At 42.1% G+C, this 72,089-nt stretch overlaps 1 long non-coding RNA gene across 1 annotated transcript; it reads left to right on the forward strand.

Annotated features, from left to right (window-relative positions):
- The first annotated feature begins 36,373 nt into the window (after positions 1 to 36,373).
- LOC111245291 (uncharacterized) lies at positions 36,374 to 37,785 on the forward strand. The gene is made up of 3 exons (XR_002671268.2): positions 36,374 to 36,463; positions 37,073 to 37,251; positions 37,647 to 37,785. It is a non-coding gene; the product is annotated as an uncharacterized LOC111245291 (long non-coding RNA).
- Positions 37,786 to 72,089: the final 34,304 nt, after the last annotated feature.

Raw genomic sequence — 72,089 nt, forward strand, 5'->3', positions numbered from 1 at the left:
AATCTCCAAAGAAGTGTCAAAAAAACATAATATTAAAAATAAAATAAAAATAGCGAGTGGTACGAAGAACCACCTAAAATGGTTTGTAAGGTTTCGAAACTAGCTGCGGAGCCAACGTCAATTACACAGAAAGACGCTATAGCAAAGAAGAAGATGCTGTTGTGTTGGTTATTTCAATTTTACATTTTTATATGCAAATGCAATCAAATATACAGAAAATACAGTTGATTTTTTAATCTCAGTAATATCGTAGTTGTTCGTTAACGGTAGCTGTCTATCCTTGAACCTTGAACTGCGTCGACCTTTTCACTTGCGTCCGTTGCAGGAACCCTTGGCATCGAAGCGTCTGCACAGCGTGCACAGTTGAATAATCTGACGACGACTGAACGGTATCAGCGTAAATGGGCACGTTAAAAAAAATCTGTGTGCCCACAGGACTCGACGACGGCCGGCGACATGATCGTACCGTGACCAAGCCTTGCTGGTAACGAGCAACAGATTATTTTAGCAGCTGTCACCTGCAGGTGCGATATTTCCCCTATTATGTCGCTTCTTCCCCGTTGGGTGGCTGATGATGCTTGCCGATCAGACAGTGCTCAGAACTCGTTATCGAGCTGGGCTCTACCTAAGAAAAAAGTCGCTCTTGTCCGCTGAGACGACTCCAGGGGTCTTCGTGCAAATGACGCTCGTAGCATGTAATCTTCCTTCAAAATTGCCAACGCGCTCAAGAACCGAGAAAGGAGCAATGCCTTAGGAAAAAGAGTGTCTAAGAAATAGCTGAAATCGACGGGGAGAACGAACGTGATCTCCACAGCTAGTGTTATAGCTATTCAATACGATATAGGTTATTGAATCATGTGTTCTGTTTTGACCGAGAACACAGTTTTATGGGCAAAACCCGGTTATTACAACTTCAGTGCATTTTGGGCTGGCACAAATTGACTGCGTTATTCATACTGTCAGTCATTATCTGGCTGCGTAACGTAACGCTTTCTGGTCAACCCAGTGCCGTCAATTTTACGGGTGACAATTAAGTTGACTAAATTTTTAGTATTAAGCATGGTCGAGTCAGCCTTGATTTCAAATTGTTCTTCACAGTATAGATTTTATTGTTCAAAAAAAGGTGATACAAACCAATAATTTCTTTGTACCGTAAATATCTCGCCGCACACTAGCGCGGCCGTAAGGATCTTCGTCATGTCACATCCTACATAAACTCGCATTGGGAATGTTTACAGAGTCAGGCTCCTTGGCTTTACGGTTATCTCGTATTAGTAGATATCACAGGGTCGCAAAGCAACTTTTTACTTCCTAAAGCGGCGTTCTCCTAGGCAAACAAAGAAAAAGTTCGTCCAAAATTGCATTTTTTCACGGTCACATTGGCAAGATACACATAACGACAACACCAAACATGTGGCGTTCGCTGGACGTAATCAGTTTCCGCATTCGTTCGGGTAAAGCGGCCCAGTCCGCCGGTTCATCTGCCCAAAGAGGTGTTGGGCAGAATGTATGGGTTTTCGACCACCACATCTCAATATTGTATTCTGACCAATAGAGCTCAGATGTTTCTATAGGTTGAAAATTTTTACAAGAAAATCTCTGCTTTTTTAATAGAGTTTAGTAAAACGATTCTGTGAGCTGGTTTTTCCTCCTGGATGGTGATAAAAGTACCTAATGAACATGGATGCCTTATATATCGCTATGGATAGCGTTTTGTTTCAGAAGGAAAAGAAATCTACCTTGTTCATCATTTTTTCCTATCATGTTCTCGTTGCTGTCATGGTGCCAAGGACTAGAGCACGTTCCGTTGCTGCCTCATAGACTCTGCGTTTGGCAAGTGCTTGAAAGATAGATTAGCTATATGAAGCAGGCAAACGACACCCTGCAAGCTGATAGGATGGTCGGTTCGATGGCAACAAAAGATTCACCGAAAGGTCGAACGTGCGGACGTTGATTTAAAATTTATAACTATTTATCACAGATTTTTTGTTTAGCAGACCTTTAGTACTGGTCCAGACAGACATTATGGATTGAGGTAGTGACTAGAGTGACTGAGGCCAGCCGTCTTCGGGCGATATACGAAGCGCGAGCGGCGATTATCCGAAATAAAGTCGTTTATCATTTAAGAGCTGTCTGATGAGACGAGGCTCTGGTAGATTGGTTTCGGATCGTTCTGAGATCTTCGTCTGAATAGGGGTCACAATTAGCGAATGTATGTAACCGACTTTACGAATGGCTGGAAAGAAATTAACTAGTAAGCTTTCGTTTTACGGAATATGCGAAGAGGATAGGGATATGCCTGAGAGAAGTCTGTAACGGTTATCCAAAAGACACGAGGATATGCTGTATTTTTATATCCGAAAGGCTTTGTTAAACTACAGAGCGATTGGAGCGAAACTACAGAATGTAACGATTGGTTCTCCTGACTAGATTGTTTGTTCGAGAGAATTATTAGCTATTGGCTAGACGCACAGAAAACCGGTATGTGTTAATAAATTTCTCTGTTTCTTGTATTTGTGATTTTCGATCATTATTTAACGCTTACGGGCCAGTGCTTCTTAATCTGTGATGGGTAGGAATCGACCGGCATTGAAGTAACCAACTGACTCTTCTTAGGCAATTTACTGTAGTAACAATAATCTTGCCGGCTGGACTATATGGGGAAAGTTTCGTGATATTTTTGGGGGTAAACGTAATGCTTCTTTGGCGTATTTTTCTAGGCTGAAAGATTACAAACGTTAAATTGACCATTTTTATACAATCTAGGTACATAGCTAAACTTTCACTCCGTTAAATGGATAGGATTATATTGAGCGTTAGTTGCGTAAGATGATTTCGTTGTAGACAGTTACAACTTGTTTTCGTGATGGTGCAGCAGTGACATGTTTGCCTACCGATTCCGTGAGGGGTCCTAGATCCAGAATTGGGCATACGAATACTTAGTTTCGTGCTTGGATAGTCAGTCGTCTGTTACTAACAGCGATACCGGACGAAAGATCTGAACCATCTCTTTCGGCTTTTTTGAATCGTAGCATCTACGAACAATAGATACAAACGGTAAAAGACGATTTAACCGGAACACGCCACTAAAACGCCAGGTAAAAACACTCACAAACATGGAGGTCGTCGTCGGTGACAATTCATCTCAGAGCTTTCGAACAATGGACCATTCCAGCAAATAACCTAGCCAAAATATCCTACATACTATTTTAAGACCGTAAACTGGAAAAACGATTTCTGTCACACACAGCCGCTTATTTCCGGTTCGCAGTTCAACCCAGTAAAGAGGGTTTAGTAAATAGAAAAAAGTACAAATCAGCCACGTCAAATAGGAGACCTAGAGGATCGGGTCGAAAGAGCCGTTGGTGACAACGACCAGCCAAACGGCGAAAGGGAACTCGAGTAGAGAAGCTTAGAGACAGCGAATGCCAAGTGGAAGGTTCGTTGCCCCGTTGACGAGATCACCACCATCTTCTTTCAGACACAAGAAGACGATAAAAAAAATCCACAAATCATGAACGTTATCATGACGCTGCACGAAGCCTTCTATCGTTGTGGCTTGTCACTACGATGAGTCAGTCGTCGGAAGAAAAGGTACTAGAGCGGGTCGGAAACCAACTGTACTTCCTCCCCACAGTGAAAATAAAAGGCCCAAGGAAAAAGGGAGACGAAAAAGATGAAAAAACGAACACAGAATAGAAAAGGAAATTGATGAAAGTATCTGCCCTTCAGTGCCATTGGCGAATGAACGAAATGAGGCGGGCAAAAGCAGGATGAGACAGCCTTAAGGCTGCTATGAAGAGCAATGTCAATGTTTATTTGCTGGTTTAGTTACAGGGACTCGGGGATCAGAATTGAAGTTGTCCTGGCGGAAGGGTGATACCCATGCCGGTCGTCTGTCAAGGGGACGCCACTCAGCACGTCTGCCTTTTTACCAGCTGGAAAGAGAGAGTGGATCAGTTGTTGCGATATTAGCAGGAGGTGCGAGCGGCGTGGGGAATTTGGAGAAGAGAGAAGGGATGCTGGCCTAAACGTCCCTCTCCTGCGCAGGCCACTCGTCCAGATTTTGCTGTCTCAGCTGATTGTTCGAATGACATTCGTTTGATGAGCTTGGGCCGTCATGATTTTTGGATGTGGGTTGAATCGTTGGCACTTCGCCGTTTGATGTTCCTGTTTGCAGAATATCCGTGCCGCCCAACGGACGGCAGCTCCAGAGGCGTACACCCCAGCAAACTAGAACAAACAACGGCCTTTATTTATTACGGTCTTTTGACAGAAGTAAGAAAAACCGTTAGCAGAAGAGATTGGGTCTGGCAACGGTAAGGTTCTGCGGGCAGTTTTCGAATCTATTCAATTGGGACACTGAGGGCCTACCCATCTCTACGTCACGAACACAGACCTCGATTTAACTTAAGATTCTAGAGTAGAGTAGCAAAGTGAAACTCACCAGGAATAGGGCCACCATTATTCTCAAGATAAGCGTGTCTGTTTCTAGGGTTATAAAAGTTGCCACCTTGACGTTAGTTCAACTAAACGAAATATATATGGAAACAGGGACTACTAGCTATATTGTACATTGTTCTCTACTCAGCTGTTCTGCGCTGTCAGTGGCGGCTCATCTCGTGTTTGACACCGTCCAAAAGCGAGTCCCTGGATGAAGTAAAATTAGAAGTTGTATCGGAAACGGGTTGACGATATCAAGCGTTGTTCGATTTCGTTATCACTAACCCGATTGGGTATGCTGACTAGACATCGTCTACCCACAATACACATACACAACGGTTATCCGGCGGTTTTCAATAGAGACGGTCCAGTCGCTATTGCACCGATGTATGTCCAACGTAACTCGACTCTAAAACGGCGGCAGCGTTAGACATAGTCTTTTATAACGTATGAGACACGACGAATCATCTTTCCCAGGATTAGTCGTCTTAGTGGGTCACCCTATTTACCCAGCAGTTCTGGTAGTGTAATCAGTAGCCATTTAAAGGCACTACCGCTGTTACGTTGTGTATGATAAGTTGGCAATGCAGACAGTGCGAATGTACACACGAGGTCACTCGATGGAGAAAAGTAGCAGACGAAAAGAAAAAAAGGGAGCGGAAATCGATAGAGACCGATAGTGCCGACAAGACAATCAAACAGCGACTACAACATCGGCACTTGACTTATTTGATGCTATTCGATCATACCATGATCTTTTGTAGGACATCCGCACAGGCAGCGCGAGAGGCAATTACAACATCGACAAGGTAATAATAGAAACAAGGCGGTTCATCAGAGAACGAACGGCAGGTACAGTAAGGACATTGCGGCCACGCAATAGCAAAATCCAAAGCTGTAGACCTCCTGTCCTACCGTTTTAGTCGCGTCCACTCCGAGTGTCTCTCCTTTGCCCTGTTCAGGTATCTCGCATCTATCTAGCCGCTATTGCGTGTATGCCTCCATTGCTCCTGAAATCGACTCCCGGGAAGATTCGAGCTGAACAGAAGATTGACGATCGGGCTCAACGAGTCGACTGAGCCTTATTTAAGCCTCACTCGCTGACTGCAGTCCTTTGCTGCTTGCCCATTCCGGTACTACTGCTGCCCTCGTTGCTAAGGCGGTGATTGCTGGAAGATGTGTGAAATGAAAACGATGACGGAGGCTCAAAGAACAACTTCGATCAATTTGTCAACAGACAACGCAAATACCCATTTGCACATATATAGAGGTCACGGTCCTATCTTGTCCCCGACTACGTATACGGAGGTGTATCTCTCATGTGTGAACAAAAACGCACCGATAGAAAAAAAAGGTATAAAAGTACTTCGCTCGTTGACCTGGCAAGAGACGACAATTCTCGAGTAACGTCTTCAAGCTTGGCCTCTCGGTCGAAATTGTTGGGACAAACGAATCGTGAGCCGATTTTTCGAAGTTACTCATATGGCAAGTAATTGGGCGCAAACAGCAGCAGGTTGTCAGCGGTAAACAGGACTATCTCGAGTATAAGGTACAAAGGGTGTCTGATATAGACGATACGGGTGCTTCAACGGGTTACGACTAGCGCTTTTGTTTGGTTAATAGATCTAGAGATGGTGAAGAAGCGTCTCGGTATTACCTGAGAAAGTGTCGAGTGAGAAGATCTTGTAGTGCCACCGTTATTGACATCATGTATTTGAAAACAGAGCTACTATTTTTTTTCGATATATGCTATAAAAGGGGATAGTTGTTCTCTTGAAAAGCTCCAATAGTTCCGACAATAACTTACAGGTAAATAGTGTCATTTTGGGTATAACGTACATCAACTTCATCTTGGTAGCCATGAAATTACTACATAGGTTCCGAGCGGAAGGGTCGAACTCGGCTCGTACGTTTTCAGTGCATTTTCTATGACTTCATTTCCCTGTTTAAAAACAACTTAGTACAGCTATGTGCAAACAGATAATTCATATAGAACCACTAGCCCGCAGCAGAACGCGAAACATACTAGTAAGATAGTAACGCAAACAAGAAGACAGATTACACGCGATGTGCATAGAGTCTATTTTGTTTTTTTAGCTAATACTGTCTGGATCACGTTCAGCCAAAGCGGGGGAAAGCTAGTACCATATATATTGGACATCTTTATCCAAACCATTATCGATTGGTACGAACAAATACCGCCAATAACTGAACCTTCCCCGCGTTTCCCTTGTATCGACAACTTCAAAAAGCTAAAACATTCGTCTATTATACGATAAAACGAAAAAAATTCACCGTAAACGAGAAGCCTAATATAGAACCGATTTTCCTATTCTCTATCGCCGATTCAAGAAAACAATGTTCGGCCTAAACAGCTTGTTTTGTCCTTTTTTTTTTAATTTATTGCCTTTTTGATCTGCCACAGTAACGGTAATATAATAAAAATACAGTTGATCCACAGCGCTTGCTTTTATCGTGTTTCCCCATCGGAGCACCGACATACTCGATGCCTGTCAATGAAACTCTTGTTCTATCTAGAAATTATATTTCAAATATAAGAACAGCCACGAGCGGGCTCGTCGACCCTTCAGACCTACTTCCACGTTCCCAAATCTCTCTCTCTCTCTGTACGTCTGTCTATGTGTGTGTGTCTGCTATCTATACCTTTATACCCTACTCTCTAACAGTTAAATCTGGAACCATGCGTCTGGAACACAATGCGCTCTGTTACTCCCAACCTTGGTTCTTATCCGTCCTCGTTCGTTTTCTCCACAATTGCCTACAACCTACAGCCTCTCCCTCTCTCTCTCTCTCCGACATTTAACCCATTTACGTTAATAATACCCATCTGCGCGCCATCATGTCAGCCGTAACAGAGGGGTTCCTCTGGCGCCATCGACAGCTTGACATAGAACACAAGGCAACTGACTGACGGATGACACTCCGGAAGCCCTTAGTGATTGTCAACCCACCGGTTAACTGTACTACATTGAAATCGTTCCTGCTGCTGTTGCATCAGCTGATGTCTAATTTGACCGCCGTCTAGCTCGAAACGCAGACAGACCAATCGAGCAGTCAACTGTGGTGCGCAAAGCCCCAAGCGACGGTCGCTGTTCAGGGGAGGGAGAGGGTGTAGCGTTGTTAACAGCATTTGGTTACAGCAATGGGTGTTTGGTGCTACAATAGAACGAACAACTTGTTCCTTTTTTTTTTTTTTTTATAAACCCTATATCACTGCTGTGCAGATGAACGCATAGTAATAAGGTCAAAGCAGTTGAAAATTCGTTTTTTTTTTTTTTCCAAGAAACGCGCATGTTTGTCCACGATACTTGTAGATGCACGCGAACAGACCGACTCACAGACGCCCGCTGCCAGGTGCGCAGAGTCATAAGCAGGAGGAAAGCCACAAAAACGACAAGTGTGCCGTGTAATATAAATCGGTTTGAGGGGTGATGATAATCCATTTTGTGACAACTGAAGAACCAGCTGCTGGCGGCGACCTTAAAGTGAGCGGCATCAATAGCAAACGTCAGTGACAAAGATGGCGTCAGCAAGAACATCGTTCATAATAATAACAACGACTATGCCATTGTGACTGGAGGATATTGTGAAAAAGGCACGTCATAATAGAATAGTCAAGCGTGACTGACTATGACTGTATAGTTGATCTGCTGTGATACATTGCAATCCTATATACATAAATGCGGCCTGTTGAATACATCGCTGTGAAGAAACCCCAGCTTCTATATTAGTCAGCGTAACTGATTTTAATGGTTAGCTAGTTTGACGAACGATGTTTCAATAAGTATATTCGACACTGAAATATGGATTGTTGTCGCCGTCTGAAATCTTTTTTACTTACCCATCCGTAACGATAAATAGACTTCTACGATAAATAGAGACTACTATATTAGACTAGAATAGAGACTATATTATATAGTGTATTCTTTGTCGTCGTATTTACGTTGACACGAATTGATGACGTTCGCCGATAACGTATATTATACGCGATCAGAATTTTAATATTGCCAACAATTATTAATATTGCCATTATACGAGCCGTTATCATCGTCAGTTTCACCGTCTAGGACAGATTCGCCAATTCTCGGTGTCCTACAACAAAGTTACCGTGGCAAATAGCTCGCAATACCGAACAATGTTTGTTTTCGTGAGCAAATTAATTAATTATTAAAAAAGAAAAAAATAATGAATGCTATCATAGCTAGGATTCAACGGTTCGTAACAGCGTTTACTGGAAGTAGTTACCGCTATGAGACACCCCATAACGGTTGCGGACTACCATTCTTCTATGATTCGTCAATCCAACGACCAAATCCAATGACCAAAATCAATACATTGTTAATAATAATAATGATAATAACAATTAATAATAATCTAAATATTGATACGCGTGGATAAGATCATATTCAAAGAACCACTTCTGTGCCGATTAAAGCTGTCTCTCCAGTCCGCCTTAAAGTAAACTGCTTCTGTAAAAACTAATCAGATTTACCGTTATTAGTATATACAGTCACCTTCCTATTTCATTTTTGTTTTTTGGCAAACTCCATATTTTTAAAATTATTTTTTTTTTTGCAAACGTTACGCTGCCATTCCTCTTAACCGACAAATAAATAGCGCCACTTGCAATTAACAAGGTTCCATTAAAGCATGTCGTTTATTTCACCCTCTTCGTAATAACTCTACAACAGAGTCACATCGCCTGCTCACCCCTTCTCACCCTCAGTAATCTGCTCATCCATGTGAGTACATTGTGGTTACCCCCCAGGTTCACTCATCGTGTTTATAAAACAATGATAAAGCTTGGACAAGAGGAGCGGATTGATTTTGTCCCTCCACGTTTCCGGCATAGCCACTCGCTGTTGTACCCCGCGACTCGACTACCATCAAACTACAAAGCATCTCTCAAGCGAAAGGCACAACCTGGATAGACAGTCAAAATAGGAATGCAAATTTTCTTCAAATATTTGCCCTTTCGTTCGGAGGCTCTATTTCGCTGACACGTTTTACACACTTGACTCTTGAACTCTGCACGAAACTGCTCAAACCCACCCACGGAACCTCTTATCATGTTCTTGCCCTTCTGTCCCGACCACCAGTCCGACAGACGGATCAGTCAGCCACGCAACTGACAACTAACAAGCAATTAAATTTTCTGCTACTATCAAACATTTGCTACTGCATCCTATCGCCCTCCGTTGTCTCTGCCATGTAAGAGTCCACATGGAACACCTACCTTCCTAGCCGCGCTACGCCTTTCTGTCGCGGTCGTAAACAGCGGTACAAACGTGTTTACCCGTAGAATGGCGTCGCTGCCTGCAAAAGGCGCACTCTGCCCCACATTCGCACACATACACACCACAAATGGCAACACACGCAGGGGAGGCAGATGGGCCTACGTGTAGGGCCGACGCTACCAGCGCGGATCGGCCTGGGTGGGAGACACTTCATGCCTCGTTTGTCGCGTTTTCACGGATAGTCGCCGATGGCGCAAACGTCTCTGCAACGACGGTCACGGCGAAACAAACTCGAGGTGAAAACTTTAACAAAGCGTGATGCTGCTCAGACGATATCGGGTTTTTTTTTGGGGATATCTGGAGAAGGGCAGAACAACAAGATGTTTAGTGAAAGCAATCAAAACAAAGCCGTCTAGATAAATAACGCCACGTTTGGGAACTGGATTCGCTTACCTAAATTATAAAGTAAATAGCAAGCAGATTAGGTAGAGATCAACGATTATATCAGTTACTGTTTTGTGCAATCGTCAGATTGTACCTAGTAATCCAATTTAATGGAACTCCAGTCGAAGATGCAAACACAACTATATATTACTTTCGATTTTTTTTTTAATCTTTCAAAGTAAGAGCAGATCGCACCTAATAAAGTTGGAAGATTTACGCCTTTCTGTCATCAGCTGTTCAATACTATATCTATAGTTGATTTATTTACTAAATATGTATTCTTTCATTGTATTTCTTTATCAATTACGTCATGTTAGGGACCCCGAAATATATATGTCTACACCGCAGTACTCGTGTCTATATCTTTTAGCAGACCTAATTAACCCATCCGACAAGGCTGTTCGCTGTTGGCATTGGCAAAATGAATAACCGTTCAATGTATTCAGTGGTTGTCTATGGGACGCCTAAAGCGCCAAAAATTACCCTATGCCTGTTGTCTTATAACGACAGTGATGCTGCCATGCAAGCTACGTGACTTATGTGAAAAAGAGTTGTAAACCCGCTTAAGCCCGACAAGGGACTATACTACCACATATGCCAGCTACAAGCGTGGCTGGCCTGGAAGTTGTTGCCTATTGTGTTTGTTTTTGGCCTGTAGCTGGATATGCTGGAATGATGGCATCTACGTTAGCAGGACGAGATCTGCTTACGGTACGGTGAAGAGTCCACTGTTACGAAGGTTGTCGTCAAAAGAAAGATTATAGATGGTGGTGACTTTTCGAAATGGCGATCATTTTTCAGGGGTGCCGAATACTGTTTTTCTTGTCTATAATAGGTAACTATGAAATACGTGTGTGTACATTAGTACGATTGTGTCATTCATGCAATCTATTGCAGCGTACAGTGCAATGATTCTCAGCCGACGATGGTCAATTTTAGTTACTGCTGCTGCTACGTTTTTTTAATGCCGCTTCGAGGCGTCGCGACGCGAGCACGCTTCGAAAATAGTAAATGCCGGTAAAGGCAAATAGGGTACACTTGAACGATGATCAGAGTAGTCCTAGCATTGACCTTACCATCGTTCCGTACTGCTGGGTGGCTTTTGATGACACTTTTTCGTTGGCCCGTGGCTTGCTGCTCTATAATAGCTGCAAATAGTTTGTTAGCCAGTTACAGTCATATCGCTTACCAAAACTTTAGCTAGATTTTATAGTAGGGCATGTAGCAGCAAAAGCAGATAACAAAAGGGCATTTGTGGCAAGGCATGTGTTTGACAAAAGCACGCATCAGTCCTTGGCCTTAGTAAAATATTGGTCTGGCTTCGATTATGGCCCTTGCCAGCTACTTGGCAGTGCTGTATCGTGAACCTATGCTATGCTTAACAACAAATGCCCGTGTGTTTTTCATTTGAATGAACGCGTCCTGTATTCCTATCATGTTAATATTATGTCTTATATTTTAATAATATGAAAATCATCATAGCATGTTAGCCTACTTATGGACGAAAGCGCAAAGGTTGAAGACTGATTTGCCGTTCGTAGGATGTCAGGTTTAAAGAGATTTTGCGGGCACGTTTTTATTGAAGTGGGCCTGGGCCATTTGGATTTGCTGGCGTCTGTCTGATCAAGTGCCCTGTACAAATTCCAATTAATGTTTTTCTTTCTATTTCCTTCGCGCTGTCTTTATGTGATTCATGACGTATTACCATGATAATGGTGTGAGTAATCAAAATGATACTGAACTGCATCATATGTACTGCGCTAGACATTCATAAGCTGGAATTCTAAGCAAGCCAATTAAGTAAAAAAATAATCTCTTGTTCAATTTCGGTCTATTTTTCTCTACTTTCTCTTAATACTTTTGCGCGGCCTTTTGCGACATCTGCATTGCTTCATCAAAAAGTCAGAGCGAACGGTCATTTATCGACTCCTTCTCGATATACATCAGTTTACGTAAGCCATTTATGGATTTACCTCTAAATGTTATTGTTTTTGTTATTATTGTAATTAGTAATAGAAGCTGATAGAGTCATATCTACTTCCCTTTCTTTGTGTATTATACTGCGGCCTGTCTGAAGGCCACTACTTATTCTTTGGCGCATAGCTAGTCCCCGAAGAAAAAACAACGACGGCACGCTCTCGTTCGTTTTGCAGTGCTGTTATCTGTTGTCTCCGTATAGTACCCCTGCTATCCGACCTCAACTGTATAGCAGACGCTATACACGTCCTTCCGTATGACGGCTGTGGTGTTTAAGGAGAATCATTGGCAGGCAAATGTAGTAGCGCATGTGTAACCTTCATTTCCGCATTTGTTTTCTAGTCGAATCAAATACAAACGACATGAGCAGATAAAAACGTCTCCATAATTCCTGCTCAATATGTTAATAAAACCCCTAGCGATTTGGCCGTCGGGCCACAAATTAACCGACTTCTTCCGCAGAAAAAAGACAGTTGGCGTCAAACTTTTCGCCGCTCGTCGCTGAAGTTAGGACGTTTGTTGTTTGCTAGACATAAATGACATAGTCATGGACGATAAAGCTATGATTAACAACAACCTTTACGTTTAGATGTATTATATATCTTGGTACCCTTTACAACAAACCAAATCGAAGTCTGGCTATGGATATAGCAGCAGCGGCAGCAGCAAACTAAAGGGACCTTTATTTGTTTTAGATTATAAATAAATGACGATGATAGAAAGGTAGTAATGAAGATGGTATTTGTACAACGATCATAAACCTCGTGATGGTCAAATGGTTGGTTACATTGGCAATAACCGCGTAATAGAAGCGTCCGAGTGACACAATGAAGAACGACACCGAAGAGGCAATTATAACTGAACGATGACCAAAATGGACAAACGAAGTAAGGGCAAAAGAGGTGAGGGCACGCAGAACGGCTCGCCGTATTACAACCGTTCGATTTCGTATGTGTGAAGTTGTGTGGGAGAATTACGTTTTTCAGGATGTCTAACGAGACCTGGACATAACAGTGAACTGAACGCTATTGCGCGGGCAAGCGAGTGTCTGACAAACTGGACAGAAAGTGCCAGCCTCTATCGAGAGGCGGTAATAAATTAAACTTGAAAAAGTTTCCCTTCGATATTCGACGTAAAAATGAACAATGAACTGTGCAGAAAACCAGCAAGGTGAGCAAAGCAGAACGTCAAGTCGCCGAGCGTTCTGCTGATACCGATATTGAAGAATAACTTTGTTGTTGCTTGGTCGAAATAAGCCTCGCTTTCAATATTGAAGTGAAGTTTAACAATAAGTCCGGGCGAACGTTTAATCAGGAAGTGTTCGTTGTAACTTGATTAACTGCTGTAAAGCTCACGTTAGAATACCTATAATTAACGCTTTTCGCAAATTTGTCTAGTCCGCGCTTGGGTGACGCCCAAGTGAAACTACGTTTGTTCCGAAGACGTAGGAGGGAATACAGCGTTGGGCAACAAGTCGTCTTGCTACACATCGCAGACAGCTACAGGGCTTGCCAGATACAGATCTACTGGCTATACAGGATTTCCTTGGTCTTTTTTCATTGGTTCCGGAGTTAAAGACAATGTTTGCGAAGCCGCAAGCACGAAGCAAAGACTTTTTATATACAAAAGTGTATTGTGCTTTCGTATACTGGCAGGCGAGTAAATAATCGTCAGAACTTTTATGGTCTTGGTTTTGCTCACATTAGCAGCCAGAGCAGCAGAAAAACGGACGACTTCCTCCCGAATTTTTGCTGCAGGAATCGGGCAAGATTCACTGGAGCCTCAGTTAATCCTGTGAGTCTTGTATCCGTGAGAATCGCCTCATTCTTTACACATTGCGGGTTTCCTCACAGGAACTGCTCACAACACAGAATTGCTCCAGGGGGCCGCCCGGCGATATGAAACGAGGTTTTCTTGCTTTATTGAAGAGGAGCAAAAGGGTTTTTGTTGGACTTAACCCCGGCGGAACACGAAGATGGAGCTTGCCTAATGAAGTACCGTGAACACGATAGGAACCTAGGTTCTGACGTCGCGTGAAGTTTCTTTGCACAAACGACATTTCGTATCATATCGCCGAACGGTTGAATATTCAACAATTGCTTCTGAGTAGCAATGAATGTTAAATGTGGAACTGTTTTTTAGATGCAAATTTTCTTTAGGTAGTTTATATATTGGTTCAGCTACCGGTTTATTAGCGAAGCGAATGGCTGAATAAATGCTTGGTTTTAATCTTCTCTCAATGCTTAAAATTTGTTAATACTGCACACTGAATATCGGTACATATCGTTGCTTTGGGATCGACGTTGCATAAGTGATCTGCTATAATTGTAGCGAAGGAAAAGTCCTGTTTTTTTTACGTCATTTTCTGAAGAAGAAATTTATTGCCGGCGTATGCTCGCTCACAAGCAGATTTTAAAGAACGAACTCCAAAAATAGCAGATTCTACCAGTTACGTTAGATAGCGTTTGCTATAATGTACCGTCGTCTGTATTAATCCTACCAAAAAAAAAAAAAAAAAAAAAGAGGAATGATAACCTAGCAATCAACTGTAGTAGATCGCTGTTTGCCCGACACACTGCACAACTAAAATTAAAGCAATCTCTTTGTTGTCTCGAAGTTGCCCACAAAGTTAGGGCCATTGTTCCGGATTTTGGATTGATACAGAAACATGTTGAAAAATAATTTCACTTAACGTCTAAGGGAAGAGGGGGCAATCCGCGCATCTCAAAGCCGCCTCTTTACGACAGAACAACGCCTCCATGGACTTAACAATAGCAAATCGATTTCGAAAACATTTACCTAAGCTTTCACATAAAACAGAATTGTCCACTCTGTCTCAGTGGTAGAAACCCGATAGAAAAAATGCGGAACGACAGAAAATAGCTTGGATGGAGAACAATATTGAGGTAGAGAAATCGGCACGCGTCATACGAAGTATCAACAAATCACATCGATTTGGATGGGTAGCAATTTACAGTGCGCATTCCTGGATAGACGCATCCCGAAATCCAGCCTCCGCGCCCTGTTTTGACGTGTTATCGCCGAAGTTCTGTGTAAAAAATCGAAGTTATTCCTACAATATAATGATACATTTTCTATATTCTACATAACGAAATAACGACAGTGATTTTTACAATGCTCGTTTTCGCGCTTTTAATACAGACGACTTGCGGACAGCTCCTTGATAAATGTCCTCTCATTTATTCTATATTCAGTTCTGTGTGGCCGTCGTCGATGTCGCCTGCTTCGGCGAACAGTTATTTCAAATGGTGTAACTTTTCTCAACTTTGGTATATGGCAGGTGTTTCGATCGTAGTGGGAAAAAAAACGGCTGTTTACAAATAATATATTATACGTTACGGCTCTGCAAAGTGAAGGAGTCTCGCGTTTATTAGCACCGCTGGTAGAAAACGGAGATGCTATACTAGACTGTTGCTATTGTTCAACTAGCTTCTTGAAGACATCGCCGTTCGACGAAAAGGCTGGCTTCGACAAACGAAAACCTTTTTAACCCTTTCTATTTCTTTCGAAGTTGAGCAAAATTATTCTGTGACACCTTTTTGTACCGGCTCAGGCTCATAGACTTCGGCCCTTGGCTTACTTTTCACTATCTAGGCTTAGCCTTACGTTTTCGTAGTAGTGTGTTCATTTACTAAACTTCAGACAACGCGAAATTGTATGGGTACGAAACTGGACCTGGACATATGTTTTGTTTCTTAATGGAAGGGATCAACCGCCTAAAACAACATCTAATGGCAGCTCGGAGCGAAAAGCTCAAAACGTTTTTTTGGTAACATTTATCCTGCTGTCTATTGTGACTCTCGGTACATAAACCTATAGTGCTTTTTCGAACATAGTTTGCAACGGAGTTGCTATACTCGTTTAGGTTGAGGCTGCGTCGCGGGAAAGATTCAACTTTCCTTGTTTATTGTCAGGATTTCCTTCCATCCATCATCATGTTTAAGGGCACACTTTCGAGCGAGCCATAATGAAAAGACGAGATTAATATGAAGGTTAGCTCGGCTGCTGGAAAGGGGGACCAAGTTTACGCAGCATATGACTCATACAATTGTTGCGATTATTATTATTATGTGTATACAGCCGCCAAACCTACCCGACGCAAATGCCCCTCTTAGAAATTTGCTCTACGGTGTCTTTCGTACACAAAAACAGAGGGTCACCATTATCAGCCACCATGGTTTCCATCATAGTTGTACGTTTCCAACTTTAAACCAATCAATATTTCAGTTTTATCCACCAGCCAATCTATATATTCACTTGTGATTATTGTAGTAATTGGTCGTTATCAAAATCTCTAGGTGGTACGTTAGTACAACCACCATCAGCAAGGCACTGCCATAAATTGCACAGGACATGGTAAAAGGTATTTGCCGCATAAAGTCGAGCAATCCATTTATACCTTTGGTGTTCTTGCGTTTTTCTGGCTTTAGCAGCTATGATGTTGCCGTTAGCCCTGTTCTTGATTTAAACCTATTATTTTACAGCTTGCGAATGGCTGGAAATTAGACCTTTCCCGAGTAGGGCATTGCACTAAAATGAAACTGCGTTCAGGTCAACATCACTTGTTCTTTCCTGGATATCTCAGCGTTGTCCATGTATACGAAAGGTGATGACGACGTGAACTCTGCACCTTCCTGCAGCGCTCGAAATCTCTGGAGCAATAGCGTACTCAGTGGTTCGACTGTCAGAACAGTACACACCATTCATTCAGCGCTGTGTAGAGACGGATCAATATCATTCTCACCTTTTCATAATGCCCTCTTTTCCCTTATACTTGCTTCACTTGATGTGCTTGCCCTTGTAAGCTGTTACTGGTATTTTTGCGATCTAAGACGACGTACCTTGTGTGGACGACTCAATGACACATTGGTGACTTTTTTTTGTATTTTCTCGACGGCTCCTTCTCGTTTGTCGGCTCTCGGCTTGCTGGTTTTTTAAAAAAACCAGCATCACTTAAATGATTTTTTGTTTTCTTCTGCGCTCTTTTAATTACGCCCAAATAGAAATCCGTAATATAGAGAGAAAGGGCAAGAACATGTGGAAATGAGACGATCTGAAGAAGTAATCAAGCGGCTCGAAGGCCCGGGCTTTATTTGCATAATGTCAATTAGCGTTAACATTCTTTTAACTTTTATGCGCTTTAACTTAGGTCTGTAATTGTAAGAAATACAAGCAACAGTTATTATGACGTCAACCAATTTTCGTACAGGTTCTGGTTCTTCATTTGTAACACACCTCTAACGTTCCTGTCTCTCTGTTACAGTTAAATCGGTCAAAAAAAACGCAATTCTTATTAGAAATACATTTTAATTTGACTCTGCAACGGTTAGTTAAACAACATCGGGCTTACATTTGGCGTCAAAAGTCGAACGTCAAATGCGCATGCTCGGTGCCATCTAGGTCGTCTGCTATCAAACAGATAATTGGCGGAACACTGAAGTCTTACACAAGAATGATCGCAGCTCCGAGGGTATTAGCTTTAACTTCAGACGGCCGTAATATTGATCCGATGCAATTTCGACTACGCACGTTACGAGACAGATGCATCTGTTAACATTTGAGACAGGGTTTCTAGCTGCAATTGATAGGATCGATCTCATTTAAGTAAAAGGGAGTTTAGCAGACCATGTTAAAATAGCTAATGATGTTATTTACTAACTGTACAAAACAACTGTTTTTATATCTATAGCGCACATGTTTAACTATATTTTGATGTCATGAAGACCCTTTTATTACACAGAATGCAAATGCTACAAAGCCGTTTGCTACAAAAACACGTGTTCGTTCTAAAGAAAACCATCCTCGCTAGAACATTATATATATACCTATATACTATAGCTCGCTATTGTAAGTTTACAGATGGAATGCGAGCCAGAAGTACCGGTCTAAAGTAGACGAACGATTCTCCTAATACGCACCGATGCGAACTTGTTTACTGGCACTTTAAAAAAAAAAGAAGGGCCAGTACAGAATCATGTATTTGGACGGCATTTACGCAACGGACGCGTGTCACCTATGTCCACGTCGTTTGTGCAATGCCTTCAATAGGGCAGGAGAAAGGCAAGTGAAGCTTAATTTGACATCTGCGAAGTGCTGATATAAGCGCATATAGGGAAGCCAGTAACAAACAACCAGCGCATTTGTAACAGCGCCTGCCTCGACAGACCGATGTGTTCCTCCGAGCAATTGACAGTATAAAATCTTATTTATGTAGTTAATTCTGTAACTTGACAAGTTCTTATCTTGTACAAAGAGTATCTGACTAGAATTTTTACAGGCTCTCCATTACCCATTATCGATATGCAACTAATATAGTTGCGTTCCTAATACCGTAATATGCCTTGGTTACGTCGTTCATAGTGAAATTCATAAAAGTAGAATGTAGGGAGCGCTATAAACACAGCTTCTTGTTTCTTCATGCAGAGGTCATAATAAGAGAAGTTCCAACATCTGTCATTTATAATACGCCATTGAATTAATTAAAACTGTTAAAATCCCATTCAGTAAAAAGTTTTCTTATTTTTTTCGTCTAAAGATATACATCGGTACCTATGAACATTCTACAGCTGCTCATCGATTTTGCTTAGATCTGTTCTAAAAATTTACAGTGAATGCACACCTACGTAATAATTTATCGTCTGTTATCAGTATTCAAACTTTTTTTGACCGTCTCGAGGCTCTAGGCAATTTCTTATTTATGGTTTTATACAATTATTTGCTAGGCAACAAAAGAAGTGTACAGCTGTTACATTATTTGAACATAACGAACTGCACATGCTGTCGCTGCTTTCGTTATTTTTGCCGTACATCTTTCTATGAAAACGACCTTCGTACTGTCCAGTTGCCCCTGGTCTTCAACTCTGGCCTTGCTTAACTTTTGCCTAGTTCCTTTTCATGCCACAGGCAACAAAACCTTTCATCAAATTCTTAGCACTATCCTACACGTCCTCTAACTGACATTGTAACATTGTTACATTTATATACCTCCTTGACAAACCTACTTCTGCTCTCTTAGAACTTCTATTTTTATCACCTTTCATAACGATGCCTGCGAATGCCGCCGTAGCTGACCGGTTAGCGACAAGTCAAGTGTGTACTTCAGCCCGTAGGCAATAATTTCAAATCCTTCTATTTTTACTGTGTTTGCAGTATCTTTGTTACTACCTCCTCTTGCTACTGCTAATGCTGGCGGTTCACTCAAACTGAGTTTTGTCATTTCTATTTTCTCGCAGTTCCTTCTTCTGCTTTCCCTTATCAGGCTACGAATAAAACGGAACAGAAGGACGAAGCTCCGGCCAATTCACATTCATTAGCAGCAGCAGCAGAAGCAGCTGTCTGTGGAAGAGTTAAATTAGCAGACACTTGCCCAATCGGTGACGTTAAAAATAAAAAAGCGCTTCTGACGATCAAACATAGTGTTTATATCGTTGTTGTGTTGGACCGTAATCACGGCAATTTGGACTTCGACGTATCTCAGCGATAACGGCCATTGTGTTTGTATTTCGGTTACGACACTAACGCATATTCACTGTTTAGGCGCGCAGGCCTGTTGCTGATGTGTTGACACATGAGTTGGCTTTATTTTTTTTGTATCTCTTATTTTTCCGTAACATGCGTATTACACGAAACTAGCGATTGGCTGCGGCTTATTACAGCTGAAGCTAAGGCCTACCAGTCTGGTCAAATTCGCTCATTGTTTTCGTCGTCTTTGCCGTCGTTCTAGTTTGACACTACAGTTTACGTAGCACTGCTGTGTGTTCCGGCCGGCTTCAACAGCTGCGGTATTGTTACCTAGCAGGTTAAGGTCGCCAGTCTTCCCCGTATCTTTTCCAAAATTAATCTTCAATATTTTCGAAAAGTCTTCGTGGTAGCGCAATGAGTAACGTGTTTCGTCTGTTAAATTTAGGGATATTGGTGGTCTAAGTTCGAATCTGGGCGTAGACGCACTTTGTGTCGTGTTGAAAAGAACCAAACGTCTGGTGGGATATTTAATGGCCTAAGTATCGGATGTAGAACATGAAGAACACAACCCGTTAGATTAAACGAGAATGTCTGCCCGTAAGGGAATACGACATAAGCGAAATGCCTGGCCTAGCCATAAAAGATATGGCCATCGAAATAGAAAAGCAAGTAGAAACTAACCAAGAGAGTCTGAAATAGTCCTGGAACAAATGAAGATAGCCTGTTACCATAACAACGCTGGCCTGGTTCCAAAAATAGAAACGTATTCATCGCGTGGATTCTTATATTCCACTGTGTCTCCAACACTCAAACGTACGGTGGAAGTAAAGATTGTTTTGGCAGTCTACATTCTTCCGCCATTAAATGGAGAGAAATCATTGCCTGATGATCGCGTAATCGATTTATCCGTACTACAGCGAACTAATATGTATACAATCTCTAAGGTAAACGACACGATATTCTACCGCTCGAAAGCGACCTGTACGTATCCTGGTCGATGGCAAAGGTTAATCAAACGCAATGAATCTTATGGTATCTTATATATTTGCGGTCTTTAAACAAAGTCAACAAGCCTTTCTTTTGTACTTATTACGATTACCCTTGAGTTTCGTATAGGTGGCATGGTTTTTCCTCTAAGTATAACAGGTAACTTAGTTCACGTAAAAATAGGAGGCACAATTCCCTACCATCACCGTCACCCACTGAGGAAGAGCCACCTACTCTAAATTTCGACTACTATGAAAGTTGATTTTTCTTTCGATCTTTTTGAGAATATTTATGCAGTCAAGCTTCTATGTGACACGATGGCTGCTCCGCAATACGACAAACGAATGGTAAATCTGATAGGTCATGTCAGGAGTCTGCCTAGATCTAGTGTTGTCGTTGTTGCTATCGGCAGTTAACTGATCTGCTAAATTTGTTGCATCTGTTAGCCTTCAAATGAAAAGTTTAATTTGATCTTCAGTGAAGCATAAATAAGCAACAGGTCTAACAAACAGTCAGCTCAGTGTGGAGCAACTGCCCCTGCAAGCAATGGTATGAAACCTAGCCAGCTCGAATGTGGTAAACGCAAAGCAACGGGTGCGCGATGTGAGATAGTGAACGCCCTGAGCCGTTCCAGCACTCTGGACCAACGGAGCGAAGCAGTCCTGGCAGGAAATCATGCCGATGTAGAGAGGGGACACGAAGAAATATTACAAAAATAATCATGTGTAACACCCATGCAACCATCGTCTGTTGGTTCCCTGTCTCTAGCGCACTGTGGGGTTGTCTGCCCGGCCAAAATGCTGAAAGAAGCGAGCAATACCTCTGGTGTACCCCGCAAGGTAAAACGCAATGTGGCTACCGGTGATATGGAGGTAGCCTTAGAAGTGAGGCAAAAAACCGTGCGAAACTGGGCTTTCGATTGGTTAAGTTTACTTGAAAGAGTGAGACGCTGTGGACGAAACGGGCGTAAGAGAATGGAGGGAAAGGGGTTTTGCCGGTGACGGGTGTTTTTGAAATGTCGAAGCTCCGGCTCTGGCTTGAGGTGGGAAAATAGAAAGCTCGAATTCTTCTTCGCGTTTGCACGTTTGTACAGCAAACGGGGCAAGCGGGTAAGTTGCCAAAACTGTGTAGAACCACTGAGGGAAAACTGGTCTCGCGTAAATTTTAGCCCATTGGCCATCGTCGACCACGGTGGCCTGCACATTATTTTTTCTGATCTTACGACAGATTCCAGTTGTGTGAAACTTCAGCTGTTGCTACGTTTGCCTCAAAGGCAAAATAGCGGCGGGAGCTTGTTTCGCCGCCAAAATAGAAAACGTGGCCATGAAAGAAAAATGACTCCGGGTTTTTTTCTTGGTTCCTTGTAAAAGGCCCTTTAGTTTCCCTTTAGTTCGGCCAGTTCCATTCCTAGTTTTCTAAATCCCTTTTCTAAATTTACCTTCTCTCCATTTTCGATTCTCCTTCTTACTCTCTTACGACATCGCGGTTTCTGCTACTAAGAAAGGATCGCCCTAGCAAATGACCACGTCTACCCTTTGCGCAGAACTATTCCTATAAGACACACTGTGAACAGGCGAGTCTGATGGCACAAACCTAAATAATGATAAACCTAATAACTTAATACTTACACAGGCACGTACTCTAGCTTTGGGTAGTTCTTGTATATAGAGCTATGGATTCAGAAAGGTGTGGAGACGTCGATTAAGCTCGGGATTGTCTGAAGGTATGCGTTACTCTTTTTCGCTGGTTTTTGCTTAACGCGTCCGATACTTAGTTCTATCGCGCTGAATTCGACTACACGACCCATTTATTTAGATTCGATGTCTCGGTGGCGTCGCTGGCGTTAGTTCGAATTTTCTTTTTGTGCCTAATTGTAGCAAAAAAAAGGGGGGGGGGGGATATCTGGGTTTGATAAAAAAAATCAATAGCACCCAACAAAAAGCAACCTTACCGATGTTGAAAAATGCTCAGAGCAAAGGAAAGCTTTACGTCTCCTACGAAGGTGTCCTCTTTACTGACGCACATGTTAAGATAAAACATAGAGTACAAGTTAGACTAGAGGCTGTTTTTAGCGGGAGTACCTACTTTTTGATGGCTATAATGCAAAGGTCGGCTTAAATTATTGACTTCTTTTTATTATCGTTAATAGAATCTCCAGATATCTTCTAGAATCGTGTTTATATCGGAAGTGTTTTTAAGGTGGCTGTATCTAGTGTTTCATTAGTACAGCTATCAACATAGTCATAGTGGACTAGGAAGCAAGCTTGCTTTGCCATACGTTCTGCAATTGACGTGATCATTTGGAAGAACACACGTCACTTACTGCTGGTGATGCCTTAGCAGGGTGGTCGGATTAGATAGAAGCTATATTTTCTGATAGAGTAGCTATGTGCTCTAGAAAAATTTTACCAGCACTCAAGATCTATAAAGACAAGCTGAAGGACTCTTTACAAAAAAATGCCTGCTTATCTGGAAAAATTTTAGCAGTCGACTTTCAGTGCTCCGTGTTAGTTCAGACGCCGCACCAATGATAAAACATTATAATACACTGGATGTACAACCACCTATAAAATCAAATTATACCTATAATATGATCCTGTGAAATTTGTCGTTAAAGTATTAGTGTATAAGCAGATCCCATTTGTGTCGAACGTATAGAGACGGCACCTAAAAACAAACGAGCTTACATAACGTCTATTCCAATTCTACAATCGCTATTCCACGTCCCTTTTATATTTAACGCATATATACATATATATTGCATAAAAGTTGTTTTGTTGTTCTGTCGTTAATTATAGCCTAGCTCCAAAGAGTTAGGAAAGGGGCTAATTTATAACAATGTTACATTTTCTTCATTTCGCTTCTCGAAGATATTGTTTTACGCTTAATTTCTATTAGTTACTTATCAGTGTCTACTAGCATGAAAACAACATTGACACTAGTTGTACGCTACCGGATACGTAAATAGTATGGTGTTTTTATTGTCTCTACTTATTCATTGAAATTTCTTGTGGCCGCTTCATTGTAGCCACTGAGTTTTATGTAGCTTTTTGGTCGGTACTTGCTGCAAATCGATATGTAACGTTGCCGATCCCACTAGGTGCAATACCGGTGGCCGTGGCAGCCAGCCGTAGGCTGCTATCCAATGGTTTTACAACTGTGACCGGTTTCGTAACGTTCTTGCACGTCAGATTCGAGTCAATCGAGGAGCTAGTCGGGACGGACCGAACTATACCACCGAGAGTGAGCCAATAAGCCCAATCGGCCCAGAGCCAATAAGCGCGCCGGCCTGACGGAGAAAAATCGGCGAACTATCTACATTTAACTATAGCAGCGCGTTCTTGTTGTAGTAATGGGTCTGTTCTGCTTCGCAAAAAATCTTTCCCTCAGATGTTGACGTCATCTATCTGCTGTCGCGACAAGCAGTACTATGAGACCATCCTGTTCTACCTGGAGCAGACATTCGTATTCGAAGGCTTGTGCATTTACCATAATATTGTTGCAGTTTGTAAGATCCGGTTTCGCAGTTACGCGTTCCAGCATCGTACGAACACTATATATATGCTGGCCGCACGTAAAGCAATAAAGCGCCTGTGTTTAACAACAATATTGCTATGTGACTGCCAAAATAATAGCGCACTACATTGTTATTATTATCAACTGTACGTAAGACGCAGGCAGGTGAAGGGTAAACCAATGGATAGACGGGAAGACCCATGTAAATCTGATGCCGTCAGCTTCTTCTAGTTTTACTTCTTGATTTTGTCTTTTCATTATGGGAGAGCCCAGAATTCGAATGTTTCGCACATCGTCATCTACCGAAGCTTAGTTACCACTAAGCGCTTCGTTTCCGCCGATGCTATTGTCGGTGTCGATGATTATCCACGATCAGCAGTTCTCTGAATTTGTTACGGCTGAACTGAACGGAGACTCCGCGCGGTGCAGATGAAACCCAGTGCCATTCGTAATTTGCTATAGCCGGCGATGCTACGATATTAGTTCCATCACGAGGACAAGAACTAAAGGACAGGGCCTAACTGCTGACGTTTTTTTGCTATAATCGTTTACTGTTAATGCCAACGACACCAGCGTTGGACTCCGGGATAATGCCTTTGCTCGCACCGATGGCATGGCCGATTCCGTTCACCGTTTTACAGCTGTTGTGCTTTTTACAGTATGGCCTTGTCTATATCCCTGTTTCGTTTGCGCCTGAAAATCGATTCGTAGTGCTTTTACATGCATTCGACGCGTTCAATTCTTGTTCGAGCGCAAGCACAGCTATGCAAACGTGGCTCCATTAGCCAAGCTTACCTTGCGTCACGATTGGCACTTCGTCTGCTTTACCCACGTGGATGTGCTGAGGCGCTGCGATGCTGGGGCAATGCAAGCATTGATCAATCCCGCTTTGCCCTACTCTGTCGATGCAGGCAACAATAATCAAAAAAAAAAGGGGGAAGGAGGAGGCGGAGGGCGAATGAACCGCAAAAGCGCGGACAATCGCTGATCAGCTGCGGCATAGCGCGTTGTCGTTGATTGACTTACGTCTGCATAATCCAATAGTGTTTGTAATAGCACCATGGAATGCACTCGTCTGAATAATGGTGATCGTATCTATTGTCTGTTTATAGTTTACGTCTATTTATGCTTTATCACTAGTAACCAGCGGAAGTCGCTGCGCCAAAAACGACAAGACCGCCCTGCGGCTCTTTTTTCGGTCGTCTATGTACGGACTCATTGTACGTTTTGCGTATCTATTTGTCTTTGAGTATTTAACTTAAAGGTCGCAGCCTGTAATTTTTAATGGATGCTTAACTCTAAAATGCTGTCCCAAAACAATTTAAATCTGATGACACCCCAGTGGCCCGGACGTATATGAAACTGTGGGCGTTATATTTTTATTATTAATTGCCATCGTTGGTACTAGAAGTCTCATTAATGTTCTCTGACATTTTGAGTTACTGCTGTAATTATCGTTGTCTGAGCTCTCATCACAACCACCAATGGAAACCAGCGGCATGAACTGTTCCATTTCCGATTTCTGGCCCAGCAACAGCGCGAGCAACTACCTAAACTACGAATCGACCCACGCGTCCGGCCCCAACCGGAACCCCCATTTTTACAATGAGTGATAAATAACACAGATAGATAGACTTTTCTCTAGAGTCTCTCGTTTAGCATAGATGCGACGGCACATTTATTTACTCGTTTAATAATCTATAAAGATTTCTGTATAATTTGCAATGTATAGTTTGAGGAATAGTCCTATTAATACATCGCAAATACGCAAATATGGTAACGGACTCATTAACGGATCGGATATAATTTTTTTTTTTTTCCGTTAAATGAAATGACAGTTCTCGTCGGTGATGCTCAGCGTATTTACCTTTTTTTTTGTCGCGTGTACATTATATCATGCACGTACATATGCCACTGTTCAATATTTGTATACATGTATTGCTAAAGTGCACTATTAGGTACTTTTTAACGTGTGAAGACTAATTATTGAATAATAGCACGTGTAAATCTGTTCAACTATAAAACTCCGTAGTGGATTCTCATTGTTCCGTACTATTATGTGCCATTTCATAAGCCGAACGTCTACGCAGGATCGTACTGTGATGGATTTTCCTACGGGAAGCAGGACAAAATAGAAGAAATTTAAAACCTCTCAACCTTTAGTAGGACCGAAGGCGATGTTTGCGTGGTTCGGCATTCGAACTCAGGAGACAATTGATGCGACACGATCCTTTTTGTCGATCTTTTCTTGCAGGCCTTTATCGACAGGCTAACCAGACTTTAGTCGGATCGCGTATATCTACAATTGAATCCGCCTAATTTAGCTGTAAATAGTGACCGTTTAGATAAACGATTAGATTAGCGGCTTTTTTTTCTCTCGGGCTTGTTTCGTCCGAACTGATCTTGTTTGTTTAAGCTGCCGGGTCGGAAGGAAAAAAAGAAGAAGGTCTATAGACGACCTTATGATCTGACATCCTGGATAGGTCTCCTTTTTTAATTTTAGGCATTCGACACAAATAGCTCATCTCATTCTATTTTAGTTAGAGTTACAAAGCAAGAAACAGTACCTCTATAATTTGGGGAGAAACTTTGTGAAAGCCCGTCTTGGCTTGCAAAGATATGTGGAATGATTATACAATTGATTGGTGGTAAATCGGCAAACGACGTCTACCCGAATTTATAGTTTAGTTTATCACACTTTGAACTAGCGTGACAGGACTTTTGCGGAAAATCAAACCATCGACGGCGTTTTTGCTCGCTCGCTGAAGCCATTCAAACACATTCAGTCGTTTCTCATGGTAAAATTCTGGCTCACGTAAACCCTTTAAACTTTCGCCACAGACAAACGCCTTAATGACTCGTTGAAAATGGATTGCGAGTACTTCAGAGCGGGATACGCCTTTTGGTTACTGTAACGAGGTTGATCCGCTGATAAAACAGCAGACCCTCGGTCGTTCGTTTTTCTAATGTTTGCAGCATTGTTTTCGTATGGCGATAGAAAACGAGTTTTTTCAAACACTTCCCGTGCACCTCACTGCAAAGTCGCCAGATGTACAGTTGCCGCTTTTATCTTCCGGTATCTCCGCTCTTTCAGATAGCAGTTTGCGTGGCCGTTTATCTCAAACAGTATTCCCGCGAACGCCTGAGGATCAACCTAAAGCCAAATTGGAATCACCAGCAACGTAAGCACCTGAACTGGCCATGTTACTTGCCGTCATCGATAATCTAAGAAGCACCATCGCTTGTACAGCGCTCCCTGTTCAAATACCGCAGAATAAATTTCGTTGTATGAAACTATTATTCATATACAAAACATTACTAGTATTCAATATGATATCCGCTGAGGCTCTGTCCCGTTTAGCGGATAATCATTATCATAGGGTACGTAATTAGGACGCATACACTCGTACCCTGTGAGAGAAGCAGAATGGAAAGGAAGTACCAGTGGATCTCAGTCTCTCAGTCTATCGACTTTAGGGTCGTCGACTGGACGCTTAGTGACTAGATAGGTGACCACGTGCGGCGATCCAACGAGAATTGCCACATGAGGCTTTTTCATTAGCGCTCGTAATCTTACGCAGCTAGCCAATGCATTCTGCGAGCCACAATCGCAAAAACATATGTATACGCATGCGTGAGATGAACTGCCCGACGGCGACGGGAAGAATGATGTGAAAGCAGACGAGCAAAAAAAAACAGTGAGGGAAGACGAAGTGCACGGTTAGGGATCACTCGCCAAAGGAAACAAACAACCAAAGGGAGATATACTAACTATACTAATGAACGACATGTTAATTAGCAACGTTTGGAATGGGATTATTTTTCACGTTGTTGCGTAACTATGTGACGCTAATCATGCTCGTAATGTTAATAGTCATAGTAACAATAATAATAACAATATAGCATTTGTTAATGATGCGAGTCGTCGAAGTCATTTGCCCCACGTATTACATCTTAAGTTTTTCTCGTACGGTGTTTACGGAGCATATGTCAGCGACGCTTTTAATTTTGCCTCGAATTTTACAGCAGCGGACGGCAGTGTCACACGCACCAGATAATACGACCCTCTTGTTGTTTTCGATTTTTCGCCTCAACGAAAAAATAGACACGAGCGAGCAACCACTTGCCATCGAATTGAACCATTGCGCAAATCGAACGCCCATCTGGTCTGCATACACATCGTGCTTCCTTTACTTTTTTAACGTACATCCGAAGATCACTAATCATTCGTTCGCTCGTTGCCCAAAGAACCCCACCATTGTTAACTACACAGACACTCCTGCCCTCCTTACCTTAGCGCAAGAAGAAATAGTTACTGCTACTAGTAGTCGACAACGGCTATTCACCGCGTCGTCGATGTTTTTTCCAAGGCTCCCGATAGGCTTCCTTTCAACGCTTTCAGCGCTGAACAACTATTGGTGACAAGTTAGTAATACTGTTCCCCGTCACTGTCTATGATTCTCACCAACGATGCCCCTTCCTCCATCTGCACGCTTCACAGTGCAAGATATTGAGCAAAACCCACGCCTGCGATTCACTCGTTCCGCTACTGAGCGCGGACGCTACGCAAGAGCAGCGTGCGAATATATTGGGAACATGTCAATTCGTCCAAGTTCGCCCCTAACTCCGCCCCCGATTAGGTCCATACGCCCACATGAAGACAACACCCTCAGTTTGGTAGCTACTCTAGCGAATAACGTGGCAAAATGGTGAGACTTATATCGGTGAGGAGGATGACGATCAGAGTGGGAAAAATCTGCCAACAAAAAAAAAGGCCGAGAATCTACGAACTGCGAAAAATTGCAGAAATAACGACGGATAAAAGAGGCTTGCCTCGGGTTTTATGCTTCCTTTTGCAGGAAAAACAAGTAATTGATTACGTGCGTCTATTGCGGAACGCTAAGAGATAACGGAAGCGGAGAGAAAAAGAAAAGCTTATGTGCGATCGATATGATAGGATAACGTCCCTATGTAACAATACTAACACGCCGTCAGCGAATGGAAACAAAACTTTGATTAAGTGTCGGGAATGAAAAAAAAGAGTAAGATTTAATACACACGCACACATATATATATACATAATAATAATTATATCTTCTACACAAGTAGAAAATATTTACTTATAATAAGAATCGGCTGATTGATCTTTGCTAGATTCTCGCCTATAAAGCACTTTGAACAACGTTATGGTTATGAATATATATACGATCAAGCTATATATGTTTTTATTCTTTCTGAGAGTATGATTCTTTTTGGGTTCTACATACATGATTATTTATAGAAGTCTAGATAATTTAGATTTGACGAAATAACCTAAAAGCGACAAACTATTTTGACAGCATTCAGCAAGCAGTAATTTTCAATTTGGATTTAGTTCACCGTTCAGTTGATTCTAATTGTTTGCGATGTTTTTTTCTAGTTTTCACTGGGAGCACACTTCTACGGATTATCACAGATTTTTACCTGTTTCTCAACTATTTTCATCTTTCACAAAATGAATAGTTTAAAACACTTTTTCATTTCCCTTTCATTCGTTTTCCAATACCTTGAAATACTTTCACTGGCGTTGAAAACTTTCAAATCCTTCGGTCACACCAATGCCTTAATATAATTTTACTCTTTTGACCATTCCACTCTTTTCTTCGGAGTCAGGTACCCTATTGAAATAATGATAAACAGTTCCTGTAGAAGCAGTAGGTGGAATCCTGGAAACAGTCTGAACTTCTTCGTAAAAATGGCAGAAATGAAGAAAGAACACAGAAAATATATCTGACGGATCAGTTTACAGGCACTTGCATAGGCTGTTCATGCACTTCTGCTAGCAGAAACGATCTTTAAGAAGCTTCAAGAATCCTGGAGCAGAACGACACACTCTGTAAACTCCCCGACTGCTCCCGCTTCACTCCCTCAACGTATTCTAGCCCAAGAGCGTTTGAAGAAAGATTTGACGTTTTTAGTCACCGTCGTCAATTCAGCCGACGGCCGTATCTATCGCGGACCACACCGACAGCAACCTTGTAGAATTTGCTATTTCTCGAAGCAGCTCTACTCATCAGTCCGCTTTCAATACCCCCCCCCCCCCCGGCCAACTTTTATAGTACTATTAGTAGAGCTGCAGCTGTTACCAAGCAACAACATGCAGTCCAGTTCGGGGTCCCGTCGTTCGCCGGTGCACAGCATTGGATTTGAAGAGTCTATGCTTCGATGTTTTATTGAATGCATGTAGCTTTCAATGCGTTCAGTCCGACCGAAGCTGTTAAGTTCAGATGTCCAAAACGGGTTCAATGTTCGACAATGGCGGTGTTTTGAAAGGAGCCCAGCCGCGCGGTTCTCTGTTCGTCGTTCGACGAGTACGACGGCGACCGTGCGCCACTTTCCGTTTCAAGCACTGCCTTTCCGCGATTGGGATTTGAGGTAGATCCGCCAGCTTTTAGCCACGACGGTAAAAGCAAATGATGTGTTTGTAAAGGGGCACTCCTTTGCCATAGCTTAAGTCACCTAGTCTCCTGCTTATATCGAACACGTCACGTGGACAGCACACGCAGCTGACAGCATTAACGCAGGTCACACATTACACGTATATTACACCTGTAACACTGCCTTCTCGGCGTTCTGAAGTTTCGATGACTTCGATTGGTGGCTTTCATGGGTATGACATTTGGTAAACTAGTTCGTTTTCTCTTTTGTCGGCCTCGTATCATCGTCGTTGTTGTTGTTATTAACACTGCTGGAGATGAATGGTCCGGTAGGTGGTGGAAGGCACGGGTAAGTTGAATAGGCACAGCGTTGTCATTTACAGTTTATATATATATGGTCGCAGATTGCAGATGGCAAGCAGGGCCAAAAAGCTGACGCCAAACACACGTTTAGAACGCTCGTGACCTTTGCTATAGTCAAGGGTTATCGTGTGGCGCTTGTGCTATAGTTGATTTTGCACCATCTAGCGGATTATAAATTTGTATCAAGGCAAAGGAAAGGTTCGCCATGCGTTAATAGGTCGTTTATTTCCTATTGTATGCAAATTAACGTACACGAAAACGTTGGAATTGAAAAAAAAATTTTACATATCTATTAGTCTCCTATCTTTATTTAAATAGCGAGTGCTATCATGGAACGAAGCACGTTCGAAGCAAACTTAAATAAGTTTGGTAAGTACAATCGAATAATTTGCATGATTTACGAAAGCGCTTTTTCCTACGTAATTACGTTTAGTGTGAGCATAGGGAGACCTGTTACGTGCCTATCTTATTGCCTATGGGCATGCTCCGACAAGCTTGTCGGAAATGTTGGCGTTTTTCAATGCAAGATCCGCCCAACAACGGGCTTCAAGGCTCATCTCGAATTGTTTCAGCGTGCGTATTTGGTATTTGGCCCGCGGCATTTATCCCGTATTGTCGGACATAAAGGCCACACATAAAAAATTAGATCCATTTTATTCTCTAACAAAAAAAAAAAAACAGAACGATGTTCAGTACGAACACTGGCGCATTTATGATGCGAACAGTTCTGCCGCCCTAAAGAATACATAACATCTCTCATAAATTGCAGCTTGTTTTTGGTTGAAAAATACCACCCCGTTATAGCTGAAGTTGCCATTTACCCTAGTCAGAAAAATGCTGCAACTTCAAGGCTTAAGTATGTCTAACTACAAATAAACACAATTAGCCATGTATCTGAAGTTAGAAACGCTATTTTTATCTGTTAGATAGTAGCATCCCTCGTAAGGGACGCATTGTTCATCTATAGCTAATTGTTAATAAGATTAATATATACTAAGTCTTCACTAGAACCTTGATCACGACCCGCCGACTCAGTTCCTGTAATCTAGACGTGTCGGGGTATTTGCAGCTGGACCAAAGCAGTGCGGGAAATTTTATCTCCACCCGTGTAATACTACCAAACAATTACAGTTTTTTGGCACGATGACAGATTTGCTTCGCATTGTTTGCCGCGTGTTGAATCGACGCTGGATGCCGTCTGCTGCTACTGCGTCAACTACATGCCATCCTCTTCGTTACGACTGCTTAGGATCTATAGCCAGACGGTGCATCATCATATTGTCACGACCAATAGACAAACTTTAGCAATTTTGTGTTCTGACCGTAATTCTTATAGCTATCCTTATCCGACACCGTCTTCTTCGTTGTTCGTTAAATCTGGGGACCTTCGTCGTCGTCGTCGTCGTCGTTCGCCCAGTATAGACGACTTTTACCTAGACGGGGGCCAAACGCGGTGGCTGTTCAAGTGTCGCTGATTGTCGAGGCGATGGCGAATAGAAATGTGTTTTTTTTTTTTTCGCTACTAGCCAGGGTTAACGTCTCCGACATGTCGATAACCGACAAATTTTAGCTGTAAGTCAACGCTATGTGGCCATACAGAAATGTCGGAGGTGAAGGAGTTGTCATTATACTTTTTGTCTGTTTTTGTTATTTATTGAAATACTGCGACGGTCGTATTATAGGCATGTTGTACTCTACGCAGGGCTATATAGAAGCGAGTCGAATACCACGTTTGTCACTGCTGGTATAAACATCAGTGGATGCTTATGTGTATCGTATATACGCATGTGTAAATTATATGGTTACAAATTTAGTGCGGATTCGACTGTCTAATAAAAGGTCCGATTTTATAATTGCACAATAGAAAAGTGTTTTTTTTTTCTTCTGCAAAACTGTTCTCGATTTTAACGATTTGCTATTTATGTGCTTGTTACCCAGTTACATGTCACTTTACAATTGAGCCTATTTCAACATTTCCACAAGATATTTCCGCGTGTGGTATATTCTGACAGGAGATAGGCTTTCACGCAGATGTTCGTGTGCTGGAACAATGAAATTGCCACGTGTGTTTACTTAGCCACCTACACACTTATTCAAACTTGCTCGTACGTCGTCCGAAGGGTTCAATTCCCTTCGATACCTTTTCTTTATTAAATTGTATTGCACTGTGCATTTTTATGCAAACGATATATTATATTACAACAACATCTTCCCGGCCTCCGCCTATCTTCCACCCTCCAGGCCTGTTAGTCCCTACTATCTGTGTATGTGTATAGCGGAGACATTGTTATTTCCAATTTATGATTACTGAATGGCCGTAAAGCCCAAAGTCGACTCAATATAGCAGGGTTGAGCAACTGCAGAAGCTGCTAGCTGCCATAGGGGGAGTTAGACGGGGGTTCTGTGTCTGCTAGAGAAACCGTGAACTGAAATAGTGAACATACGCATGGTGATGCTTTCTAAAAAGGACACGGAACAGCGTAAAATAACGAGTCTAGCAACGATTTACTAACCATCGCACAACAGGTCACCTCGGGATATAACTATGGCCGAAATCGCCAACTCCCCTCAGATACCCCGGAAAGCCACTTTGTAGAAGATAGTTCAGGAAGTGTAGCAGTTCGACTGAGGAAGTTCGATGGTCCAATTGAAAATCTAGACCTGTTCAAGATAGCTGGCAGTCAGCACGCGCGACCTTCAACGCTTGCTCCTCACCTACGCTATCACCGCTGTTTTTACCTCGAGTGCAATCCCCAAAACCGTGCTGGCACGTAAACGGTCACCTACCTTGCTTGAGAATGTCCGCGAATAGAGGCAGAATTTCATATATAGTGTTGCTAAGGGCAGCATGTGCTTTATGCCCACTACGATTCACATCGCCGTCGTTTTCTCCTGCCTCGTTCACATAGTACATCGCTCTGCTGTTCGACAATGTAAATACATATGGGCACATTTGTGAATATAGGAGACATTGCGTACGGCGCTTTGCATGAGAACGTAAGCTCGAGGGCTCAGTGGCGAGACGGGGGCGAGGAGAACCAACGAGGCAATGTAGCATAGCATCGAGTTGTAGAAGAAGAGTTTGCCATGGCTGGTGGCACACATAGCAAACAGAATGCAAAGCAATAATGAGCAGACTTGTACGAATGTCCGTTGTCAGCTAAAATTGAGATCATTCAATGAAAATAGGCGTATGTAACTCTGGATGTGTATGTTATTGCTGATCGGTGTTGTCGTAGACGCCACTGAATAGATCAGTTAGCAGGGATTGCTACAGCTGAGGTTACATCTATGTATTTTGACAACATACAGGTAGGACCACAGATAGCTGGGGTACGCTAACATGTCTGTGACACGTTTTATATTGACCAATCCCTAAAAGCAAATATTGTCGGTGTTTTTTGAACCTAACAACATCCTCATATTAGTGACAAATCATCAAGGTTGAACATTACGATTCTGTAATAGAGTAGTAGGTAGGATTGTTCGGGTGTTGTCACAGGTTGCAGTATGTAAATTCCCTCCCTTTTTCATGCATAGACGATGTTATTTTGGGGACGTTAAGAACCTACGTGTAATCATCATATATCGCGGTGTAAAAAAAATCATTGTACACTTCGAGGAAGCAAGATGTCAACAGGATACTACGACACAGGATGTATAGGTGTAGCCAGGCTGTAGCTATAGGTGCGATCACGCCAGACAGTCCGGGATCAATATTCCTATGAGAATGAAAAAGCGCATTGTGACTTCATCTATTCTGTTCTTCGGCTTTTAGCCGGTCCCAAAGGCGACTGTGTTACCTACAGATCGAGCTAGAAACGACCTCTGATATTATAGAACTCAGTTTCTCTGATCGCATTCATCACACTGAACCTTCACGTTTCAAGCGTCTATTATTGCATTTCATCTACGCTACGCTACGCTATGAGTCATTCACACAAATCAATTGGTATATATATCCTAATTGTATAATTCTGATTGTCTATATGCCGGCTGCGTCTATGAAAGAAGTAGATTTCTTACGCACATCTTCCCCTATACACAAATCGTTTATTTGCCCTGTTTTGGCAGGTCAAACAATGTTTGAAACCTACAAAAACAACAACAATAACAAATCGTGCGTACTTACTTTTACTACGGACTTCTCGTGCTTTTCTTTCGAACAAAAACAAAAAAATCCAGCAAAGCCATTAACATTTTTCCGGACGCCTCTTTCCCACTGATCGTATTCCACAATATAGGACAAACAATACATATATATATATATATATTCATTTCGGTAGGGGCAATTATTGCGCATCAAAGTAAATTACCTACGCATTTAGCATTTTTGCCATATGGCCATTTTATTGTTAGCAATTGTTTTAGTACCCAGACCCACGGTAGCTGTGATCGGGCGTCGTTATGTAAATAAATGACGCGAATTCATAAGCGGCCACTAACGTTTTATACGGCAGAGCAAAATAACAACATTGTGATATTTCTACATCTGACTTCAGCCAGCCCAGATTTTTGTCTCGAGCTGGGTCATGTCATTCGGGACCTTTTCGCTATTATTGCCTTCTTCATTCAAACTGATTTCAGCGAAACGCGACAGAGTCATGGGTTTGCATCGCCTGCCAGATAGAGTTGTATTAGCGAAATGTTTCGAGTGTCACCTCTCCCTGCATAGGTCCGAACTAAAATCCAGGTTACCTAAGACCTAGGTGCCATTAAGGCAAATATATATATATATATACGAACGGCAAGAAAGTACGACAGCATAAAGCTTCAGATATGCTACAGTAGAACAGTAGCATCAGCCAGAAAAGAACGAGTAGTTCGTGTGTTGATATATTGAAACGATAGCGTATGAAAAATTTTGTACGAAGTAAAAGGGTAGAAGAGTCTAATTTATTGTTACTGCTGTGTTGGTGTGCTATACGTATGATCTGTATTTTTATTTACATTATTCATCTGATCGGCTGATTGAAAGATTAACTTGCCCCTTCTTTTCGTAGTTGATAGTAGCCACGGTAGCGGTAACGGTCTGAGGAAGGTGCCCGGAACAAACAAAATGTAGTACAGAAACGAAAGTGAAATAAATACAAAAATTGTAATGTATCCTATCTATTGATCATTATTATGTTATTATACTAATGGTGTCGTCCTGAACATTTGTCCTATTCATATGGAACCGTTGCCATTGTTCGTTATTTAAACGTAATTGCGCCCATTTGAAATAGAGTGTTTCAGCACGTGCCCTAGGATCTGTTTATTCTTCCTGTCCGACAACTAAAGAGAGCTTACTTAACTACCGTAATGTTCCAGCTTCGATCTGGACCTGACTGAGCTACTATTAAGGGTCGACGCCCTCTTTACCCCCTCTAAAACGGTCAGAACGTACCTACCAAACGAGATAACGAAGAAAAACAATCGTCATTAGAACAGACGACGTGCGATTCGTTGATTGTGCGGGGCGGAACGTGGCGATATGGTGAAACCCGAAAACAACGAACGACTAAAAATAGCTTTCGAGCTTGAAGTCGATGGAAGCGGAGCTCACGCCAATCGATGACTGTTTACTAGCATCGGGTATTATTCTTATTGTAATGTTTTGTTGAATTTTCCACGTATGTAGGGGGGCGTGCTGGTATCGATCTAAGTTTATCAGGATCAGCGTAAAGGCAATTCGTCATTGAGGGTTAGTGGGTGAGAATCACGACGGTAAATGAGGACGGCGCTACGAGTTATGGCATTAGTAAATGTTTGTTCTAGTGAAAAGTGCATCGTATAGGGACTGTAGTAGGTAGAAAGAAGCTTGAACACTATATGGACCATGTTTAAATCAATAGTTGACCGCGCGGACTTTGCCAGTTGCAATGTATTTAAGCTTTTTATTTTCCAATGCTCCCAATCAATGTTGAGTCTCTCTGTTTTCTGTCTTCGATTCTGTTTCTGTCTTCTGATTTGTTTCTATCAGATATACTTTTGTTTCTTACTGCTGAATCGTACGCACGCATGAATGACAGTTTAGCTTTACGGGGTTCGTTTATAGCCAGCTTATAAATCGCAATGTATTCATTTATTTCATGTTGAATCATCTTCATATCTTTTTAATATTGTCGGTCTTGGCACACTTAAAACTTAACTCCGGTGCTGTGGTGTGGTCGTGTGACTTTCTCGGTGGTATATTGGCATAAGCTATTGTGGAAATTCCCGATTATGGGAACATGGTTATGCCGCTGGTGGCAGATTTGCTCGTCTTTAAGTCCAGGGATCATGTCAATCGATCTAGTCGCTTCGCGTCGTTTTTGCAGCTCTGACACGTTTTTAAGGTCGCCAAAGGCCAGTTTTTCTTCTTCGTCAACATCTTCTGAAAGGTACCTTCTTTTTCTGGGTAGCACTTCACAGACCGCGAGGACAAACTATCAACTAAAGCTATTGGTCCACAGTGAAAACGCTTTTTTTGTAGTTATTCGAAATCTATAGATCTTACGCATTGTTCATATCCTGTTTACGTAGGTTCTAATACGATGTTTTACATTCATGTCGCCACAAATGTAGACGTTGAGACCAGTCGAATTTTTAGGCGATGTTACCGCCTTGCACGGTCATTTTTGGCACTAAGCTATCATTTTATTATTAATTGCGTTTCTGCAAGTTAAAATTATTTGAAGAATATATACGGATCAGTGTTTTCACCCTGAATAATTTCTGCCATAAAACAATTTATTACCCCCCTCCCCTCCTTTCCCCCTCACTGTAATTGATGCAGGAACACCACTTTACGCTAACTATAGGCCGTATAAAAGTACACTCGTACTATTGCAAGCACACTGAGCGTATCTACCTAAAATCTAGCCGAGGAACCCATCCTTCAATTAATCACTGATTATGAGCAGTCGCAATCCCCGTAAACAGAAAAGCATGTGGATCCTGAACTGGTAAAGGAGACCCGAAAGCGTATATCTCTACTGTCTGTGTGTGACATATCCTCTAATGGTGATTCATCCGACCATCGATAGGCTGGAGCTACACCAGAATCGATGCCATTACCAGACCACGTTCTTCTTAATGGCAGTGGTCGTTGCAACAGCACAGCGAACTCGTTCTAATACTTTCGCTGTACAATAAATGAATGAATCGATCTCCCAGCTGACGCGTAGCTGTTCATCTTTGTGCTGCCGTAACTTTTTAGCCCCCGAACGAAAACTGTATCACCGTAGCGGGGAGTCTCGGTCGGCCAGAGGCAGGGAACAAGTTCGAATAAAATAAAATAGCTTTTTTTCTCTCTCTCTTTTTTAGCCTTCTCCGCCTCGCTACATCTTCTATTGAATTGGCTTTTCTATTGCGACTAACTCATTATCTTTAATTCATCGGCAATTCACAATCTCACTCGAGAGCTCTTGTTAGTGGCCCGATAAATTGTACCGTTCATATAATCCTGCCGTCCCTCGAAATATTGCTCTACGCAGAAGAGACATCGAGGCATCATACGAATCGAGTGTTTTTATGGCATAAAGATTCGTCGTAACGGCACACTATGGTGCTGAGTCGGGTGACAGGTAAATATGAGCTCCGGACAACAAGCGACTTCAGAATGATACCATCATGAAAAATTAACAACGCGGTGCTTCATTGATTAGCATCACATGTCTGGCGAATGGGAATGTAGTGACGTGCGTTGGCCATTGGGTCGTTCATTACTTATTTATTGATTCCTGATGCTAATGCTATAATTTTTTTAATGATGAAGATGGAATGATCTGTATTGTTTTGCTCGTGAATTATTAGGCACACATAAAAGGAAACACACGATATACTGTGTTGGTTTCTATACGCTAGGGACTGCGGCTGGTCCAGATGCTAAAGACTAAATTAAACCGTTTGAATTTCGCGCCTAAATCATCTCGTTCTTAAACATTGCGGGTGGTCGGCGAGCCCGGGAATACCCTCTGAGTTGTCTATTTAGCAGTTTGTTTTTCAGAGGTTCACAGCGAACGTACGTCAATAGATGGGTGTATTGTTATGATGCTTTGGATTCTCGTTGTAAAAAGTTACAAAACAACCTGTCCGAAAGCACATCGTACACATTCGTATACCGTTCGCCCAAACGATTACATTGTTTGACCTATTCCGTATGTTATAGCACCTAAACATATCTATGATTATATGAGTACCGTGTCTATATACGATGTGATTTTATCGAACGTACATTTTAAGTTATAATGACTGTTTTTTTTTTTTTTTTCGAAGCTGTTTATGCCATTCTTTGCTTATATAATCCGTACAGTTGTCACAGGGTTGCCCTTCATGTGTAAGAATTGTATACTGTTAACTGTTTCCTTAACATTTTTTTGTCGCTGTGGTTTCACGATGTACATGCAGTTTATACGCCTGTATAATCTAAGTACACGTGCGTGGCCAAGATCCGAATCAACAATTGTAAAATTGTGTTATAATGATAAGACCAGTTAGGTTATACATGTTGGTGAAGAAACGCGATTAACTTTTGACGACTAGCAGCACGTGATTCAGTGGAGGAAGCAGTCTTTCGCGGTGGTTGGCTCCCCAGTGAAGTGCTTGTTGCCCGACTTCTCTCACATGTACAATACAATGTTACCGGACCCAGATGACAGCCTCAATCGTACTAGTGTCCAGCTCTGGGAGCTCAGCTTATTACCTGAAATCGGTCCGTCCCTAATTAGGTGTAAAGGGCCTCCGAGTAGAGCAAAGGGCTTTATTATTGTGAAGATCGAACTTTAGACTTTTCGAGGAACGGAGATAAAGCGGATTGACTTCAAATAAAAATAGTCATATGATAACATATGTAGACATTCGGACCATTTCTGCAACGGTTGAATCAAAACAGCTTCGTCTTATTAGGACGGATGGGCAGGAATCGGCTAAGTTAAATGTTGAGGCTGCAGGACAAGTTCAGCCAGACAGGCAAACAGTCAACCAGGTTATTTACAATGTGAGGCCGTGCAGAGATGAACATCTCTTTGTATCTCCTTCTTGTGCGTTGCGGAGTCTTCCTTCGATTTTTAGATATTGTACTAAGGGTCGTTATCCGCTGTCGGGCTTTTCGATCTAGCAGCAGGCCGATTTTTCCAACATGTAACAACGTCTGCACGCGTCACGGGTATATCTCGTACTAAACTGTCCCTACTTGCTGGCCATTCTTTGCACGCACTTTACAGTTGGGACGCAAGCTTCTATTGTGTTCACTACCCATCGAACAGTAAGCTACTTTGATCTAATCATTAGGCTGCCACTAGTTCCAAGAAGAACTTGGGCGCACTTGTGGCAAGGCTGCTGGCCTATCGCTTATTGGAGAAAACACAGTTATAGGGAACCGGAATAAAGTGCCCACATACTCAACTCACTGGATTTTACCATTAGTAAAGTCTAAGAAATATACGACATTTCGCATGCTACGTGTACGAAATGCCGTAAGTTTAAAGATGAGAACGTTTAGGTCATGTTTATTCATGGGGCTAAGTTGTATAGCTAAGATATGATATGTACCATAAAATTGTGTTTACTCTAACGAAACCCTTGAGTTTCGGCCAGTCGTTAGCGTCCTAACTATAGCACAAACATAATATGACTATCTATGACATTTTATAGATGGTTGTCGCCAGTTAAATCTATAAGATTTGCTTCAACATACGCGAATCGGCATCGTCTCTCCTTTTTGCAGGTTGTGATCGCCTCAAAGATATGGTGCGTTAACTCTCGCAGGTCATTTTTGGCGACCGCTATTGTCTGTCTATGGTCTTCGTTCACACTACTCAGTAAAAGCACTCCATCAGGTGTTTGTTCAACAGCACGATCAACTCATTCACATGATTTGAGCCATTACCACATTGTACCATGCAACAAGCTCGCCCTCTATACTCCAACACTTTGTCTGCTTATACGTATTATATAGCTTACAGTGGAATCGGTCAAAGAACTCGTGCATTGACTATACATAGTACTTACATTTTGCGGCAGTGAGTAGTCCGATTCTAGTTTTGTAGTAGTCCCGTCGGCGTTCCGTACAGAATGTGATTATACCATTAATTAACAACAACAAGATTACGTTACTATAAAAAAACGACAGATATCCTGAGTAATCCTATCCAGAGCGGGGCTGTAGGCACATTTTAGTGGAACAGAGAAATATTTCTTTATCAAGTTGTTGACACCAACATTTATCGGAAGAGGCACGCAGATTGGCGCTGATCACAGATAAATATACATCATGAGGTATCTATATATAAAGAGATATATGGATATTTGCTTGACACTTGTAGCTTCCGCTGTATTTATTTGAAATGCGTTGCGACGATCACGGTCTCGCTGCACTACAGTGCCTCTGCGGCTTCGCACCCTAGCCGGTCGCTCCTAGCTCTACAGGTTGGTGGTCGCACGTTGACACATCCGGAGGGGTATTAAGGGGGGGGGGGAGGGGTCACGACTTCGAACAAAAGGAAGCCACGGACCAACCCGTTTTCTTCAATACTAGAGCCGTTATTGTAGATGTTGATGATTCACGGCAACATTAAGCAATTCTAGCCTAGGCATAACAGTTTCCAATTGACTGTAACAGAACTCACTGTATTTCAGTGGGTTAGCAAACCTAGAAGCGGAGTTTGCGTATCGCTCTTGAGAGCTGCTTCGTTTCCCTGTGGCTTTCTGGGACACAGACATACACATACAGACGCAAACCCTTGTGAAGACACGCACTCCGGCAGAGCCTAAGCTCATGGGGACAAAGTCCCCGAAATCCACAGGTGTAGCTAGGCAGCTCCGCAAAAGCGTGTTGGGTAGCTCGAGACAACACAATTTATCGAACTCATTGAACTTCTCTTGTTTGAAAAACAGTACTTCTATTGGCTGCTACTTCGCTGAGAGGCACAGCTTACTTTTACTTGATGCTTTATTTGCGACACTTCACGAACACTCACTGACGACACAAACTTCTGCTACCACGTAATCTGTAAGCTAGTATCCTAACCATAAGCGATCTTCTTTCTCCAGCTCATAAACTCCAATACGATACATACTAACGTTACTAAAACACTAGGAGGACAACGTGCACTGGATCCTCTAACCACTAATAACATCCTAAAGTGGAGTAAAACTACTGCGGCCTTTCCCGTAACAGGTATTTAGGCTGATGGCCTGTCGTTTTCTGCACCAAATCTCGTTTCTGAACCTTCAACGGGCTCACATTGTAGATCTTATAGATATTCTACAGTGTCACGACAATATTAAACAAGCGAGAAACGTAGACAGACGAAAATGACAAACATGAGAATTTTTGGGGATTTCGTAGATTAACAAAACCGTTGAACTTAGCGAGTTGTATAATCGCGATTACTGGTAGCAATGCGAACTTCCATCAACATCGCCCACGGTATATATATAAAACACAATTTAATGGTAGCGATGATTACGATTATAAACACAATTAATTTTAATTATTTTCCTTCTTCCTATTTTTCCTTTTCTTTCAGCAATTGCTTTCGCCTTTTCTTCCGTTCTAACTCACATCGAAGCGTGTCCACACTTTACTATAGGATTGCCATAGCGGCAGTTTGATTTGCTCTCCTCATCGGGATCGCTAAGGAAGCTGTATAGCTCGACTTCTTCAATACAGCTGCCGTACAAATGCCAGAGGGTGTTCCACCCCTCTATGCCAGCAACAGGGTATTCTGGTCTGACCGCTTTAACCAGGTTGTAGGCAACAATTCACCTGTCCAGAGAACATGTATTGGTGCGCGGATATAGTTGAATCATTCCTGTTTCTCTATAGTTGGGTGCGTGCTGTGCGTTTTGTGTTCCGGCGGCTTTTCGAGTGTCCCGAACAATCCGAATCCGACGGTGGTTCGCGCAGACTGGCCACCGGCTTCGTGGCCAATCGCGGTGAGGGGAGCGCAAGGACCGATTGTCGAGGTACCCCTGGCGCCGTCTGGTAGTCGCCGGGAGAAACCATCGGCGGCAGCAACGATGATCAGTAACGGATCGGGCGTGCTTGCGTGTGAGCTGGCGGGCAAGCGGGTGTGTCTGTCTGAATTCTGCGATTCTCTCCGCGAGCGAATCTGTGAATTTCTGGTTCTGTCTTGCGCACGCAAAGCGCGAGACAGAAATAGTCGTAGTGATAGGTACAGGTTACAACTAGACAGCAGTGCTAGGCGGGTTTAGATAAGCTTGGCCACCCGGCAACTGTCCAACGCAAGATATTCGGTAAAAAGTCTCCTATGACGTTTGTCAGGAGACAGACATTAGCTTGCGATATTCGAGTCAATGGCGGAGAGTATAGCGGTCAGTGATGATGACGACTTAGTAAAAAAGGCTGATAGAGTTAAATAACTCTGCGAAGGGGCCTAAGTCTTCATTCGCGCGGACCGGTTAACAGTCGTTGGCGTACAGCTATATGGCCGGCCGGATCAGGAGTAGTGCCGGCGGAGCCTGAAGGACTTGTCGAGGCGCGCCCCTACGACAATGTAGCTAAAGAAGGCTGATTAGAGGGAAAGGGCCTGCAGGATAGTAAAATTTATGGAAAACAGTAGAGACTGAACACTAGCGACCGAATAAGGACGCCCGGCCACACGACGATAGACAAGGAAAAGTATAAAGAAATAGCTATAGCACCGCGAGGTGGTCTGCTTTCACTGTTATCAGCAGCTCAGTCACAAATAGGAGATGACGACCACGTACAGCTGTTTGTTGCAACATTGACTAATAGACGTGTTGTACACCGTCCCTCTGTCTACTGGCATCTGTCGTTTCGAACGTTTAGTACGGCGTCTTCGAGAAGGCATCAATGTATTCCTGCGGGCAATCCTATCAACTGAAGACCGGTTCCGTCTCTTATTTTAATCGCTTGCGGCCTCTAATATGATCGTGTATCTTCGAGCTCTTGCCATCCAACTGCGGTGGTTCAATTTTATAGGCGAGGCTACAAAGGTTTCAATATTCTAGTCACGAACACACGCACACCTTATTGTTGCTATTGGCATGCTCCATTGCTTACTTCGATTTTGGCCCAGCCACGCGTAAAGCCTACTAACTTAACAATTAACTGTTAACACCGCGTGGAAATTAATGGTGTTATGGTCACCGTGGCAAAACTTAAAGCTGGGTTTGGAAGCGGCCAACAGTCGATCCCGAATAAGTTTGCAGTTTGGATTGGATTGCAACTGGTGCAACGCTGGACGGACATAGGGTCAAAACGACGAGTTTATCATAGATCGAAGGTAGTCGATGACAAAAGTATTGATGGAAAAACAGACGGCGGAGAAATGGTCCGTACTTGATAAGGGTAGCGTGTTTTCTAATATATCATCACTAGAGATAAACTTTTGAGGACTTCAAGCTAACAATAAAAATGAACCGAGCAAAAATACCGAGTAGATGGTATATATATATATATATATATATATATATATAGTGCAATTTAGAGAAAGCATAAAGTTTTTTTAAAAAGCATATTGAAATTGTACTGTTAGTTTATATATTATTAAACCATATGTTAGACGCATCAATTATATTACGCGCTTCAAAACGTTTTACAAAACAGACGGCTACCAAAACAAAGTTCACTTCGAGAAAAAGAACACAAATTACACAAAAGGTATGCGCAACACGGAAGCAGCGTACGATGTATCAACGAGTCTTTGGGGAGAGCATGTTTAGGAAAGGTGGGGAGTAGCCATCGCCGCAGGTTATGTTTTCCCCTCGCAAGGATCCAGCGAATGATTGTTTTTATTGTCTAAAATAGAAATAGGACTGGAGGGGTTCGGCTAGATCTATTTTTGCCCTGCTTCTTCCTGTAGGTGCTGACGACGTGGGGCATCGTTCCTAGAGACCCCGAGTGTCCTGAACACGCGGCCTGCACAAGCACCTGTTGCTAATATCGGTATCATAAGACGATTGCAGCCTCAATGCAATATGGGCCACCGCAGGCGCTGCCCTGTTGGAGGTTACCTAGAAACTTCTTTAGAAGGCGAAATATCTGCACTCCGTCGAAGAAATAGTGGACCTGTACACGATTGCAACATTGTTATATAATAATAAGCTTCTTCAATTACTTAACTGTTGTGGAGTCCACGTGGAACATTGCGATATATAAATTCCATATGTACAAGCACAAAATTATATAGTGTCGTGGATAAATGGACGATGTTCATTGCTTTGTAAAAAGTTCAATTAAACCCTTATTCGTTTAAACGGGAGACTGACAATGGTAGGGTAGTTGTATGCACAGTACGGCTAGAAATTATTCAACTTCAATACATAAAACACTCTGTATGCCACTGAAAAATCCCAATTATTTACAAGTTCAGTTTGAGCCATTATCATATTATGAATGGACTATCAATTCAACAAAACTTATTTGGTCTAATAGTGTAATATGCTAAGATGATTGTTCTGAAGGTTTTTTAGTTACATTTTGTCAAGCGCACGAAGACTTTGCTACTACCGCTGTAAAATAATAGGCAACTGTGTTTATGGGATTAACAAAGATGTGGTGCTCTCCTAGACTTCCTACCAATGTACCGCGTGTTTGTTGCTATTGCCTAACTTGTTAGAGTTCGCACTATCAACTCTGCGTAAGGTGCACGATAGATTCGTTCACTGGACCTTTTTTTTTTTACAAATCTACAATAATTTCACTTAGAAAACATCGAATATTCTACAGGTCGTCGACCACACCTAGTCTGTGTATCTCCAGGTACCACAACCCATGCAAATTTGAAGATTCTCCGCCGAACCCCCCACAAATGGTACCCACTTAGTGTCAACGGGTAACGGGTCCTACATTTCAACCAATAAAACATTACATATGTTCCAACATAAAGACAGCATGGGGAGAGGGGGGAGGGGGGGTAGAAGGTGCAAAAAGGGACAGTGGTGACCGCCAGAAATGAGCCGCTTTCTTGTAAGCATTTACTAACCATGGATTTTTTGTGCGATTGCGATACGAGGCTACTAAGTGATAGAAGCTTCTATTCCACCATGCTTATACGTAGGCGCTGCTATCCATTATGGTTCTGAGTAGAAGCTTCTGCATAGAAGCTTCTGCTATCCGCTTATGAGTCTCTAGTACGTAGGATCGGCCCGGCGCATTGCCAGGTATTGCCACCACTAACGACAGCCGAGACAGAGGTATTCATTGTGATCTGTCAGATAAAAACACAGAAGAAGCCGGAGACCTAGCATTGGCGAAAGGCGGGCCAATCTCGTCGTGGACATGTATCTCATTGGCTATGCACCCGCATATCGGTATCACAGCGGAAACCTGGCGGCTTGAGACAGCGGTATCGAGGCAGGGGGTCGTGCAGTCTCTGCCTCGAAGTCTAGACTATCTAAGATAGTTGGCTATGAGAAAGCGACAAGCAGCCGTGGTAAGGCGATAGTGATGCAAAGAAACAGGTAACTTTGTCCTAGTAGAACTCCTGAACCGGCATCGGTAAAGCAGAATAGCAAAGAAGCGCACACTCGCTAGACGAGTTTCCTGTCACAGGGAGAATGAGAAAAAAACCCGTCTCACTGATTAGTCATGCGTACAATAAGTGTGAATGCGGGTACGCAAGTAGGAAGCAAGTAACGGTAGAAGCAAAAGGGGTGAATGGCGCTTGCAGTGGTAACAGCAGAAAGTTAAGAAAGGGTTTCAGCAAAAGGTTTAATAACCTATTCATACGTACTGCTTACCACTTTAGACATTTCAAATGCTAAGGCGAGTTCGCTGGCCTGACTACTGTCTGGCGTCGTTAGGGTTTTTCGGGCTTCAATGTAAGTGGAGGTGGCAAGGGCAACGCGGTAATCCACTTTACCCCACACTGTGCATAATTGGCTTGACGATGCTACGGTTGAAATTCTTTGCAATTTGTTAGTTAATGGTGAATTCTCGTTTCTTGGCAACGATTGTAGCGGCAATGGAGTTGCGTACGGTCTATAGGATCGCAGCAGAAGATGACCATAAAAAAGAATATACAAGTGCTTACTGCTGGCAACAATATTCAGCGCACTATTTTGAAATATTTTCCATTTAGAATATGTGTTCCCTTCAACATGTGTGAGGTGGTGTCAGGCTGAAGATGATCCTGCTTATAGAGCAAGAAGTGGTTACGGATCTATGCAGCTGGTCTTGGTTGAGTTTTCTTTGCTACGAAGTTACGAATAACTCGTATGCCTTCTCCCCTTTAGCAGTTCGACTAGCTTCAGTATCTGCTGAGATTAAGACCTCTTGTTCATACCATACAAACAAATTAGAGATTATATGCGAAGCTATTTGTAACACATCCAGTATTAGGGGGTGACCCGCAAAGAGAAACTAAGGTTTTTGTAATTCGTCCATACTTTAAGTAAACAACTAGGTTCTTTGGGGCAAGAACGAAGCAAACGTAACTGCTAAACGTAGATATATCCCTTCGTAAGAAAAGGCCTATTCATTGTTTTCGATAGATGAAAGATCGGTTTGTCTGGTGACTAGCTGTAACGATTAACTACTGCGTTGACTGAAGAGGCGAAAAGAATTAGACCCTTTTTTAGATGAAACAAGAACGTACTGGCATTACTATATATCAAATCATTTCATTACAGACCTAAAACGAAGCATGAGCAGAACACTTCCTTGATCATGCTTTGAGGTAACAAATCAACGAAGAGTTTAATTTCTTACACTGTTATATTAACCGCCATTAATTGAGTATCTTTATGGAATCCTCAACAGGATTCAAACCCGTGGTTTAAAATAAATTATAGCACGTAAGGATCTACAATATGAGCGAGGTGAGAAAGCTGCGTATTTCTTTTTAGGGGCTAGCAAGCCTTAAAGAGGACTATATTCTGATATCTTTGTCGAATTTGTCTACGCTTCACAGTACAAAAGCTTGCCCCAAAGTCCATTTTAAATGTCCTTTGAGACTTTCGTTTATTCGTGACGGACATCGGACTATTGAGAAGTATACGTGTATTTACGGTGGTAACGCAAAAGCACATGCGAGTACGCTCATCGTTCGGAGGAAATCGTTTCGGGCGTTTATTCTTCACTTATCCCGCTCAGCTTCACCCCAATCGTCCCTGAGGCGTTAAAACCAAAAATGTCCTCTCGAGAGTTCCTTGCCTTTTTTTATATAAGCTTTTTCTTCTTGTCTGTGCTAGTTATCTGCGTATATATATATATATATATATATATATATATATATATATATATATATATATATATAAGAAATAGTTGCGCACGTCTCTATATAGTGAACGGAAATAGGACAAAAAGCTCTCTTCGCCTCCCATTTGATGGGAGGTGGTAAAAAGCAAGGGGAAAAGGGGTTGCTGTTTTATACTTCCTCTCCAGTGGTGCCTAACTGTTCAGTGAAATGAGGGCTAGAAGAGAAACAAAGGTTCCTGTTTAGAAGTTTTAGTCGATTTCACTCTTTATCATGTATTAACAAACATACATTCAAAAAAGGCGTGCATTGCTGCGTCACGCCATTACTCCAGAAAAGTTCGAAGGGTTATAAGTGAAGAGTTAGCTACAGGATTCCCGAAGAACAAGGAGTCCGAAAACGAAGAGAAAAAGATCGACTTGATCGGGGGTGAGCAAGGAGTTCTAGCCGTCGCTCTGCCGAAGCCATGGCTAGGAACAAATGGGAACGGTGCTCCGCTACTGGAAAAGAGCATCTTTTTTTAGAAGCGCCACAACCAACCCACCGGGGCAGAGTTGCTAGTAGCAGGAACACGAAGCCGGTTTTTGGTGGTTTCGTTGGCATGGAGACAAGAACTTGGCGGGCTTTTACTCCATTCGAAAAGTGGCAAATGCAACCACCGGACCAACCATCTGCCTGTCTCAAAGCGCCTTACTTCTGCTTGTACTGGTGACCAATCGACCGACCGTGACGCCTGCTTTGGGAAGCCAATGGATAGAGGTTTACTTATGAACAGGTGACTCGTAGTCCCTGAGTCAAAACCACGCAGCCGAAAGTCTAGTGCCTTTTTAACACTAAAAGTCGTTAAGTGGTCAAGAAGGAGTGGTGCTACGTCCAGTCCTGACAGTCTAAGTCCAACCTAATCTAGCTCAGTGGGCCCATTGTTACTAGCATCCCCAAGCGCTCTGCTAGCGAACCTCGAGTAGTGCTTTCGTCAGACATCGAATGTCCGGACGAGTGACCAGCCATCCGACCGGCAGCCAATGGCGAAAGAAGCAGCGCACGTAATTAGCGGTGATTGTAATGGCTACAAGACAAGACAACTATAACCACGGAGACGTAAGGTGGGACCTAGCTGTGGGTGTCTGCAGGGCCGAACATGGACGAAGTACTAGGAGCCCACAACGGTCCAGATAGGGGATTAGGGAGTCAAAAGGAAATAAGATGGGGAGGAGTCTCGCTGGAGCACAATGCGAGGATCGAAAAGAGGAAGGAGCGAAAGATCTGAGAAGAGAAGATGCCGAAGAAGGGCTTGTTGTCGTTTTTGAGGGTTGAGTTTTCCATTGAAGCACGACCATCAATATTGTTAACGCAGGCTGTTGCTCTTCCACGTGGCACTATGCAGTTACTGACGTGTCAGGCAACTGACAAAGTTAAGGGCTCACCGAACCGATTCGGATAAATGTCGATGCAAGAGTGACGACATAGTAGAAAACAAAAAAAGTAAAGGCTAAATGTGTATAGAATATAATTACTTAATGAATTACGATAGTTTGCAGTAACCGTTCTTGAACAGTATATATATATAGACTTTTTCTATGCATTTCTGTATTTAGTGAGGTAATAGAAAGAGAACTAAAGAAGTTACGTTAATAAAACTTCAACAATCCCGTATCAGTTTATATTGAGCGCTACGATTTAGTCTAGGCTGAGCTAATGCTGGCATAAGGCTAAAGTCTACAAATGCATTGTCCAGAATCGAGAGGTACGACTGGTCTGTGGCAAATCAGTTGACGTGGTCTTAGCAATAACTTCAATGACATTTAGACTCTGGCAACAATATAGTTTTACACGAGAAGGCCCTGAACAAATAAAACCTGCTTTTAGCTTAACGAATATGTTTCAACTCCAAAACACAACGAGCATATACAACGGTCTGAACGTACACAGGTAAACATCTAGATGAATAGTTGTCCTGGGAAATTTTGTACATATTGTAGGGCTTGATATCGCTGCAAAAAAAAAAGCGCATTTCAGGTCTGTACTTTATTTTCTAAGAGCGATTTACGGTGAGCATCTGTCGCCATCATCGGACCTATCAGCAGTTACTTGAAATATGGCATGCAGGTATGATAGGAAAAACAGTTGACGGAAGCTCAAATACTATCGCTAGCTACCCTAAAATATTACCATTTCTCGCTATGCACACGAGCGACTGTTACAGCTGCACTGCATGTAAGATCAATTCTCATAATATATATACCCTATAATATAACATACAACCGCAGGCAGATCCTTGGCTCGGTAAAGGGTTTTCAAATGGGAATAGGTGTCAACGCTACAGAGGAAAAAAAAACCATTTGCGTTAAGTTTGTTAGACCCGGCACGGTTATGAAATAAAAAACAATTTCTACGTATGATTACAATTGATTCGCCCCATTGGGTTATCAAACTATATATCGAGTTCACTAATAGAATTTGGGTCAAAAGACGGTGCATTGTTTTCACTTTAGTAGTAACTGTTTCGTTAAGAAATATCAGTTTGCCAGTCTAAGGCCAACAAGTGCTGGATAGAAAAACGCCGTCGCAAAATATGCAAACACATAGCAAAGACAGAACATTTTTGTCCACATATAGTAACAAGTTTTGATTACGTTATGAAATAAGGTAAGGCTTATTAGAAACGCCAATTCGTTCCGATGGATCGTACGAGAGCACACTAAATATCGTACGTGATCGCGGATTATTTCAGTTTAGAGAAATCGCTCGAGGAATCATTGTTACTGAAACAATATAGCTCTAGCATCGATGGTCTCTTTATTTCGAAAACACAGGACGTAGTTGTATTCATCGAACACTCTATTCGGGCAGGCGTATAGTATTAGATATTAGGCGTATAGTAGGGCAGAGTGTTAAAAATGAACCAGGTAGAAAACACGTAAAGGAGACCATATTCGGGAACAACGTGACAGAATAGACCTAACTGAATTGTGATATATTTACACTTGTCCTGGTTCGCTAGTCTATTGAAATAGCAATTGGTGACAATGCGCAGTTTGCCTGCTTTGCAATGACTGAGGTCGTGTTCATTGCATGTCCTTCGCCATCATCGAGGCAGCGCGCACGACACAGATGAGAGTTACTAACTGATTAAGTTTACATCAGGTGCGCAAAGGGGTAATCGTTTGACGACGACTCGTCTCGACTAGTGCCTTCCAGGAGTAATAAATAAATAGAAGCTGTAAAAAACATCGAGACAGATTAACGTGTAAAGTTATGTACTAGTTTCAGGGAAATGAGCTTCGGAGAAATCATCATGAGATCAGCGATTGCTGAAAACAAAAGTGAAAGCCTTCGAAGGGTAGATACGATTCAGAGTGCACAATCGAAAAGATTCTGCACTCTGAAGATCTAAAATTTGTAAATAACGTTATTGATAATTTTCGAAATGATGATGAAGCTGATGTTCTGCAAGCGCTTCATGATATCAATAAAAACATAGTGTGGGTTCACTCGTTCCGAAAAGCCCAGTTTAACTTGTTTTACAGCAAAATCTCTCCTATTTATAATCGAGTTGTTTGCAGTAAAAAAGTGCAAAAAAAAAAAGTTTATTTATTACTTTTTAATTTGGGATTTGAAAATAGCTTTCAGATGCGGTAAGTGAGGTGGGTTGCCTCAGCTGCAGAGAGGACTTTAGTACTATCAATGTAAAAATAAATCAATATGGAATAAAATCACAATTCCCTCATAATTAAACGAAGAATTAAACCAAGAGAACAATGGTGAGGTTACTCAAACACTGCCACCAACGACCATTGCAAAAAATATTGAAAAACGCATATTGTGATCGAAAAGGTAATTTACGTTTTTCATCTTGGCCAGGCAGAAATAACAAGCAATTTTTTCCGAATACCAACAAACAAGGGAGAGGATATCATTTTTTTTTTTCTAGCTCAAACTGGTATCAATTCAAAATGGAACACGATAAAACTTCGTGGTTAAACGTTATCATCCAGCAGGCACTCTACCTGCCGAAAACGGATAAACAGACAGTCATTTGCGGTGCATGTTACAACCTGTAGTTACTGCGTAAACCGCTTGACACCTTAGTTATGGATCCTTCACGAGTGCGATTATTTTCACAGAACAAGCTATGCTGTGACGCAGCAAAGTCTGCGCTCGGTTATCGTCTTTTCTAACTGACTTTCTATGCAGGGTATACGATTTCCCGTTCAGAAGGAACTCAGCGCTTCGTAATGGGTCTAGGGCACATGATCCACCCGGTAGAACGCGTTCGGTTGAACTGGAAGGTCTCGCATGTCCGACGCATGAAGTAACACACCGCCATAGAGCTCGTAATATTCGTCATAGTTCAATGTCTGGGATGAAGGATACTAGCCTGTTCGATGGATTTTTACATACCACAGAGTAAGGGAGGCAAGTAGGACAGAACAGGAATTGGTTGACCTTACAATGTACCTGCACATGGTCAGTGAGACATACTGGGCGCTTCCTTTGAAGCAGCAGCGGTCAGACGATCTAGAAGAAACAGTACTATGACCAAGATGCAAGTTATATCGGCACGCAGCCTTGAACTCGAGGATCAGTAAGCCCCTATACGATTATTCTTTCCACAAGCACTCACAACGCCATTCGTATCCCATTGTATGCGAGTGTCTTCTAACGGTAGTAATCGGCTTTTATGACTTCAGTTTTTTGGGCATGCGAACCATTCGCTGCTTACGTTGTTATCGAACAGAAACTCACTGACTCGTAAGGGACCACCTAACGGTGTCGACCGATCAGTCGCTATGGTAACAGTAACCGAGTGTCGATTCCATGTGCATCCGTTAACTTGACGAACCCTTAGACGTGAACCGAGAAGCTTTTGCCTTTTATGTTACGATGTTCCCTATTACGTGGACACGCAAGCCTTTCGAGGTGCTATCGCTCAACTCACTGAACTTCGACGAAAAGCAAACGTGAGATAGTCACTTATAGTATTACGCACAAACAAAAACGCACAGGCGGGCGGGCTGCCTGACAGCAGCAGCGAGCAACACATGGGCCTCGCCCTTGTGGACCAATCGATAGTTTAATCCAGTGCGAGTGGATCAGATTGGGCCAGCGTATCACGCAACGCCATGATCAAAGACGATCATTATCGTTGGTCGCCACTCATCTAGCCTTTTCCAGCTTGAGCAGTCTTTTTTGCCTGTGGACGCTGTCCAAGAGAACTGTATTGAAACGCACCTTTCATGGCGCGAGCACGCATGGCATCAACGCCTCAAATCTAACGCACAGGCACTCATTGTCAGCCTAATACGTACCGTTTAACCGCTTAACACATTAATATAGATGGTTGTTCAAAGGTTCTGGCGATTCCAGTCAAGAACTTTTGCCTGCCTACCCTAATTGATGTCTAGGACAAATCGAATACAGTCTGATCTGGTCAGATCTAGCTCGATATGCCAAAGTATCAAATGACCTAGATCATAGGCCAGCAATGTTATCGGACACAGGTACTACAGACCAGCGCGCTCCCTACAAGCTAGGACCGTTTCGCACCATATACGCATTCTATACGCTTTAACCTTTAAGAAAAGCAAGAAAAGAGAGAGAGAGAGAGAGAGAGAGAGACTGAGGGAGAGAGAGAATCGAAAATGAACGGTAATTGGAAGAAATGCAAGGTTCGAGCGAGTCAAACAGTTTGTAGGTTAGCCACATGCGTCAGGGAAAACAGGCCAACATTATTACATCTAGTACTAATGACCCACGCAAGCCGTGTTGGGTCAGCAGTAGGCTAAGCAGTTGGAGCGTCATATCAGGTTAAGGTAACAAGTCTTCAATTGAATTAAATTTGACAATCTGTTATTTTTGAAAGCTAAAAAAACCATGGTAAACTTGTGCCGGTCGACGGAAACGCGCTGTTTTCGGTGAAGGTATAGGCTAATTTAATTGAGGCGCCACTGTCAAGGGAGTTGGGTTGCTGTCGCCCCAACCCCTTGCTTCACATAAGAACGCTCTGTTTCCCACCAATGGTTTACACGTGTTGGTCGAGCAAAGAACAGGCCGTACTTAAAAAAATTTGAGAAGGCTAACAATAGAGCTGCGGCTATTCTACGTACAGTATTTATGACGATACCGGACGTAAAGCTCGAAACATATAGTTGTTTAGGTGGAACAATGGTGGTAATTTTTATTGAAGAAAGCCTGAGATTTTTCAAAAGCAATCTGCGATGGACTTTCTTCGTTAGTTGCCTTCGTATACATATTGCTGAATATGCACCATCGTGGTGGATAGGACGTCGAATTGACAATCATGAGCTCTTGAGTGTAATTTCTAGCTAAGGCTCGACTATAGACTTCATGGTTTAAACATGTGTAACTAATGTGATTGTCCTTATTGCGCTAAATATATTTTCCTGTTTTCTATGCATTGTAAACACTACTGCCAGAATACTGCTAACAGCTGTTAGTCCTTGGAAAAATTTCTACTTGTTTCTACAAATCCTGGACTGAAAAAACCATCGAATTTCGCCACCAGGTCCTTAAGATCTATTTAGACGTCACACAGAATATAAATAATAGCTACTTTTTTTAATATATAAATGTTTCGATTTTTTGTCTGATGCCGCCATTAATAATTTTATCAGACCGATGTCTCCTAATTCAAAGCTACATGTGTTTATATATGGACTCTAGTGGACGACCACTTATCAATAAGGTTAGAATGTAAACATGTTACCCATTAGGCTATTACGGGCACGTACGTTTAATTCCTAAAGGCTAAAAATGTCTCAGGACATTGACGTTATATTTTCTAGCTTTTAAGGGCGCTAAACAGGTTTGACAGGTTTACAGGTTGTATCGATTCTGGACGCTGAATGCACACTTGCTTGTCAGTGTGGCAGGCGCGTTGCGGGCTAAATGAAAATAATGGCCTTCGTTTCGGTACCGATCAACTGTGAACAACATGCCTTGATGAAGGCAATACACAGCAAAAATGAAGAGTGAGGATCCATGAACGTGCAGGTCAGTGCGACAATGCATATTGAAAGCTAATATTTAGAACGAGTATATTTTGGCTTGAAATGATTATTAAATAGAAAACCTGCTAAGGAAATGAATCATTATATTTACTTGTAAACAATGAATACACGCCTATATTTACAGATCGAACTTCAGTAAGCTGAGCTCCTCCCTCCGTCGAGTAATTGTCTAGCTTTTTGCAGCGCTATGAAACAACGAGCACTTTTATACTGCCCTTTATTTCTGTGTATACCACCACGTCCACCAGTTTCCCTACCTTCGGTTAACAACTAAATATCTGCATGCTAAGTTTGATGTAAAAATTCGTTAGGAGAAAGTGACCACGCGATCTCTTCCGTAGCAAACTAGAGATTAGTTGTGCCTAGGTAAGCTAGACCTTTTTAATGGCAATCAGCAGAGTGTGACTACTTCAAGTGTCCCCAAACGTACTTCAGCATAGAACGTCGCTAAAGTGTGTCGTGTTTTAGAGACGGGGTAAGAAAGCAGATAATCTTTCAACTAATATTTTTTTTTTGGGTGGGGGGGGGGGGGAGGCAACGGTATCGCCGGGGGTTTTGTCGAGGGTCATTTTCTTTAAACTCTTGCACCAGGCAGCTATTTCGTGCGAAAAGTTCCTGGAATCAAAAGATGCGAAAAAAAGAACGAGCAAGTTAAGAACCTTACAGGAAGTTCAGCAAACGACTCGATCGGACGCATTAAATAGGAACAGCGTTTTTGCAATAATGGATGATGTGGAAAAATGTTTCTCATGAGTTTGCTTTGAAAATGAGTTCTTTATTTCCGCAGCTTCTAGTTTGCTGTACGTAATTACACCATGAATGCGATTGTGTGCCTTTAAGCGGCGCTAGCCGCGAGCAGAATGTTGTGAAGTTATTAAACTGAAACTTAAACACAAAGTAACTTTTTTACATGGTGCAAGTTTAATAGAATAATGCTTTGGATAATAATAGTAATAAATTTTCTATTTTTCACCATACTATTCGTTTAACGGTGTTTCAAAGCAACGTAGGGTCTGCGGAAGTTAACCAAATAGATACATAGTCGAGGCTTCAACACTATACTCTATTAGATTAGAGTAAAGGCCTTACTATACTATATTTGCTCCGCGATACACTAACTCTTGTAAGACCTCTGTACAGCGTACTATTAAATATGATGGGTTCTTCTTATGGGTTACAGTTGCAAAGAGGTCATATCCTATTTGACTCTCATTGTGATTTAAATCGCTTTGATACAGATATAGTCGGAGTCCAGTAAAGGTAGCCTCGTTTTTTGAATAACATTATCGAATTCACAATCGTCACCATTGGAAGATATGTACTGGGGCTCACCAGTGTACGAATAGTGTCCGATTTGCCCGTGCCAAGGCAGTGTAGTGTATGCAGAATCTATGGTTTTCATAAGTGAAGGAACTTCTCTGCCTGTATTTAGGACGTCCACGCGTAAGTATGTCCAACGACGTCTCCTTTGTAACCATACGGTTGCAAAACAGATGGTGATATATTCACAACTTAAACCGGCTTTTTCTTTCAGTTAACCCCTGTTTCTAGTATAATATTCAATATGAACTGTTCTATCAGATTGAGTTTGCAGTTTCTATGAAAAAGAAACGGGTTCGAATGAAGGAAACACGGTCCGTACATTTGTATCCTCTAGAGTCGGGCGGAGGCAGCAGAAGATAATGGTTACAACGATCCGAGGAACTTGGTGAAGAGTTCGTTCGCGATAGAAAAGAACAAAGCAAAACAGGAACTAGCATTTACGCGAAACGGTTCTTGTATTAATTACATCGAAAGGTTGAAACTTCGTCTTTCTCTTCTGGGATGGAATAGTTGCCAGTTAGATAATGCAGTGCGTACAATTTATATATATATATATACATATATAAGTGTTATTGTGCGGTTACGCCCTGCTTACAGACACCCAACTTTATTCAGAACGATATTGGTGCCCAGGTCTTTATAGGACAACTTTTCTACACTATTAAATTTAATTGTTAAAGTAACAACGGCACATGGAGCACAGCGAAGTACAGCTGAGGTCCGATTTTAGAAGACACCTACCGATTATATGCTGCACCGATATATACAGTGCACGCTGAGTAACATCTAATAGCTAATACAAGACATCTACTCGGCATTTCTGTATCGATGTTCAGCCGCAGCAGACAAAATCAAAGATAGATACCTATCGTAGCCCGGGCGCTTGGTTGGGTTTTATTATTATAGCCATTGTTTCTTATGGACTAATGGCTTAAGACAGTGGTTGATAGTTTGCCTATTCCCCGTGCTGCCATGCTGACAGTGATCAACGAAAACACTAGTGCCGTCAACGTACTGCACTGTAGTCAGGGCAAAACATAGCAGACTGCCCCTAATAATTCTGATCTAGCAGAGGAACTTAGACCATCACCCAAGGGATACGGCCTAAGCTCCGAAAAAAATTCTGGCAAAAAGGCAATGTACTCTATTTATAACGTAAGACCGGGGCTTATTTACTTAGTAATGCTAGCTGTTAAATAGACAACTTCCGCGTTGTTCTCAATCTGAAGTGTCGGTTTATTGGTGAACTATGTCGAAATGAGGTAAAACCAACTAACGTTTAAGAGTGTTTTCGAGTGAAGGATATGATAAATTAATGACCATCGGTATTAATATAGACTGACACATGTATCTATTGGATTGCATGAATTATATAATCCACAATAGAAGATACGCAGAAATCGCTTTATTTGTCCCAAAAAAGCTGCCTTATAGTTATATCGTTATTAATATAAACAAAAAAGAAATGCAAGTGTTTTTAATAATCTAAAAAAATCCAAGACACCAAATTAATCAATCTAAGATCTAGACTTTGAGTATATATTAAACGTTTTTCCCTTATGTCACGCAGCTTCACTAAATAGCAACTGTATAATACGGAACAGCACTGACCGTTAACCACAAACCCCCATCTGCCTAAAATGCATTCGCTTGTTTTCCACTAATTTAAGCCGGCAGAAAAAAAAAAGATGATTCTAACTTATAGAACCAGCGTCTCATCGCCTAGGATATCCTGAGTTCAGACATTGCTGTCGGGCTCGTTTCACTCATGTACCTCCCCCATTCCCCTTGGGTATCGAAGGAAACCACGACGCTAACTCATAATTCAGCAAGCTCTCTTCCGCTTGACTCAGCGCTCGGCGATGTTCTGTTCGCGTATCACACATTCACAACTTTGAATAACAAACAAGTTTGCTACATTTATATCTTTCTCTTTTCGTTTCCTTCTCACCCTATTTGCTGCCTCTTGCCCCCTCTTTATTTTCCTTTTGCTCTTCCTCTTTCCGTCTTTTCCTGTACTGCGCATTCTGAAGCACTGTGAACACGACGGTGCAAAGAAACGATCCATTTTAAATCGTCAAGCCACACGAGCTAGTCTTGCACTGCGATGTCTTCGTACCATGACAACCGCCTTGGAGTGAATCTGTCACGGGTCTAAAACGGGCGAAAGAACAAGGGGTGGGGCAAGATGTACGCTTGGGGCTACTCTCCCGCAGGAATCTCTGCCACTGCATGGGGTACACCGCAGGTGTTGGAGAAGCCGGACGCTCGGACGGCCTGCCGTTGGTGGTGCGGTAGTAAAAATGAAATTAATTCGTATTCGAGAGCAGGCGAAAAAACTAACTCAACATTTGCTTGCTTAGATCTGGAAGTGTCGTGGCCGTCGTGAACGACGAGAGTTCGCACGGAGCCTCCAACTGAGTGGGGTTTAGGCTGGGTAAAAAGGGGCGTTGGTGTTTTACTGAATTGCAGCTCCTTAGTTCGCTGAGTGCAGCAACTCAAGAAGAATTGTCATTTGCCAGGCACGTGCAGGCGTAAGCAAAAAGCGATATATAAGAATAGGTTTCCATCCTTCTTACATGTATGATCAGATTTTAAGGAAAAATGCACATTTGTCATCCGCAAAACTGTGTACGAATTTCTCATTATACAACATTAGCTGGATAGGCTTAAACAAAGGAACGGTTTCGAGTAACTAGATGTTTTTTTCGTTGGTTGTATAGCCCCTTAAACTTTAGATATAAGGCTGGCTCATGACCAAACAATTCTTACTAATAGACGGTGGAAATTGGCTATGATCTAGTTGTGCATAACTCCGTAGTTCATTTTGTGAGAACTAAATTTTCATAACGTAATTTGGAGATCCGCCATGACTCAACTCAGACGTATATTGACGTCATCGGCCGACGTCAACAATGAAGGGCTGATTTGTGATAATGTTATGAAAATGATTTACATTGCATTTAGGGCTCCCAGCAAAGCGAACTGTGTGTTTACGACCAGATTCGATACGACCAGACAACACCATCTGAACCTCAGAGCAGGAGATTATTATATCCCTCCGTACTATTGCAGTGGGTGGGGGGGGGGGGGGGGTAAACTTAGGACATTGTTGAATATCAAATTTACCTCGTGCTAGTGAAAACGATAACTATAAAAAAGCTTGGGGGTTACCTAGATAGGATTCGCATTGCAGGATTTTTTTAAAAGCTGACGCTTTCAAATCAATCACATTTCTAACAATGCGTATACAAAGGCCCACCTTTACATAAAACCTCCCTGGACCCAGCCTTATCCAGAGAATCTATATGTATACAGATACACTGAACTGTTAGGTTTGCAACTGTTGCGGTACGCTTGAGTCATTTGTTCAGAGCTCACTCAAAAGTCCACGTTGAACTACCTTAAGGACACACCATCCGTAGCTATCCTTTCATGAGAAAGTGCCGCAATGAAATTAGTTACTATTTCGCATTAGACATTGTCATTTTACAGACATTAATTAAAATGGATAAATCTCCATTTACAAAATCGCTTCTCTTTAATTGCTGCTTACAAATGAAGTCGTTTTGCATTGCTGCAAAGTCAAACGTTTTCCAACTTCCAACAGTTTTAGCTTACGAATGTTACTAACCTACGTACCTTTCCTTCTAGTAAGTTTCTAGTTCAAATGGAAAAATCCGTTCGTTCGTTATAACAACATTCTAAGGAATAAAATTATGTAAGCTTTCTTTTTCTGCGCTACGTTTCCACTTCCAAGAGCTGGACTAAATTGCTGAACCGTCAGATCACTGGCGAGAAATTTTCGTCCCGGGCGATCGCAGCTGATGGTCTTAAGCATGTGCGCAGAGCCCCATGTTTGTGTGTGTAACATTGTCTATCATCATACAACGTTTCTTTTTATATATTTTCAACATTCGAGCTGAGATAACGCATTGACGATTATAACGCTAGATGAGACTACAAGTTTTAGCTGTTTTCGTTAGCGTACGGCTAAATCTTCAGCAGAAAAACCCACCTGCTTGCTGGTCCGAGTCGCACCCCATTGACATATCCTGCACTTCATTTATATACAGATATACACACGAAGCTATGAATAGGGGTTTGAGCTGAAACTGAGTGATTTTTTTAAAATTGTTTTTCTTTTCAACAGCAGCTTATCGTGTTGCTACGGTTGGTCATTGTGAGTATCATAGAATTTCTCGTAGGAACTCTGTTGAAAATTGGCCCCCACCGTGTCACGGGCACCAGTAGTCAGTAGAAAAGTTTCAGCTTTCACAAAAAAATGTATTCTCAATAATGAATGGCTTGTAGAAAAGGACTAGACGCTTCCGTCAGATCGGCTATGCATGTGATACATATGTTGTCACACAAGCGATTTCTCCTCTGATAACTTACTCTCAGAGAACTTATTGACAAGTTTCGCCTTCAACCCGGTTCATTACGTTAGCGATCCCTAGTAATCAGTAGATTTCGCATTATGTAAACAAATCATATCTTCCTTGTGTTTTCGTTTGTATTAATATTGTATACTGAAAGATATCAGCAGCATGTATAATACCGTACTTGATTCATGCTATCTCTTGTAGAAGTCTACGCGATGATGCGCTTGTTCTTTGTACGACTTGGTTCTTTTTCTTCGTTGTCATCGATACATTTGCCTTTATTTTTGTTAAAAATCGATCTTTTTTCCTTTGTCAAAAGCTCAACTCAGAAACGTATCGGGTCTTAACGGATGATTAGTCTGAGATTCGACTATTTGGACGCGCATTAGGTGCTCACCGTTGAATATTAGAAGAAAATAGAGATATAGAAATAAGAAAATAGAAATATAGAAGAAAAGTAGATCAATCCGCCGTACTTATCAAATCGTTTTGAGGTAACCGCGACATATAAAAGTAACGCTGCAATCCGAGAGATGACAAGGTTATTGCAAGTCCATTTTAATATGCCAAACACATAGTACAATGATCGTACAAAAAAAGAACCATTTGATAATAGTTAGATCTGTAATAAGAGTTCCTCAGCTCTCTGATTCTTGTTACTTCACGATGATGAGTTTGTGTGCAGCAGGTTTTGCGACCATTGAGCTTTACCTGAGCGTGTGTTACGTGTTCACGTAAGTAAATTTAACTCATAAAAAAAAATATCGAGGACAACTAATCACCAAAGTAGTGGTAATTTCAGACGCTTGTACGCATTCTGAATTTTTTCATTTATTGCACGATCTGGTCTCAGTGCTATCGATTTCATATTTGATAACAACAAATATTAACCGTGTGCTTTTTTTTTTCTTTTTTTTTTTTTTTTTTTTTTATAGCACTGGTACGGTGGAAATACGTTGCACCAATTTTTTGTTAGTCATAAACAAAAGTATAGGTCACGGTCATATCTTGTTCCCGCTGTCATCACCTGCGGGTGCCCAGACACGTGGACCGACGGGATATTTCATTTGAAGATGTTATCGACTTACCTTCGATACCAACAGTGCTTATTTTTTTTTCCAAACCTTCTAGACAACTAGAAAATTCCATGTAAAGGGATGCCCAACCTGGTCAACTATTGAGCAGCAGGACTTTGAAATGTTATTCAGTCGACAACAGCAAAGCTCTCCGCAGTATAATTTTTGGATGATTTGAATAAGATGGTGAGAGGCAGGCAAAACAGTATAAAATCACCTGAAAAAATCTGTCCATTTAATCATTATACTTTTCTGAACAGGATTGATATTTTGGAACCGCTCGTTTGTCTAACCGAGACGTAAAGCAGTTTGGATCTGGACCTTCGCACCGTTCGATAGAGTACACGGTCCTAGATACCAAGCATGTACAATATCGGCCTACATCAAACGTTACATATCGTATTTTCCCACGGCTTATCCTCTTACTGGCAACGCTGTTTGCCATTTTCTCATATCTTGGCTGAATGAGCCAGTCAATTAAAATTTCTTTATTACTTCACATTTGGTAGATATTTTACTTTATTAAAATTACTGCCTTCACTTTGTTCTATTTTTGAATAGGCTTCTTTAGGTCGCTTCTTCACTATATTTTTCCACCATTGTGTCTAAAACTTCCACTATTTATCCTTACCTATATAGTGGACATATACACATTTGCACTAATATATGATACATATTTTCGTAAGAGCCGCTCAGTCATCTCTCGGCATCTGGCTTGCCCGCGTCGAGCACTCGGACGCTCTCGTAGCACTTCTATACGCACCCAGAGAGCCCGGATCCCAAAGAGATAGGATAGAAAAGATCAAGATTCAGCTACTCAGGATAGGCCAGATAAACCTAGGCACGTGAGCCTACGCTTTGCTAAGCTTTCAGAATCGTGTTGCAGGCGGCTTGACTTGACAGACTCTCCGTGGTCTAAGATAAAAACTAGCCCAAACCTTAACCTATTCCTTAACTTTTTCTTGTCCAGCTTTTCTTAGGCAACCGGAGCCTTGCCGTGTAAAAGCTTCAGGCTCTTCCAAGGTATATGTATTATTAATACGGAGTTATTATTGTGCCTATCGATATATGCCTGGCTAGATTCTATCGGCTAACTGCTTTCCCAGTAGACAGCTGGCCCAAGCCCGTCTACAAGATAGACTTGATCCGTTGTAGGCAAATCCGCCGACGAGCGACGGTACGGCTATTGGCATACTCATAGAGTTCTCTCGTAAGCATACCGCCATGATCCAGCTATTCCCTGTTGCTGGAAGACGATACCAATAGGCCGAATGCTACAGGGAAACAGACACAGTGTGAGTGGTAGGTAATGTCAACCAATGACGTTTGAGCCTATCGTTGATCTTGTGTTAGGCTGTCACTCGCCATAGGCCTTCCCATGTCACTCGATACCTGCACCACAATCATGGAAGTTTGAAATGAGCTCTGTGTTCGTTGTGCTGGGTCGGCCTCGTCTCCATTTCATCAAATGAAAGCGGGCGACCCATGCGCACAGGACCCGGTGCATCGTGTCCAAGAAGGGATCACGTGGCTGCCCGCTCACCGTCAGCTCTTAGAGATAATCTATAATGGTGAAATGAACGCTTGGACTATCTGGATTTGTACGATGTGGGTTTGAAAAGAAAAAGAATGTCCCCTGCCAGGCTCTACCTGTGCTCTCGAATGTTTTATAAAAGGAAAAAGCAGCAGGACAGTGGAATGGGGGGATCAGAATATATATGGAGTCGATCCTGCATATAACGAATAGTTCGAGGTAATATCAATGCAGACAGAAACTGACAGAATATATATATACTGACAGAACGCTCACACATTTGATAATGCGGGTAACCCACTGAGTTCAGTTTAAGCTATCTCTGAATAAAAAAAATCAACTGGCTCACATTTGGCAGCTGGCCATTTTGTTCCAAAATATGTTATTAATTTCTGTTTTGACTCCAGTCAATGTACGGATAAGTTCACGTACAATTAATAATAAAAATGGATGGCGCGTATCATAGGAACGCGCTAGGAAGGTTACAAGAAGTGGTAAGTTTTTTTTTTCTATTCAAGGTTGAAACATAAATAGGGCAGAATTCCGCGTTGGTTTGGAATTTGGGTTGGATTGGATTGGATCGACTTCGACGTCCCAAAAGGGTTCGAGTAACCACCGCAAGAGGTCTAAGTTGGTAAATGCTGAAAGCTGGATTTCATTCCACAACCCCAACTCAAATAGGATATGTTTGCTAATTTAAAGATGAGTGACTAAAACCGTGTCCGCCTGCGTGTCCTATTCGAAACAGACCACAACGGGACAGGATGATTTTGGAGTGGTCACTTGACTTCGTTTGTAGGAAAAGCTCGGGACGATGTTTTTGCCGCGGCCCCGCTTCCGATTGCAGTTACCTGAGGTTCTTGTGGCGCATGTAATAATTGTCGTAATTGAAAGGATCATCAATTGGCGCGCACAAGATTAAAAAGCACCGAGGTTCTTCACAACGCGTGGAATAGGAACTTTGGAATGCAGCAAAACCTAACTCGTATGCAATGTTGTTGAATGGAGCTTAGCTGGCTGGAGCTCTATGATGTGAGCTCGTATAAACCTAAATCTACCCTAGCAGTGCTAGTTTGTTATGACCCAGGTTCGTATCTGTGCTGAGTTCTTCACACAGCCTTATAACCTAATTTAAAGCCTTATCAACAGATTAATTGTGAGGGGGAAATTGCGGTTGCAGTCGACACAAGTCAGGGAGAGTATCGCTCAATTTGCATTGTTTACCGAACGTAATATCTTTAAGTCGACGTTATGTGGATCAATGCGTAGCAATCTCTAGGGGGTGATAATTAGTCGCTGGTCTATAATAATCAGCTTAGCATTTCGTGCCACGAAAACGCCATTGACTTTCAATCGTAAAAATGTAAATATTTTTAATATATTTAATTTTTATTAAACTTCGATTCGATTCAACAGAGCGCGTTCACTAAGTGAACATACAAGAACAAATTCCCTCTGAAAAACTTCAATGATATCATCTGCCGAAGTAGTAAACCTAGGTTATGTTGGCATAAGGATCTGTCTAATTGTTTTTCAAGATTTTCCTCTAAAACCTTATTGCTATTGCTATATGGCACTATAAACTAATATTGATAACTGTTCTTAAGTTGCAAGAGATTTCGGCCTAAGCTTTGAGCCTACTGCCAATTACATACGTACCTAGTTCATAATGGGGAACAGGCTAGATAATATCATCCAAGGTCAGTTCTATTTCTTTGTTGTGATAGCAATATTTAAAACTACCTACATTTTTGTTTATTTGTTATCTGACTCGAGTCATATCGGCTATTTTATTTTTCGCTACCGAATTTAATTTCTCATTTCCTTTGCTGAATTTCTTACAATTATTTGTTATTTTCGTCTGCTTCAAAAGGCAAACAATGCACTATATGGCATACCGAATGAAAGCAAGGCAAATTTTACTTATGACTCCTAACTGTGGCTACACGGAGAGGTCTCGTTGCCGTTAACTTGTACGTACAACTAACAGCTTGTCTACATCAGCCAACGGTAAAGTTCAGGTGGATGATGCCCACGACAATAATAGTCCTCGATTTTCTCGTTTAAGCAAACAAACATGGAGGAACTTGTTTGATATTGCAACTATGTGGTGGCATGTGTTTGCCAACGGTGGCGAACATAACCGAGCGGAACAGATTGGGCAAGTATACAGGCAACTTGAAGGGAAAAGCATTGCCGGCCGGAGATCTGTGACAGATGCCTCTAGCTTCAAAAAGGGTGTTCACACAGGCGAATATATTTGTATAGCCTTATTGTTTATCGCCCTGCTGCGCTCAGTTGTCGGGCCAACAGGATACAAACTAAATATCAGGGGGATCCGAAATGCCTCTGAACGTTCCTAAGGGCTTGAATGTTGTGCTAGTTCTCGCGGCAGCCTGTTGATTGCGGCGGTTCATAGAATCCATCGTGCCCTTCATACTCCCCGCATGGGAACGGGTCTGTCTGTCATGTGAATCTACACACCTGATTTCTTGTTAAGACTTAGCTGGCCCCTGAGGATAACAGTAGTTAGTACGAAAACGTACACTTGATATAGGACAGTGGGGCAACGCACGAAAAGCGACTTCGCACGAACTAAGGTTGTCTACTTCTACGAGTAAACATTCACCGAATGCTGGGCTCATCGACACCACGTACGAGCAGCAGCGGCATTAGTAGATAATAACAGTATCAGGCATTTGATTGTCGTCGTTGTTGTAGGGCTTTATATGAGTAAAATGGCGTTCATGAGGGTTAGAACAAACAATAAGCAAGGCTTCACGGGTAGGTGAAGGTGTGTTCAGAAGAGTACGGAAAAGCAAATAACTTGCCTACGATTTTTTATTCGTTGCTTAAGTAATCGATGGGACAACACTTTTTCATTCGTTGTCTAACTGAGCAAAGGTGCCCAATGATGGTAACGTAAATTGCGTGACTGCTGACATATTGCCATGCGGATTCAGATGGTGGATTTGACCGTTTCCCGACAGTCAAATTCACTAGTGACAAGACCATGCGTCAACTGTATCTGAGGTCGATAAAGGTCAACAACATGTAGAAAACGAGCTTTCGGTGATATCAAACAATAGCGCTTTTCGAAGTTTAACAGGAAAAAAAACATGCTTGTTAACTGTAGGGTCTTTTTATCTACATCATTGTTACTTGCTTGATATTGTAGAAGATCATGGCTTTTAAGTATCGTAGTTACCCTTTAAAAATCCAAACTCAAGTTAGGTACAATATAAAAGTAGACAAGTGATAAAGTGATTTTTTCATCTCTCTAATAATAAGGTATTCGGCGAAGCCTTGATAAGTTTGCGACAATGATATTACGTGGTATTAATACCGCAGTGGCGCTTTGTCACAACTTTTCTTCTTTCAAAGCACTGTTTTGGACCGATGGTGTTCATGCTGGCGTTTGTGGAAAAGTTAGACATTAAATACAGTGGATCTCTGTCAGGTGGCTACCTTTTAAAATATGCACGAATGAAATCATTTCGGACACAGAAGCCCACTGGGAGAAAACGCTGTGATAAATTTACGCCAGAATAGAGAAAGTCGGTCTCAGGATGAGCTATATGAATGAATCGATAGATTCATAGAGGATCGTTAGATTACTGGATGGCGCTTTGAAGCATTAATATCATTCGTGGAACTAATTGTGACCCGAAACATAGGGTACTGAATTAGCGGGATCGGAACGGCAGGTACTCTTTTTTAGTTAATCTACTGAATAATGGTAGAGCGGCTTTTCGATAAGGTAGTCGTTAACTATGGAGCTTAACGTATGCGACAGAAACAGAAAACTAGATGTTTTAGCGCAACGTTTTTTAATCTTGAATTCACAGAGAACCATTATAAATAGTAATAAAAAATAACATTATTATTATCATCAGTAATATCGAGGCACTGTCAGTAAAATGATCGTCTTTAATGAACTTTGCATAGAAACGGTTTAACACCAACAGAGCGTATTAGCTTTCGGGTGGGCATCGTGATCATATTGGAACGCGTGTGATACCGGCATGCTAGAGTATTCCGGCGTATGATGAAGGCAGTACATTACCCGCGGGAAGCGGCCCACTTTGCAGCGATGTTGCCTTCACCATATATTCCGGGACGAAAAGATTGTTGTGTTTAAAACTGCTATTGGGCGTGCGTACCCCTTCCGACGGACCTTTGATTAACTGAACCAAAGTGGTTTCATCATTTGTTTCCATTCCTTTTTACACACAGAATAGACGGCCGTCCAGTGAAACGTTATATTACGTTCTGCTTTATGTCTGCCTTGGTTCTATCTTGTTCGTTCACTATTTCCGGAAAGTGGCGACGTCCAGCGAGGCATGGCAAACGCACGTCGTCCTGTTTCTATAAAACTTACGACTCCGCGTGAAGAACCTTCAGATGATTCGCTCTGGCCACAAGCGTTGCTGCCCATCCGCCCCATTAGTTAAAAGCATAGAAACATGTTATTACACAGTTAAGCGTCGCGTGTCTGTTGTGTTTTTCTATGAATGTGTATATCTCCAGACGGATATATATATATGCGATTCGTGCAAACAAGTTGGCACAGCAGATTACAGTTCGACACTTACGTAAGACTGAAGAATATGCTTTTCTAATGAATGCTGAGTGCACGACCATTATACTATTACATATTATATTAATGACGGACAAGTTGTTGTCTCTGACGACCGCGCTGGATAGAAGCGTACGATAATACTTGAAGAATATACAATAGTCAGATGTACCGTTACTACGCCAACAAGGCCTAATATGAACGCTATTGCATCCAATAGGTCGAGCGTGATTCTCGATGTGAACGAGTAAATTGTGTTACTCGTATAATTAAGCTAGATAGGTGCCTTGGAGAGGCCTTATGAATCTAACCAGTAACAATATAGGTTAGGTAAGCGTGTGTGAGAAGCGTTTACCGCTAGATTATATACGAACGTAGCTAGGGTTAGAAACTTGGCATGATTTTGACGAATTTGCCCAATTTCGACACGCTATTCCACTGCTGTCAAACGGCCTACATCAAAACATTCGGAGCATAATACAAATAGCCCAGACACATCTTTACCACAGGCAAGGAAGTTCCTCGAAATATTTGTTTAAAATATTCAACATTAGATTTGTCTTTGTGTGCCGTCAAGCTTTGTTCCAACGGAAGCCAATTTTATCGACCAGCTTAGAATATTTCCAAGGCCACTTGATTGAACAACCCAGCAAGGACTTGATTTTGTGTATTCGCGAATCATTACTTAGAGCGAGTTCTCCTCGCCTATACTGACACGGCGCCAGAGGCCTAAACCCGAAGAGAAAGGTGTCTTCGTCTAAGCGAAACATGCTTTCTAGAGAACGTGCACAAAATCCTCCATGCCATTGAGAACTGTTTAAAACCGCTGCAGAGCTTCTCAAGCAGAGCCACATCTCGAGCTATAGGGTAGCAGGCTCAAGCGAATGTCTCGAAGCCTCAGCCTGAATATGCCCTCAATATTTAAAGGCTTAGAAGTCCTTCGGTAGGTTATTAACAGCCAGGGACGGTTGGTGCTTTGACGCTAACATTGAGAGGATCTCTCCGAAGCCAGAAAGCCTTAAGAGCTTCACGTGGGAAAACGCGTTGCTGGCGAAAAGGGGCATTGAGCTTAGCGACGCGAGGAGTAACTTTCTCGAAACTCTGAGTAGTGAGAAGACTGGAGAGTATTGATTATTACAATGGCTGTACGGCGACTTACGCATCTGTAGCAAACTGCAGCCTAATTTTGGAATCTTTCTATAATATACTTTTCTAAGGTGTGGCATGTTTATAGATTATGAGCATCGCACTGAAGCTTTGACGCTATTGAAATCAGGTGTTACTGATTTCAGGCATGGAACATATAAGGTTGGAAAATATACAGTAACTAAACAGTCAATGAGTAATATGCGTGGAAAGGCGATATAACCGCGACAAAAGTTATTATAGTATTATTGTTATTATATTCAAGTTGTTATATAATATATAACATCAAGTATAGAGAGTAGATGCGTTTAGGACAGCGTGAGCGTCAGTAACGAAGCCTAACGAAATAATTAAAAGTTCTTGTACTCCACACTAGTTTTGCAAAGCAATGAATTATAGAGATTATTCGAAATCCTGTTCTTGTATCAGCTTGTGAGCTGTCGACCGATCGATATTATTACGGTGACAAAAATCTGCCTTTAATTTATATTATAGTTTGTGTTATCTGTCCTGCACAATGAAATAGTGTTAAGGTTGATTATACCGACGACCTAGAACGCATAGTCAGATCACTATACGGCCGCGTGGTTTGTCTACTATATATAGGTCCTGTAGTGGGTCAACGACGGCAATCTTAGCCATTTTCGGTTGTCAGGATTTGCCGCTCGGTCCGTGTGTGTTACATATCGTATATAAATGTCGGCCTACGTATGAGACCAAATAGGCTTCCTTGCAAAATCTGTATTCATTTTGAAGTCTCCTTTACGCAAATTCTTTGCGATCATCATTGATTCATTGGGCTCGAGTAAGGTCCGCATTGCTGCTAATGTCTAGCCTTCATTAGGTGAACTAATTTTTGTTCAAGCTGAAACACTCCTGATCATAGTCAACTCTTACAAGGTACCACCTTAAATAATATAGGATATGAGCTATGTTTAGTTATCGATGATGCTTTTTCTAACCGAACAGAAAGATTTTTTTCTATTTGAGAGAAGTATTTTTTACGGCTGCAAGCCACAACAAATTTTTTCTGTTAATTTTTTCTTTCATATGCGATTTATATAAATAGATCGTTTCAATTTAGAAAAAAACCAAGTGTGAAATTTAGATGCAGGCAAAATTGAAAATTGAAAGAGCAAATTACTTAAATATAAGCTTAATTAGAGTGTCTGTGTAATCTCACATTGAAAAAATTACGTTAATGCAATGTTTCAATCCATAGATTTTTATACTATGAATCATCTCGTAGGTAAGTAGATCAATCACACCCAACTTCTAATGGTTGATTTTAACTATTAATTCCGTGTAAAGGGATTCACCTTTCAATGAAGCAAAGAAACATTTCTTATACGCTCCATACACGTGAACAATTCTCAAACACGTTTCCACGAGGCAAACTCTTACGCCACACAGGCGCGTCATGCTATGTCGTTCCGTTCCGCTATCCAGTTAGATTCTGTATGAAGGCTCGCTACGGTACAAGGAGTGCAAGACTATGTAAGATTGGGTAACTGAGCATTGCTCCCCCCGCGCTTTCCTGCTCCAGAGGCCATCCTGGCCTACGAATAGCAACCGAACCGCATACAAATGGCATCCTAACTTTGGCACCAATAACGGATGTATAAATACATATGCCATGAACAGTAAATATATCGAATGAGATGATTGCCTAAGATCAACCTGCTCTATCATATCGCAGTGTTCTGTCTATGCAGTTCCCCTTGCACTCGGCTTATTGAGCCTTCAGTAGTGGTACCTTATGCTCCTTGCAACACATCAGATTGCATGGAAGCCCAACAGGACCCTTTCTGTTTTAGGGGGCTACAACGCCAAGCTACTGAGCTTTTCGCGCATCGTATCAACGCAGCTTTACTAAGCAAATAGCTGGTGATCCACATAAACGATACAGAGCGTCAACTGCTGTCCAGTGAATGGTAGTGGTGTTAGGCTGCGGCTAGCCGTTTTTGCGACGACCGTCAGAGGCAGAGGTCTCTGACATTATTGCATCAACTGGTCGCGTTTGCCGACATGGCGCTACACCTGTCAGAGTAAGCACCTCTTGACCGCCAGGCTCGAAAGCGGATGGGGTAAAGACTGGACGTGTTCGGAAAGACGGAGATGACCACCCGGTGGACTTGACCTCTAGCATGAAAAACCAGGAAGTTTGTCAGGTCAAATTTAGACCTCGTTTTCCGACTGGATCACCTCGCTGGCCGCTGGCTTAGCTCTCGGTCAGTCAGAAACGAATGACATGCAAAAGCATAGTCAGCTAAGTGAAGCATATGAGCAGGGAATGCAGTTCAACGATAGCGACAGCGGTAGTCTTAGTAAACTCGGTGCATGGCGTGCCCAGTGATGGCTGGCGGTATAATAGGTTGCTGTACATAATGCATAACAGAGGATGTTAGCCCCTAGTAGCTGCATAAGAGCTGCAGCAGTTCGCTTGGCACTTCTCGTTCCTGGAGTTAAGCAATGGGTGCAGCGGCCGTTAGGTGGTTATGGTTAGCACGCTAATGCTATAGGCGTTGTGAACTACGCAAAGAAAATGGAAGATAGCAAAAATAACATAAAGAAATAGGCTGAAAATGCAAATCGATCCCCCACTATGCCTTCGGCCTGCCGCTTCTTTATCCATACCTGACTTCAGGGGTCTTTCAGCACACATGCCTCCTTACCCTCTCTTGTTCATTTCCCTGCGACAGGCTTCAGCTCCCAAAAAAAGATATAACGGGACGGAGTCTACAGAAGTGATCTCTGGTTCTTCCTCTTCGAGAAGAAGTTAAGGCGATGCTAAGCCCTTAATAGGTGAATCGTTGGATAGCTCTAACAGTATCCAAGCCATATAAACAGTTAGAGCAAGTGATGTAGCCATGCAGATTTGCCGTCGCCGGCGTCTCCCTCCTGCTGAAACGTGGTTAGTGCCCACGGAGGGTCAAGTTAGCTCCCCTCTTTGTTTTCTTGCAAAACAGGATCAAT

The sequence above is a fragment of the Varroa destructor genome, unplaced genomic scaffold (genome assembly GCF_002443255.2).
Source record: "Varroa destructor unplaced genomic scaffold, Vdes_3.0 BEIS01000002.1, whole genome shotgun sequence".
Taxonomy (NCBI): Eukaryota; Metazoa; Arthropoda; class Arachnida; order Mesostigmata; family Varroidae; genus Varroa; species Varroa destructor.